Here is a 72,089-nt window from a genome sequence, read left to right as displayed (position 1 = left end):
TATTAAATAATCTAATTTCATTTCCTTGCAATGCATAAAAACTGCTTGCTAGAAATATTATGCTCACTTTATTTTGTTTGTTTTATTGAAAAACAAATACTAATGACCGAATCCCTCAATTGTGAGCTATGAGCCAAAAATATTTTCAATCGAAAAAGAAACCATGCATCCTTATTCCTCAAATAACCCATGCATAATGGAAATATTACGACATTTAATCAAATTTACGAAGAAGAACCTAGACTTGTGGTGAAATATCCACATGGATGTTAGGAGACGATCCTCCAGCGGTTGCGCCTTGTGCTTTCTTAGGAGCCATCGCGAATTCGGCCTTTCCGCCTTGGATGCAGATTTATGATGTTGGCCATCTCCTTTGCACATGAAAATCCCTTTGTGATTCCACCGTCCTTCAGAATCGAACCTTAGAAATGGAACTTATTAATTTCTCCTTCCTTTTGTAGAAGCTCGAGAGTGCAAATTGTCTACATAGGAAGGGGTTTAGCACTTGGGCTAATTGGAAGATTGTAGGAAATCCAAGGGAAAAAAAAAGTGCTTAATGAGCCTTTTTAAAGGCCTCGGATAAGACTCCACAGGAAAAGGGGGTACTAGATGGACTTTAGCGGATTGAAAAAGGGCAAGGGCGTAAAAGGTCTTCTAGAGGGATTTTTATTGTGGTGGGGGAGGGGAGAAACCCATGGAAAGGATCTGAGACTTGTGTGGAAACCTCAATGGAAGGGGGTTAGGTGGAATTTGCAAGGAAATGGGTGGAAAAATCCCGTAGGGCAGGGGGGTATAGAACCATGATAGGGCCTTTTGGAGGAGGCCCACAAGAAAGGATTAAGGGCCTTTGAATTCTGAGGGTGGGGAAAACCCACGGAAAGGGTTTTAAATCGTGGGAAAAAGGAAAAGTGGTTATAAGAACTTCAAGAGTAAGGTTTAATAAAACCATGGGAAGGGGGCTTAATGGCCTTATACAAGATTGGCTGAGACCCCATGGGAAAAAGGGGGGAAGCAAGGGGTGTGGAAGACCTTCTAAAGGAAGGCTTTAAAGAGGCCACATGAAGGGGGGCTTCTTAGGAGGTTTTAGAAGCTTCCTAAGAAGCTTCTAAAGCTTCTGAAAAAACGTGGAGGCCCACGTGGAGGAAGGGAAAGGCAGCAGATCAACGGCGGCGTGTTTCCCTGTGGCAGCGGCGCTGTTGCAACAGCTGATGGCTTGCTTCTTCTCTCGACCGCGGGACATCGTGGACACTTCTCTTACCATCACCAATAGCACCAACAGTCGGGCCAGTCCTCCCTCGATCCTTCCCCTCTCAATTTACAGCATGAACCCCTATCTCACAACCTTCCTCCTCTCCGTCAGTTGTCGACAGTATGGCGGCTTTTCCCTCTAGCTCTACAGCAGCGACGCCAGTATCTCAGCAGCGTGGCGGCTTACTCCTGGGCAGCGTTACACAGAATCCCTCTGGCTATCACCTCACACACTCGTCGGCAATCTTCCCCTCTCCCACTCCTCAACAACAGCTTATATAGCTAAGGGGAGGAGATCTCCCTCTCCCATGTGGCATCAAGCATGGTCTCCACCCTCTTGCGAGCTCCAACAAAGGAGCTTGATGGCCCTTGCTATTCCCTTCTCCTCCAGCATGACAGTCGACTGGAGGAGAGAGGGATAATTAATTAAAAAAATCTGGCATTATTCAACTAATGACCTCCTATTAAGAGGAGGTTCATGCGAAGAACGCGTGCTTGGTAATCGAGAATGCTACATGTAGTCAATATGTAATTGCTTTATGGAACACTATTCAACACATGGTACTAGGAGGTAGTGGTATGCTACCTCTGGCACCTAATTTTTTTCCTCTGCAACTGTCGTCGCTAATTTAACTACATAGGTCGTTATCTATGAGTGTTGGTATATACGTCGAAAAGCATCGCAATCTGCATCACTTTGTGATGCATTATATATTGTGGATTAATCTCTTGTTATTTATATTACAAAGTCCATTCAATGCTCCATTGTGTTAGGACGATAGCGAGAGGCTATGGCATGCACTTGGATTCATGGAGTGCACATCATTTCCTTTTTCGGCCCATGATCCATGCAGGCTCTTTCCACGTAGCATTCCTCAAATATATTTTTCATCTTCTATATAAAATCATATTTTGCAATATTTATAGATACATTTCCATGTTTGTTTCACAGTCTCCTCTCTATGGTTCAATGTAGTTTTATGAGTTGTCATCATCAGTCTTGTAGTTAATTGAATATTGAATCAAAGACCCTTTTTTTCTAGCATCTCATGATGCATCTGTCTTGATGATGATTGTCTATTCAATATGTAATTGCTTTATGCAACACTATTCAGCACATGGTATTGGGAGGTCACAGTGTGCTGCCCCTACTAACTAAATTTTTTTCTCTACAACAATCGTCGCTAATCACATCACTAATTTATTTTAATTTGTTACTATTTGCGTTGATATATGCATTGAAAAGCATCATTATCTGCATCACTTCTGCAATGCAAATAGCGACACTAATTGCTGCAAATTTGTAAACATGCATATATCAATGCTCTTAGCCACGATGGGGGTAAATTTTTTTATAAATATTGATTCTAGATGCATATATCAATGCTCTTAGCCATGATGTGTTTCTTTAAAAAGTAATCTTATAGATTTTAGAGCTCTAAGCTCTAATGTTTAAAGCTTTGATGGATAAAAAGCACTAGTCCTCAAAAATACTACTAGTGTAGTGGTTTTGTTATAAGTTGTGGCAAAGAAAGAAGAACCTTTATGTTGATCGTCACAATCAAAGCGCTGAAAAACTTCTTGTGTAGATAGCTCCAAGCCTTGAAAGCGACTTTGCCTAGCTTCGTTTTTGTGGGATTATGCACATGCTTATAATTAGATCCAAACAGGCCTTCTAAGAGCGATGGGGTAAAGCGTTTCTTCACTCGAAGGATGTTTGATGTGTTGATGACGACGGCCTCCAACGATGTATGCATGGATTCTCTTAAATGCTAATGCGTCCACCAATCATTGTGCTCTAATATCAATATTCGTAGCCTTTATCATATTATATAAAAATACTAAGAGAAAATATACATAGATCAAATTGCAAGGGATAAGAGAATTTCACAAAGCTTGCACTTCAAAAGAACATTCGGTACAATCTCCCCCCATGCATAGGTAGCACCTCCACCATGCATATATTTATAAATTGTATTAGGCTTTTGCGCTAAAAATACATTAAATGTATCTTTTTATGTTCTTGCTTTGCCCTTTTCTTGGAAGACTTCATTTTGGCAAAATGAATTCAACCTATTCTAATGTTTTTAATATTTTATCCTTTCTAGGCTTTTACAATAAATAAATCCAATTGCACATATGCACATGAAAAGTCCTTGCACTTGTGAGCACCTATAAAAATATAATATTTCCATCTTATAAAGCATATAGTTTCCAATACAATTTCCACTCCTATGATGTGTACAATTTTCACACATTAAAATGCACTCCCCAAAAATATTTATTCGACCTAACTTTCTCTAATAATCTATTCACTACAACACAAAACACATTAGTATCTTTCCAACTATATAGTAAGCATAATACGACCTGGCACTTGTGTACACTCATGCAATAAGTCATGGATCTTGTGATAAATTGATCAAATCCACAAGAAAATAAAATCATCTTATTTTCATAGTGATTTTTCATAAAATACTATAAATATAATAATTTTATCATAGTTAGAGTTGATGTTAGTTTACTCTTGTGTTACTCATATTGGGATAATCAGAGCTTGGCTAGTTGCATATCCACCAAGTCACCACTATTTGAAAGTTCTACTTTTCAAGAGTGAATACGTAATGCAATACCACATAGGAATCTTTTGCTGCAATTTTGATGCTTGTTCTTTGAGCTAGTAAAAGTGTTGGTTTTGGCCCTGAAAGACTTTCTACTGGGGATTTCTCACATGGAAACATAGTTACTATGCCTATAGACCTTAGTTTTGAAGAGACTTCCTATTCAAAAACACATTCAAGTATTAATGTGAGTGACAAAGTGTGATTTGTATAGTATTTGCAACAATGGTTAGAGTTGTGGGATGATCAATGCTTGGCTAGTTTCATATCAACCCTAGGGATTGTGACTATAAGAAACCATCCTTATAACATGCATTAAAAGGATATTAGAAAATACCATTTACTTATACATTAAGGGCAATAAATTCACCCCTTTTTATTGAGAGACTCACAAGTTCTTTTCAAATTTCAATAGAAAATATCATTTTATTAATATAATTCTATACATCAATCCAAATATTTATTAAATAAACTAACCCTTCTATTGATGGTATGTGTCAGGCTTACATTTTCTAAAATATACTCCCCAAGCAGTAATCATGTAACAAAAGAGATAAATTGGAACCATGGTCGCTTATGTTAAAATTGAGATTATGATGGGCTAATTTCTCATAGAATGTGCACACATAAGGTATGTATAAAGGAAATGGAATGATAGTACTCAACATCACACAATATTTATCCTTCGAAGTGAAGTTGCCACATCTCCTTGATACCTATGCTACACTTGAGTATAGTCTTGAGTTCTAGAATTAGACTTTATCATCTTTTTATGACACAAAACCATAGCCTATAAATGTGTACATAAATAAAAATTTCCTCCAATTATTGTGTATACAGAAAACTAAATAAGAGAAACCCTAGATACCCTACAAGCAATGATTTCCAAGTAGAGGCAACAAGGATCAAAATCAACTTAATTGTATTCAAATAAGTAGTAATTGCATATGAAGCACATCAACTCCAAGTACTTTCACATCTTCACCAAGTAATTAATGTAAGGCCAAATAGATCTTGAATCTATAGACACCATCACCTCAAGCCATCATCCCCATTCCTCTTCAAGAAACCACTGGCTACAACGCAAGAAAGTAAAACCTAAATAAAAGAAGAAAAGAAAAAGAAAAATTATGCACATACAAACATGGCATTGTATCTAGGGTCCTCAAGTTAATGCATACATATTCCTTGGGCTATTTCCCCTTATAAACTTAGGCCACATCAAGGGGATGATCACACTTGGGGAGTCTTGATTGGTTAGACCTATCTCCTTTAGTTAGACCTATCTCCTTTAGTCCTTGGCAAAATTTCTTTTCTACTTTCTTGAATCCCTTACTACCATGGTAACAATATAAAAAGCACACAAATCAACAAGCTATTCCAAAATCACCCATGAATGCAATCCAAATCAACATTGTACTCTCTATTCATTGTGATAAATTAGAATAGAATCTCTACCATCATGCCATGCTCCTCCAAGTAGCTCAAGGTTTCCCCAATGATCCATTGTTGAATTTACTTGCCCATAGCAATAATAATACTTTCCATGAACTTGCACCTTAACTCATCAAAATTGACAAATGTAGGTCGTTCAGTTGTATTCTAACTATATAATAGTCTATGCAAAACAACATAAACACCATATTGGGTAATATGGGAATTTCCCATAAGTTTGGGACACGTGGTTAAATCTTTGGGTTTGTCATAACTTGAACACTATAACTCCAAATTGAGTGCTCTATAGCTCAATAGATTCCATTTTTCAATCGCTTTTAATGATAGGTCACATCATATGGTTTTGAGAAACTTATGGGCATGTTATCTGGGTGCCACCTTTTTAGTATTCTAAAAATGGAAATTGGGAGATTCCCAAACTCACTAATATTGTGTTCATAGGTGAATAAAGGAGAAAAGGTAACATTGCAAATATAGAAAATATGCAAGTTTTCCTAAAGATTTAATAACTTAATCCTTTTGAACATATGTGTGAATTATTTTTCTATTAATACTATCACCATGTACTCATTAGTATTATTCTTTTGAGATCTGGGTATTGTCCTTGTGCCTTTTGCAATATTTTATACTTGAAAGAAAGACTCATAGCTTAAGAAGAGCACATGCACTAGCTTCTATTCACTTTTATAGTGGGCCATGTAATCTAAATATGTATGCATTAACTAGAAAGACTAGCCAAGAACCAAAAAGGGGGGATGGCTGCGCAACTTGAGTGAAAGCCCAAACTCAAATATATGTGTATAAAAGTTCAAAAGTGATAGGATAATATCATCCTTCTAGTGTGAAAACTTGAGAGCACTGTATAGGTAATTGGCGTCTAAAAGGTCTTAATAAACTAATGTGAAATGTGTTGTGAATTTTCCAGTGAGGTGGTAATTCTAACTTGAATGCATTGTCATTAATTTTATGAATGATCCTAAATGGTCCGTAGAATCTAGGGGCTAATTTCACAACTGGGTGTCTATCTACACTTTGGAGTCTACGTTTTTCTATTCTCAACCAAACATAGTCATCAACTTTGAAATTCATTGCTTGTCTTTTCTTATTGGCTTGCTTGGTATATGATTGCTGGGCTTTGGAAATCATGTCTTTAACCTCATCAAAAATAGTATTGTGCATACTAGCAATATCATCAGCACTCTGAATTCTATTTGACAAAGATGCAACAGGTGTCGACAATCTATAACCATAAATCACTCAAACGGTGCTTTCTTTGTAGATGTGTGTGGTGTATTGTTATATGCAAACTGTAATAAATGCAAATGTGTATCCCATGTCTGTGGTTTAGAAATAGTATAAGCACGTAAAAGATCTAGTATAGTACTGTTAGTAGCTTCTGTTTGTCCATTAGTTTCACGATGAAATGCAGATGAGAAATCAATTTTTGTGCCTAGGTTAGCAAACAAAGTAATCCAAAAGTTGTTACAAAATCTAGAATCATGATCAGAAATAATAACTTTTGGTAATCCATGGCTAGTGAAGACAGTTTTCAAAAACAATTGTGCTGCTTGTGATGCTGTTAAAGTTTTCTTACATGGAATGAAATATGCTTGTTTACTAAACCTATCTACTACTGTCCAAATCATATCATGGTTAGATTTAGTATTAGGTAAACCAGTAATAAAATCCATAGAAATTTGTTCCCATGGTCTTGATGGAATAGACAAAGGCATAAGTAATCCATACTATTTACCATGATGTCTCTTAACTCTTTGACAAATCAAACATTCAGAAACAAAGTTAGATACATCAGTGTCCATATGCAGCCAATAAAAATCTTCAGTTAATGTACGTAAAGTAGATATGATACCTCTATGACCTTGATATGGAGGACAATGAATCTCATTCAAAACAAAAGATCTGAATGGAAATGTAACACATAATCTGTTTTCATAAAACATAAATCCATCATTATAAGATAGTGAATCAATAGAAATCAAGTTATTTTGAACTAATTTATTCCAATCAGCATGAAAAGTAATATCCTGATGATAAGTATCTTTCATAGCAATCAAAGAATCAAATGATATAACAGAAATATTATGAATGGCAGATCTTCTACTTAATGCATCGGCCACTACATTTTCTTTACCGGGTTAGTATTGAATGATAGGATGAAAACTCTGAATAAAGGATGCCCATTTGATATGTCGGTCAGATATTTGGGGTTGGCTAAGTAAATGTCTAATACTTTGTTGATCGGTCTTAATCATAAATTCAGAGCCCATTAAGTAGTGTTTCCACTGTCTTAAGGCTTGTACCACGGCTAATAATTCTTTGTCATATGTGGAATATTTCAGTTCAGAGGGTTTCAGCTTACAACTAGAATAGGCTATGGGATGATTGTCTTGCATAAGTACGGCTCCTATTCCCGATCCGCTAGCATCAGTCACTACTAAAAAGAATGGTCTATTAAAATCAGGCAACTGTAGTACAGGAGCATGGGTTAATGCATGTTTCAATAAGTCAAAGGATTTCTGTTGATTATCGGACCAACGATAAACAATACCTTTCTTCAGAAGTTTGGTCAAAGGCAAAGCAAGTAATGAAAAATTACACACAAACTTCCTATAGAAACTAGCAAGACCTAGGAAAGATCGTAACTCATGCATATTTTTAGGTACAGGCCAGTTCAATATTGCTTCTATTTTCTTAGGGTCAACCTTAATTCCATCAGATGATACAATATGACCTAAATACTCAATTTCTGTTTTAAAGAACTCACTCTTTTTCAGATTGGCATACAGTTGATTATCTTTTAATAACTGGAAAACCAATGACAAATGTTCATAATGTTCTTTCTCATTTTGACTAAACACCAAAATATCATCAAAGAAGACAATAACACAATACTGATATTTTAAAAATATATGGTTCATCATTCTACTAAATGTAGCAGGTGCATTAGTCAATCCAAAAGGCATCACTAAAAATTCATAATGACCAAACTATGTCCTAAATGCAGTCTTGAATATGTCAGACTTGTCTAGTCTTACCTGATGATAACTCGATTTAAGGTATATTTTACTAAATATAGCAGAACCTTGCAGTTTATCCATAAGGTCATCGACTCTAGGAATTGGATACCTATTCTTTACAGTGATCTTATTTAAAGCTCGATAGTCAATGCACATACGATAGGTATTATTATTTTTCTTTACTAACAGAACAGGTGCACCAAATGGAGAACTACTAGGTCTAATCAATCCTCTATTTAGTAATTCCTCAACTTGACTTTGAATTTCTTTTTGCTCTATCTCGTTATGCCTATATGGTGCTTTACAAGGTGGTTGGGTACCACGAATCAAATCTATTTTATGGTCTTCTGGACGTGAAGGAGGTAAACCAGGTGGTAGATCTTCCGCAAAACAATCTTTAAAATGTGCAAGAAATTCTTTATGCCTAGGGTGCATATGATTTTCTTTAACTTGCAGTTCATTCACCCAAATGAGATAAGATTTACTACTTTTGCGTAATGCACGTTTAGCTTGAGTATGCGAAAGCAGTGGAAAAGCATTAGATGCATGCATACCATACAATGTAATATGTTTTCCTTGAAATTTAATATTAATTGAATGTGTGGAATAATCTATATCAGGGTTATGCTGATGACGCCAAGGCATACCTAAAATAATGTCACTGGACTGTAGTGGTACAACTAGAAAATTTCTTCTTTCAGTGTATTCACCAATTTGAATTTCTAAGTCATGCACTTCCTGTGTACCATTATACCTAGTGCCTAAGAATGCTGCTTTGATGCAATAATGCGTAGGTACAGTCTGTAATTTCAATTCTTTTACTAGCTTTGCAGAAATAAAATCATGAGTACTACCATCATCATGTAAAATAATCTTTTCCTTTCCATGCACTAAACATTTCATTGTCAATAAAGAATCTGGAGTTGGCATACCTGGTAAAGTATCCGAAGGAGTGGTAATGTCGTCTTCATCTTCCATGAAATCAGGCATTTCTTCATGTTCGTCATCTTCCATTGCTCCAAGGTAGTTGATATGGATAGGTGGCTTCTTCGAATGGCAATTTGCTGCTAGATGTCCAAGCTGGTGGCATTTATAACATACTATAGGTTTGGCTTTGGTTACATTGTTTGCAATGGCGGGAAGTCTAGGGACATTAGGATTTGGTTGTGGAATAAGCTTGGGGTTTTGATTGGTATTGGATGGTAAAGCAGGTGGTTTTGCCCAATTCTTACGGAAATATGATGAAGGAAAACGACCTTGATTAAATCTTCTAAAATTTTAGTTGAATTGCTTAAATCCATAGTTATCATTGGCTTGGAATTGCTGTGGACGCTTGTCTCTTCCTCGCAGCTTGTCTTCAGTGTCATGAGCTAATGAAATTGCATCTTCAAGAGTTGCAGGCTTGAACATATTAACTTCAGCGTAGTAATGCCCAAGTAGTCCAGACATATACTTGTGCTTGTGTGTCACTTCAGGTACGTCTTCAAGCACGCATAACTAGAGTAATGCATTCCAAAAGTGTTTGGTGTACTGAGGAATAGGCTCACGATCCCGTTGCTGAAGAAGGTCCCATTCCTTAATGGCTTTTTCATGAAATTGTGGAGGAAGGAAATTCTGCATAAACTTCTTCTTGAAATTCTCCCAGGTAGTGGGACAATCTATACTTTTGCGAACCACGGTCCACCAAAGAGATGCTCTATCCACTAAATGATTAGTGACACACTTGATTTTATCTTTTTCTGCATAGGTTTCCTCATGAAAGTAGTCATCAAACTGACTAATGAATGCAAGAACAGTTTTTCCCTCTCGAGTGCCATTGAAAGTACGGAATTTGAAATTTCTTTTACTTATCTTTGTTTCCTTGCGGATGGATTGAGCTTCGAGAGTTGCGTCGATGGTACGTCGAATAAGATCTTCAGATTGAGGTTCCTCTTTGTCGGTAGTCGATCTTTGTAAATTAGCCAATTGAACTTGCAATGTTTGCCTAGCTCGTCGTTCTTCATCCAACTGCATCATAATTAAGTCCAGCTTTTGCTCCATCGTAGGTTCAGGTAGGTCGCCTTCAGCCATTAAATCATCCATATGTGGTTCCGTCATCCTACAAAACTCAAAAGACCTCTCACAACACAATATTAGTGAGTTTGGGAATCTCCCAAATCCCATTTTTTGAATACTAAAAAGGTGGCACACGGATAGCATGCCCATAAGTTCTTCAAAACCATATGATGTGGCCTATCATTGGAAAGCGCTTGAAAAATGGAATCTATTGAGCTATAGAGCGCTTGATTTGGAGTTATATTGTTCAAGTTATAATAAATCCAAAGATTTGACTACGTGTCCCAAACTTATGGGAAATTCCCATATTCCCCAATATGGTGTTTCACTCTCAAAATCAAGTTAGCAGGATGAGCGTAGCTCAAGATCGGGTATACAAGGCTTATATATTTTTGGGTGTGGCTTTCAAAATCTTTGTCTTTGACTATTGCGGGATTTGTAATCATTGAAAAATCTGCGTTTTATTCTTCTTCGTATGTTGAAAATGCTTCAGCAAACCTGCATATGCGAAGAGTACCTTCCAATGAATAACTTTGCAGTTCGGAGTTTCTGCACAGGAACAGCCCTTCTATGAGTTTTGAACAAAAGTCAGTTTTGACTTCAGATGACTTGTCTGACTTGCAGAGTTGCAGACTTATGTGACTTGCAGAGTTCCAAGACTTGAAAAACTTAGTTGCTTTATCTGACTTGCAGGATTTTGACTTAGAATACTTGCAGAACTTGCAGAGTTTGGCAAACTTGTAAGACTTATATGATTAAGCTTGTTTTGAGCTTAATGGACTTAAGCTTTAGAAGGCTTAAGTCTGCCACAAATTCGAATCGATTTAGGAGGGGAGGGGCTGTTTTTTGCCGCCGATTGCTGACGCAGCATGCCGCGGCCACAAACGTCCAGATTTTGTAGCTTTAAGCTTACTTAAGCTTTTGAATTAAGCTTAATCTTTTAAAGTTATGAGAGCTTATCTCTGTTTGTTGAGACTTGTATGTGAGGATGTAGGAGTGGTCCTCCGCTGCTGTAGGCCGGTCCTTCGCGATCTGATGATGGAAACAGAGGTTGTTGATCACCAGGAATCCACCCGTATCGACCGTTTGCGATGAGATTGACCGTAGAGCTCGATCGTTCCAGGAGCTCCGCCTTCGCATAAGATGGATAGCGATTGGAAGCTCTTGATCTCAGCTTCACTGTGATACCACTGGTGCGCAGATCGGATGTTGTACGCTTGCGTAGTGAATGCCGGAAGGTCCCCAAGAACAAAAGAACTCTACTTTTTGCACAAAATTCAAGGTAAAAAGCATGAACGACATGAACAAGAGACCAATTGGGTGCAATCTCCCCCCATGCCTTGTGTGAGCACTCCACAAAGCATGTATTTTATGTATTAATCCTATTCAAGCTCAAATAATAGCCCAAATTACAAATAGCAAGCTTTTAGCTTTTGAGTTTGCTTTAGCACAAAATAGGAATAAAGCTAACAGGCGGTGCTCAAAGAGTCTGGCATGCCCAATACAATGTCCAAGTACAAATAACATAATCGTGCGCCCATGTGCATACAAAATATAGGCGCCATGCCTAAGGTATGCGCCCATCAAAATATAAATGATAAATCGAATACTCGCTATCCTCCAATGCTTTCCTCCGCTACTGCTGTTATCTCTACACATCAACTGAAGCATTCACAATCGTTAGTAAAATAATACAATTAAATCGACAAAAGTGAATACCTAGCAGTCTTCAGCTACATAAATAAATCAACTGGTTCGAAATCAATCCTAACCTTAATTTATTACGAGTGCGCACTCTAAACTCATAAACGTTTATTAATTTAATATGCATTTTGCGGAATCACCCCCTATGGAATCACCCATGTACACACTAAATTAATGAAACACCTGAAAAGGATAGGCGTCCCCATCAACTTCTCGCACAAAGAATCCACTTTGTGTATGAGCCCCGGTCATCAAAGTTTACGGAATCCACCGTAAACCTCACAAAATCCATCGTGGCACGGAATCCACTGTGAAATATGCCTCCTGGCATTAGTTTTAGCCTATATATAAGGGCAAACTTTTTTGGAACCCCACACATTGTGTGCACTTTTTGTTCACTCACTATTGTTTGGCTCTAGCTCCTTGCGAGTATTCTTGGTAGCTCGTTTTGGGGTAACTCTTATCTTATCTCCACCATTATTCAATTTACTTTCCATTTGTCCTCATTAAGCTTGTTTATGCTTTACGTTGCCTTGTTACTATGTGCATAGCATTGTGATGTTGTAAGGACATGCTCTCTCTTGCTTCAGGGGAGAAGCTTGCTAACTAGGGAACATACATGATCGATTCCCTCTAAACTAACCGATCATGAATGAAGACATTGCCAAAAATTTTGTATTTCACCCATTGTTAAGAGTCGGTGTTAATAAAAATCCTAAATTACCATATCATATTTCTCAAAAGGGAATAAAATGTTCAAGGAAATAATAGGATACCTTTGCATCTAATTAATTATCAATACTCCACGATATCATAGGAAATGGATTGATTAACCCAAATCGTGTAAAAGTTGAAGGACATATTGCCAACTTCACCTATGATCAAGCTCAATTTAGGCTAAGTGATTTGGGATATCAAGGTATCCCTTTTACAAACATGAGAAAATCAAAGTCCCAATGGAGATATGCTAGTTTCTCAAGGCATATGTGTTTTTAAGTAAGCATAAAAACTTATGTAAGTGAGTGATCAATTCAAAAGTCTAACTTTAGCAACATGGAATGCCTCAAATTTTGGTAAATTTAATATATTTATTTGGAGGCTAGTTGTGTTGAAGTTTCCATAGAGATAAACATAGTATCCTTATGCCTCTTTTATGACATAGCCCCTTATTCAATGGCGTATTTCTCATATGACACGTACATCAACAATGTCTCGATAGCAATAATTGAAATTGGTCCTTAGTTGGGTCTCTTTCTCATATCTTTGCACCATGAAAATCTAAAAATGTATTGAACCATAGTGCAAGGCAAAAACTTCATCGAGCATGCTTTCCCCCTTTGTACATCTCTCTTCAAGCTTCTCCTTACTCACAAAAAGCTTGGTACCAAGGTACTTGATGAGCTCATCCGGGATGACCTTTTGTACCATGTAAACTGGGAGTGTGCTCTTTTCTTGGATTTCTCTTTTAATCAACATTCTTTATTTTTCACATCTTCTTTCTTCTTCCTTCTATGCTCATCTTGCCTGCCTTTCTTGTGCTAAGACTATGTTTAGTGTTGTACATCTACTTTGACATGCTTGCACTTTTTATCTTCACTAATAATTAGAAGTGTAGGTCCAAAGTTTAGGGTAAGGATTTTGGGCCTCGTCTTATAATATTACCTTGTTGCTAACTCACTTGATTCTTACCAATTTAGTTTGGAAGGTTGTAGTGAGTAGGTGTTCCTTCATGTGAATTAGCATATAGGTTGGTGAACTGATTGGAGGAGGACGAAATGTCATTGATCAGCACCTACTCTTGGTGAAAGTGAAAGATTGCAATTACCTCTTATAATTTTGAGGGAAGTTACATTCATATGGGTGCTTGATGGTATGGCCAATTGCATAGTGACTTTGATTGTCATGCAAACCCTTGGTGCAAGTGGAAGGGAAATTAGGTTTCAGATGGTCTAGGTGTCATCTTGGAGCATAGGCTCGCAAGTGATTGGCATGCTAGTACACTGGCTCTTATGCTTCAAGCTTTACATGCAAATAGAGCTTGGAATGTGGAAAATATGAGAAACATTTATTGATTTAACAAAGTTTTCTCTTATATCCAAAGGAAATTTCTATAATTTTTTTTTAGTAATGTATCTTTCTAATTATATCCAAAAGTCATTGTAGTGATAGCAATGTAATCAAGTTAATCTTTCTAATAATCAAGTCACATGTTCAATTATTGCCAAAAAAGAACCATTTCATATTAGGATAGAATAGAGATAAGTGCATGAGAATTTCCTAAGTTTAAGTACTAACACAAAATCAATAAACCAACTAAAAGTGTCAACTCATCATTTATGGAGGAGCATTAGATAAATCGATGGGATTCTATGGCAAGTATATTTCCATGTATTTATGGATAATGAAAACAATACGCATGATTTGATTGGCCAACTTACGATGAGGTCTTGTCTCATCTTATGATACTTTCGTAAAAGAGAAGGTCCATCTATGTTGCTAGAATAGTGAGTAATCCAAAATGTTTTCAACCTCTTGTGATTGACCTTGCAAGGATGTTATCCAAACCTCCTATATTGTAAAGCTAAAACTGTTGGTCAATCTAATGGCCATTGTGATAGTTCTGTGCCATTTCTCTAAATGATATAGTAGTTGAAGAAAAATGCAAGACATTAACCTTTTCTAAATACCCAAAACAAACAAAAAACGGGCAATGCTCTAGCACATGCACATGCACCCTCGTTCCTTTAGAAGTTTTTGGTTAACACAACACAAATACACACACAAACACAAATTTTATGTAATGGTATATTCTTTTAAAATCTATGTGTGTGTGTGTGTGTGTGTTTGTGTATGTGATTTAATTTAGTAAATCTATTACATTTGATAGCATTGAATAGGCTCATTTATGAGGTTATCTTAAGTTTTGCACAAGCATGAAAACATTCAAGTGTCATTAAAGAAGGATAACATGCATGCACATGCATATTTAATCATCCACATGCAAAGAAATGAAGGATTGAAATCATGTGTATGTGTGTGTCTTGCATTTAAAAGTTTTATGCCTTACAAAGGTCAAGCTTCTCACCTAAGTTTACATTTGCCAGTTCGTATAAAATATCTTTCTCTTGCAATACATACCATATGCATGCACAATTTTGATAAATGAAAGTGCATCCAATTAATGCATGATTATTGAGATATCAAACATAAACCATGCATGAGAATATGAATAGATAGATATGTAGGAATTGAATTGACAAGTTTGTGTCTTAATAGTTTTGCATGTTTCTAATGTTACCATAATAAAATATCTAGATTACCTACTACATCGCACTACAACTCTATAGATCCTAATCTTTCCATTGCAAAAGTATGTTTGGTGCAAACAATGGCTACAATAATGAAAGCTTATTCCATCATTGCCTATACATGAAATAGTGTGTTCTAGATGAAAAACATGCAAGAGGAGATTGAGACATAAGCTACACTAATAACTCTCCTATACTTCGCAACATAGGTTGAGGCACAACACACTAGCATAACATGCTTGCAACAAGTGTTAATTTCTTAGCTTGTTTATATAAACATAATTGTTTTCTATGACTTTTTTTTTGTTGACTTTGCTATAGAGACACTTATTTATTTTTTTTGGCTTTATATACATTTATCTAGTAAAATTAAACTACTAGTTCATATCCAAAATTTATTACATGATAACTAGAAAAAATTGATACATTTACTAAGTAAGAGTTATTTTACTAGTTATAGCTTTATTTCTCTATGTAGTAAAATTAAAAAAATCCTACTTGCTAACTAGAAAAATTTGTTCATTTACTATATGTGGGTCCTTTTATATCTAGTCTTGTGTCTAAAGTTCCTTGTGTTCCTCGCCATCTTTTCCCTCACCATCCTCGAATGCATCCAGGTCATGGTGTCACTTCCTTTACCCCAGCATGCATTTCTCCCACTATGGCTCCTGAGCCATCGTCACCAGCTTGCAAAAATGGCATCAACCGTGGCTATTGCTTCCAACTGTCACTTTGCCACCTCAACCTTTTCCTCATCAGTCACTCGGGGAGAAGCTCGAAACCCTAGTATCTCACCTAAAGATGAAGTACAACGTGTAGGTGCAGTTTGTGGATCCTGACCTCGACGTGGGGCTCTCGAGGGTGAAGGACACCATTGTCGGCCTTGATGTGGGGATCAGATCAATAACGCATGGCAATGTTATCCATACGCGCACTTCTTCCATGAAGTCAATGCAAAGTTGATTGCAGATGTCATACATGTGAATGTGGAACTGGTTGTGAAAATGGTGTAGATTTGCTTCCAACCATGCTCAATCGCAAGCATGGTGCCATTCTGAACATCAGGTCTGAAGCTGCATTAATATTGGCATCATATCCCCTCTGTGCACTATATACTGGAACCAAAGGGTACATTGCTTCTGTTTGTGTGTGTATCAAGAGCAAGTCTCTTGCATGTGAAATTCTTCTGCATGTGTGTCTCTGGTTATCATGTAATGTTTGAGTACGTAGGCTCGTTGAGAAGTTCTATAGAAACTTGTATGTGGAGTACAAGCATAATGGAGTTGATGTGCAGGTTCAAGTATGCTCCTTCTCTTACTTAGACTAATATGTGGACAGTATATTGTTGAGGTACCATGTATGCCACTATGTGTAGCTACTTTGTTTAGTTGTCTTTAAGATCATGTTGTTTGAATTATGCGATACCTGCTAATATTTTTAACTACTCTTCGACATGGAGCAACATCATGCTTGGATTCCTCCGCCACTTAACTTGGGGTAATGAAATTTCTTTTGATGTAATTTTCAAAAAATTCTTTTGCTCTTAAAGTACTAGTATTTGAAGCCACATGAGAGCAAGATAAGAAACCCAAATATTTACTACTAGACCAGAAATAAGATATGGGGAAGGCAAAAATGTGTATGTGTTTCTTAATTCGGCTAGACACAAGTGCATACAAAGTTGTAAGAGCTTGTTCCAAGTTGAAATTTTAGACTTTGTGGGAAATTTAAGGGTTATGTTCAACACACTACTTTTGGTATGGAATGAGTATAGCAAGAAATAACTCTACATCTCTTGCATAGACCCAATTGATAAAATTGAATGGAATGCTAATGCAGTAGTCAAATATAAAGCTCTATCTTATGATTTTGAATGCGCATGCAAGCTCTTTTGAGTTTAACTATTCTGTTTTCAATGTAAGAAAGCTTTTTTCCATGAGGGTGTGTTTCATCAATCCTTTTTTGAATAGGTGTTGAGGTGCAATAAAGACCTCATCTATAATTGATAATTGAGGTGGTAATGGAGCACATGTAAGGGCATATTGTGTAATCCTTGAAAGAAAACATTTCAAGAAAGCATACCTAGATCATAAGATGTTAATGATTGTGTTGAGAGTGGAAAAAGACTGAATTTTTGTCTGATTTTTGTTGATTTTGAGGACTGAATGATTGATTTTTGATGGATTTAGAGTAATATATGGTTGTTAATGGAAGTATTTGAGAGTGTTTTGGATGATAATGATTATGTTTTGGAAGTTCATGATGATTCTCAATAGAGATATGAAGCTCTATGATGTTCTGAGAGGTTCTGATTAGTTCTGTATACTTTTTGTATAGCTTCTGTTTTGTTCTGATTTTCTTCTGTATGAAGCATGGATTGATGATTGATGAAGGTTGAGATCTTTCGGAAGCTTATTGAATAGTTTTTGATAGTTTGGAATGGTTTTAGTATGAATTATAAGGTTTTGATGACCTTCTGTAGAGTCTCTGTCTCTGCTCTGTAGCTGTTCTGTATCTATTCTGGTACTGTACTGTACTATTCTGTAGACCTTCTGTAAGTGTTCTGTAGAAAGTATGTGTGACTTAGGAAAAGTTTTCTGAATTTTGGAAAGGATGAATCTAAGTGCAAAAGAGCTAAAACAAATGGAAGAAGCAGCTGCTGAAGGCTGAAGAGAAGACTGAAGTGATAGTGACAGTAGTGAGCTATGAAGAGGCACTATAGTGGCTATGGTACCTCTTCATATTAGACATACCTCTTGGGAGGTGCATCCACGACCTAAGAAAGATTATTGAGAGTTATTATGAGAGTATTGTAGTGAGGAGATGATGTACTATTGATAGAGTGAGAGAGCCAGAGATAGCCAATTCTATCAAAATAGTGTAATTGTATATGAGAGATTGGGAGAGAGAACTATGAAGACATTGAAGATGAATACTATGTGATTGATTTCCATTCAAAGATGGTGTATTCTTCTATGTTCTTTGTTATATTGAAGTATTCTATGAAGATGTTGAAGATTATGGTTGATTCTATCAAATCTGTGGGAGATATCTACTATGATGTTGCGTGAAGAATTGTTGTTTTCTTTGTTTTGATAATCAAAAGAATGAAATAAAATCTTATTGATGTTACAAGATAGATTTTCTTGTAGTAGAATCCCCTTTTCCTTGGTGTCTCTCTTGGGGCTCCATGTTTTTGGTACGCAGCGGAAAATTTGCCATCAACAAGCATCAGAAGAGGTTGAAAATGAAGGAAATGGCATTGTCAAGAAGAGGAGAATTCAATGGATGTCTTCAAAGTTCCTTCTTCCATTGAAGAGTTGGAGATTCTCATTATCAAAGCCACTTTCCATGTCAAGAAATTCATCCCACAATGGCGGAAACATATCACCATCATGATGCATGATCTATGTGGTGGACTGTCCTCTTCCTGTTGAAGCAGTAGAAACTTGCATCTTGGTGGAAAATTGTTTGGGAACAAATTGAAGAGTAGAAATAAAGAGAATGGCCATCCATGGAAGATTTGGCATTCATTGAGAAGTTTCCAGACATCATCAAGTGGAAGATCGTGAAGAAGCTTCAGGAGTCGTGGTCTGTGGAGGTTCATGTAAATAAGAAGGAAAAGAGTTGGAATTTGTTTGTGGATGCTCAACAGCAACATACGTGGTATGCTTGGTGCACAGACAATCTTCTGTTTGTCCAATTAGCAATCCACTGGAAGTTGGTAGATAGAGTGTTTTTCACAACATATACTATTGAAACCCTCAGAAGCTGGTATTATTATAATGACAACAACGATCCTAAGAAGAATGAGTTTTGATACTTTCAGAATGGAATATTTCCTCTTTGTAGTGGTTTAAAAGCCGAATTTAGAGATGTTGAAAAGAAGGAAGTAGAAGAGATGTTGGCCAAAGAATTCATCAAAGATTGAAGCCCTCCCTGATACTATCCTGTTGAGTACAGACAAACTGGTTGGAGCCAACCCCCTGATGAATGATGCAATCAGGAGGCAAACGTTAGAACGAGTCTAGAGATACGTAAGAAGAGAGAAGGTAAAAATCAAAGCAGAGAACGAGCTCGCAGCAGAAGCCTCCTTTAACACCCTAAAAGCACTCTTTATAGAGGTTCCCATGGCAACTCAAGGTCCCCTTCCTAGTCAGATTTGTCTTGGAAATATTGATGATAGGCCAGCAAATGTAGTCCCATTGCCAGTTTTTAAGGGAGAGTACAATGAATACTCTAATCTTCATGTAGCAGAATTCATGGTGGCATGTGTGGCTAACAATGCCCGAACCCCTGAGCATTGGTTAGAAATATTCCCTGCCACTTTCAAGGGCACGGCGTTATCGTATTGCTGCGCATTCAAGGTGTGTAAACCACCCAAAAGTCATGTGTGTGATTTGATACTTTGTACATACTTAGATGTTATGTTTGCTCTTTCATTCTATGCTGAAGATGGAGAAGAATAAGGAATTTTGGTAGATTGGTGACTCGAGATGCAATCTCATGGACCACTTTGATTGTGACCAAGGGTTCGTTTGAAAGCCTGTGGCAGCATAGGAGCATTTCCAATGGGCCAAGAGATACATGCTGAGATCATCCTAAGGGTCTAGAAAGAGACTCTGTTGTTGGTGACATGCTCGTGGACATGTATGGAAAATGTGGTTTTATCAAGGAAGGATGAGAAGCGTTTGAGAAATTGAATGTCCATGATGTTATATCGTGAACAATAATGCTAGATGCCTATGTTCATAATCGTGAAGGTGATATGACTATGTGATGCTATGAGGAGATGCAACATCAAGGGGTGTGCATGCCAATTCTATTACATATGTTATCTACTTGAAAGCTTGTGCAACCATAGGAACATGATAAGTCGACAGAAATTTGATTGAGGTCTTCATTAAAGGAAACGACAAAGATATGGTTGTGCCTCTTTGTTGTGCCAAAGAGGCTCACGAAAAGAACAAATTTAAAGATGGTTATTTTCAGGAGCCGCTTTACTGGAGGGGCAGAAAAGGTATTCTGGGAGCTACGAGATAGAAAAAGAAAAGAGTTTTTTTTTGAATGGGACAAGGGGGGGGAAAAGCAGATTTGAAAGGGGAGAAAAGAAAGGGCCGCTTTTGGAGAGGAATCGGGGAGGAAGGAAAAATAGATGGTACTCTACGGCTCAAGAAGAGGAGGGCTCGAAAGGAGATGATGACTAAAAACGGCAGAGAAACAGGGCACTCGGGAATCTACGAAGGAAGGGAGAAGAGCTTTTTCAATGGAAAGGAAGGGGTGAGCTCTGGGGGAGAGAAGAAAAGAGAACTAGCATAAGACAATTATTCATCAATCCAGATTGAAGAGGAGGGGATCATGGCGTCTGCAGGAATGACGCAACGGAGGGATCGAAGATGCAACTGAGAAGACGATGGAGCTGTGGTGACGAAGGAGTTCGATGAAGCTGCCAAAGGACGATAAAGGTGGCACTGAAGCTAGCGAACTCGGATAATGTCGAATGGAGAGCTGCACTAATCAAGTCAGAAGAAGTTAGAGCAATGGCAAAAAGATGTCGATGAGGAGAAGATTGACTTACAGCCATGGCGGACAAAAAGATGGCGCCCTGAGTGTTAACAATTCAAAAAGTTCATGTGGTGTGTCTCGAAGAAACATGACTTGCTGCTGCAATAATCGAGTCAGAACGTTGGGGCATTCGGCTGCGTGAACTCTTATGCCAACAAGTATGGAGCATAATCTCGCTCAAGCTGTGTGAGCAAGAGCGGCCATGGTCTGCTGATTCGGGAGTTTAACTTCTTCTGCTCATCAGTGCTTCTGAATTAAAGCCAAAATATTGGCTTTGTAAAGTACCGATAACGCGATGGAGAGGTCTTTTTGTGGGTGGATTCTACATCTTGAAAGCAATTGAGTTATTCCTTTCAGCTATCCCTACATGGGATCTCCTGAGGCATCTTCCATGACAGCAAACGCAAACAGCACGAACAGTGTATGCATACAGTTGTAGTCTGAACCATTAAAGGAAAGTTTTCCAATCATTGTGGAGACTCCATGGAAGGACTATTTGCAGCATTCCTGTAAACAGTGTTACATTGAAGAAGACATCTGAGGACTGCGATTCCTTGTGAGGTCTACGAACAATTTCTGCTATAGGGATCTTGGAATGTTGCGAGGTGAGGACCACCAGTAAACAGATTGAAAGCAACACCACACCACTGCTGTTCTAAATGCATCAGAAACATGTGGAAGTATTGATTTTGATGATCTCTTGGAGCACCTTATAAATGATGTTCAGCAATCTGAAGAGAAATCCAAGTCTGTCTTCATTGATTGAGCTTTAGCATATCTGAATGACAAGGAATACTTTCATAATCACTTTTTCTTTGGATTTCCATACTCTTGCTAAAATTGGGAATTGATTAGGTTGTTTCCTTTCTTTCTTCATGCAAAGCCTCGTATCTATGATAGTGAAGATAGTAGTATCGAGTCAGAGCTTGTATCACATACCCCAAAGAAACTTAAACAGTCTACGATTGAAGAGTTTGATTTGTGACCTTATGAGGATGTTTGTGATAAACAAGAAGGATTGAATTCATAAGAGATCATTGACAATTCAGAGTTTGATCCATCGACTGAATTATAAGAGACGGGTTTTCCTTCTGAACTGGTGGCCACTGGAATTAAAACTTGTGGAAAAAGCAACTCTTCTTTTGTTCTTATAGACTTTATTGAAGCAACTATGTAGCTAGACAAGAGGGTGGAGTCACTTTGAATGCTCAAAAGAATGCAAGGTGTCCTGAAATTATAACAGATTTGACTTCATTTTTCTTGCTTGATCTTCTAGCCTGAAATTATCAAGAACTTCTGAAGTTGCGACATTGCTTTCGAAACCCTTCGATATCTTTGGTGAACCCGACGTGAAAGCGTCGCAGAAATTTCAGGATGGGAGATACTTCAGCCTCTATTTCAGCCTCTTCTACAATTCCAGCTGCGTCTACTTCAGCTCCATCTATGACTGCTGCGTCAAGTACTTCAACGGAGGATCTAAAGCAGATTTTGCAGAATATGTCCATGTATATGCAGCTCCAAAATCAGCAAACACAATTGTATATGCAGCAGCAACAACAATTGCATCAACAGCAGTTGTCTCAGCAAAGGCAACTCTATTCGGAGCAGGAGAATGCAAACAGCGCGACTAAGGCTATTGAAGCAGTTGAGAATAAGAAGAAGCTATTTGACGGGCATAATGTTTCAGCATATTTGAAGACATATGAGATCAAGATGGGGTTTTTTGGAGTTCCTGCTGGACTTATGAGTAAGTACTTCCTTCATCTTGTCACACCTGCTTTGAGGAAAAAAGTGACTGATCTTTTTATTCAAAATACACATTGGCAAGATTTTAAGAAGGCCCTGAAAGAAGAATACTTCCTTGAGGACTTTGGTATGGCTACTCGGCGGTCATTCCGAGAGTGGGTCTACATGCCAAACAAAGGTCTCGCTGCTTCGGAGTTGATTCGATAATTCGAAGAGAGGTATAGTCAGCTTGATGCCATTGAACAAAGAGCATTGGATGTTGAAAAAGTTGAGCTTTTCTTGCAAGCTGCAGATCCTGCTCTTCAAGAAGAATTGGGTGAGCTTCTTGAAGATCGCACGAAGCCTATGGGTCTTAAAACTGATTGGCAGGATGCTCAGGATGCAGTCTCGACTTTGACCAAGAGGAGGATATGAAAGACTCGCCTACAGAATGGTTCCATGACACCTACACCATCATCAGCTCCTATGCCTACTTCTATCCCTGTTATTTCTTCTCCTCCTCAGCCAGTTTCTTGGCCTATGCCAGTGCCTACTGTTGCCACTCCACCTATTCCTCCTGTTCCATGACCGATGCCTACACCTTCTGCTCCAAAACCATCCGCTCCATCGGTACCTACTTCTCTTGATGACATAATCAAAGGCATCACAGATTTGACACTGGAGTCAGTCAAAGAGGAGTTGGTGGGTAAGTTGAAGGAGCAGTTTGCTTCAACTGTGCCTGCTACTTCTTCTAGTGCTCCTACTGCACCTAGGAGTGCTCCTAGTGCACCTAGGAGAGATCGGAGATGTATTTGGTGTGATAGTACGGACCATCAGCATTGCAGGGATTGTGATTCTTTTCAGGATGCAAGGAGGAAGAATGTGGTATATTGGGGACAAGATGGTAAGATTTGGTTGACTGAGACAGGAGCTCCACTTGCTACCAACTTTGGTAAAGGTGGAATGAAGAAGTTAGTGGAGGACATGGCTGCGCGTACTTCTTATGTGACAGCTAGAGGTGATGCTTCTGCATATAGAGTACAGATTGAGAAGGGATCAGAGACTCAGTCCGCGCTATGGACTTATGCTATGGAGACTGCAAACAAGGGGAAAATTCAGCAAACTATTTTGACTAGTGCAGGCTCTAGCATCAGATCAGAGACAGGTTGGGACTCGCCTGTTGACAGGTATTCTATTTATGTTTATTTGGCTAAGTCTCATGGTGCAGATGTACTTGTTGAGGAGAAGCGTAGGAGGGATGAAGAAAATCCAAGTGTAGCTAAGAAGACTAGAGGGGGTGAGTTTGTTACTCCACCTACTGCAGGACCGTCTTCAAGACCAGGGCCAGATCGACAGATGGAGGATGTTCAAAAGAGAGAAAAGAGGCAAGAGCCTAGAGAGAGAAAGCAGCCAGGGTTCAGATTGATGTCTGATATTGACACATCTACAGACATGAAGAAAAATTTTAATGATAAGATACTTGGCAGTGAGGTGACTTTCACTATTTCTGAGATTTTGGGCATCTCAAAAAGAGAGTTTCAGGATCAGTTTCAAGAGGTCCTGAAGAGGAAAAGACATGCATTGGCTACCACTGATACACAGGGAGTTTTGATTGGGGAGTTGGATGAGGATGAGGATGAGGTTATGGTTGATAATGCTTTTGTTTTTCCGCAGGTAGAGAAGAGGGTTCAGCCTATGCATTATGCTGAAATTGATGAGCCTGTCATGATACCGCGTAGTCACTTTTCGCGGAGCCATTGGGCTAGGGCAACTACAGAGACGATGGTAAAGATTGGAGAGAAACAAGTGCCTTATGTTGCATTGGTTGATCATGGTTCAGAGATTAATCTCATAGTTCGTGGAGTTTATGAGAGTAACAGATGGCCTATGGATGTAGAGCATGGGTGGCGTATGAGAGCCGCCAATAACACTGCAGGTGATTTATATGCTGCTTGTCCTAGTGTTAGGGTTTCTATTGGTGATGTAGAGGAGGATTTTCATTTCTTTGTGCAGGATTCATGCTCGTATCCTATAATTCTTGGTCAGCCATTCATTACAGAGATGCGCATGGAAACAAAGGTCATGGATGATGGATCTGCTTATGCACGGATTCACAGTAAAGATGGTATGAGAGCAGTTCAGTTTATGACTATATGTGTGAACCATGTTAGAAATAGGGATACTCTCAGAGATGCACCCTTGCCCACTGTGAGGGATTTGGGTTTTCATTAGGTACCGCCGTTTTGCGAGACTACGGTGGTACAGAGGAGAGGAGATTGGAGTTCTCGCCTCCTGGCAGCGGTGTTTTCTCCTCCGGTTTTGTTGGAATTTCAGCAAATAGTTCGATGAGTTATCAGAAGACTTCTAGATTGCCTAGAGCTGCCAGGCAGTATATATGCAGGAAGGAGAAAAATTTGAAAAATGCAGGAATTTTGGAGGATGATGAGCACATAGATGGGATGTATGACAGTGTGATTTGTGCAGATACGATGACAGAAATGGGAGATATGCTGAAAACTGATATGCTGAATTGTCACGGTAATGTATTAGTGCAGTCCCTGGACATGTTTCATGAAATTGCAGATTTTATGCCACAGATTGAGTCAGAGGCTGAGGTAACTCAGCAAAGAGTGTTGAGTGCTGAAGAAATTCAGCAAACAGAGTTTCCAGCTGGTTATAATCAGCTTTCAGAGAGACAGAGGGCTGAAAATTTTCAGCCAACAGAGTTTACTGCTGAAATATTTCAGCATTCAGAGTTTGGGGCTGTTTCTATGCAGTCCATAGAGCAGAGGGCTGAGAATATTCAGCCATTGAAGTGCAGAATTGCTGATTTACAGCAAGGTTTATGTAATGCAGAAGAGCATAATGAAGCGAGGGTTGACACGAAATACAAAACTGTGGATAAGAAGGTGAAGCCGGTTGTTGTACCGCTTCCACCTGACAGTGATCAGCAAATAGAGAGGGCTGCTAAACAGCAAATTTTGAGGAATCTGGAGCATATTGGTCATAAATTTTCAGCAGAGACTCTTGCTGAATTGAAAATTGGAAATGGTGATTTCTTGTTACCCATAGAGAAGCAATGCTTTCAGGAGATGCTTGAGCGTCATGGACGGGGATTTGCTTTTTTCCCACATGAGATTGGATGTGTGAATCCTGATATTGTTGCTCCTATGGTCATTTTTACTATTCCTCATATCCCATGGAATCTCCGACCTATTCCAGTGCCTAAAGCACACTTGCCAAAGCTGATTGATTTATTGAATGAGAAAATCAGGATGGGAATCCTTGAGCCTTCATCTGCACCATACTCAAACAGGTGGTTTACAGTTCCAAAGAAGAATGATACTCTTCGATTTATTCAGGACATGCAGCCAGTGAACAGAGTTACTATCAGGAATGTTGGTATAGGTCCAGTTGTGGATGAGTTTGCAGAGGCATTTGCTAGACGTGCCATCTATTCTTTGGGTGATTTGTATTCAAGATATGATCAGTTTCAGCTGGCTTTGGAAAGCAGGGATGTAACCACCATGAGAACTCCTATTGGGCTTGTCAGGATGTGTACCTTGCCTCAAGGTGCCACTAATTTTGTTGCGCATATGATGAATGCCATGCATAAGGTCCTTTGTGATTACATACCTCAGCTTACTATGCCTTTCTTGGATGATGTGCCCATTAAGGGGTGTGCAGAAGAAGAGAAGAATGAGAGTCTAAATGAGCAGGGATGTAGATACTTTGTGGCTGATCATATTTCAGCATGTGAGAAGATTTTGGCCAGGTTAGAAGAAGTAAACTTGACACTTTCAGGGCAAAAATCTGTTTTTGGAGTGAATGAGGTTGTCATTGTTGGGCATATGTGTGGATATTATGGCAGGAAACCCTCACCTGATAAGGTGAATGCTATAGGCAAGATTGCGGAGTATTGTTCTACTACTTCAGAGGTACGGAGATTCATTGGTGCTTGTGTGTTTTATATGATTTGGATACCTCATTTTGCACACATAGTAGATTGTTTGTATCAGTTGCTTCGAAAGGGGCAGAAATTTTATTGGGATGAGAGTCACACTAGAGCCATGCGGAAATTGAAGAAGTTATTGCAAAATGCTCCTACTCTCAGGAAAGCGGATTATAATTGTGGAAGGCCTATTGTATTGACAGTTGACACTAGTCCAATTGGCATAGGTTGGGCTGTGGGTCAAGATGATGCAGATGGAAATAGGTATGCTATTCGGTTTGGGGCGAAAGTCCTAAACGAGAGACAGAGGAGATATCCGCAAATCAAGAGGGAGTTATTGGGAATTGTCACAGCTCTCAAATGTGATAAGGAGTACTTTATTGGAGCTTTAGTTGTGGTAGAGACAGATTGCTTGCCATTGATTGGTATGATCACGAGTTGCTCTACTCCGGATATAGCTATGCTGAGATGGATTGCATATATCAAGTCATTAAATCCGGAATTTAAACACATAGCAGGGAAGGATAATCCAGTGGCAGATATGTTGTCTAGAGCCAGATATGATGATGAGGAGACTCTACTTGCAGAAGAGGATGATGCAGAAATTTCAGCCACTATGGTTGATCATGTTTGTCATGTCTATGATATTGTGGCTTTTACAGAAGAACTCTATGTTGGAGATTGGTTGCAGATTGGCAGGTACCTTAGTACATTAAGCAAAAGAGATGAATGGATAGATGAAGAGTTCAAGAAGATCAGAAGGAAAGCCTATGGTTATTTTCTCAAGGACGGATTTCTTTGGAAGCATCCGAAGAAAAGAGGCGGATTACCTTTGCGGGTTGTCTGCGATAGAGGGACACAGTTACAGGTGATGAGGGAGTTTCATGAGAATCCTTGGGCTGGTCATAGAGGAGTGTGGGCTACTTATGAGAAAATCAAGGAGAAATATTGGTGGGAAGGCATGTACAGAGATGTTTCTCACTTTGTTGAGACTTGCAGAGACTGCCAGATGTATTCAGTAGTGCATCATCGAGATGAGCTTCATCCGACCTATCCATTATGCATTCATTATAAGTGGGTAGTTGATTTGGTTACCATGCCTATGGGTCTATGGCAGATGAGGTACATTGTTTTGGCTAGAGAGGATCTTACCAATCATGTTGAGGGCAGATCTTTGAGAACGAAGACCACTAGTACAGTGTGTAAGTTCTTATTGGAGGAAATTTTCTGCAGGTATGGTTGTGTGGGTAAGATCACTGCGGATCGTGGTGAATTGGATGCAGATGAAGCTAGGGAGTTTTTCTCTCAGCTAGGAATCAAGTTGGCTTTAACAACAGCATACAATCCAGAGGGAAATGGAAAGAGTGAAAGAGGGCATCCGCCGATAGTGAAAGCATTAGCCAAAGCATGCAGAGGACGGATTGGAGAATGGCCAAGACTTCTACCATTTGCTTTATGGGCTGATCGTACGACTCATAGTGTTACCACAGGATATATGCCTGCAGAGTTGATGTATGGTCAGAAACCTGTTATGCCGATTGAGACTTGTGCTTTGACTTGGTCAGTTTTACCTTGGCAGGAGGATTTGACGAGAGAGGAGCTCTTAGCTCTTCGGATTCGACAGTTGGAGAGGAGACCAGAGGATATTCAGCTAGCTATTGACAGGTTGAAGGTTGCTAGACTAAGAAATAAGAACACGTTTGATAGCAGGCATTGCTTGCGGCCTAGAGCAATAGAAGAGGGAGATTGGGTATTGGTCTTTGATAGCAGCCTTGAAAATCAGCATACTGCACTTTGGAAGATGGTGAAAAGATGGTTTGGGCCGTACATAGTCAGACATGTCTTTGATAATGCAACATATGAGCTGACTGAATTGGATGGGATAGTGCTTAGAGTGCCTATTGTTGGAAAAAGAATCAAGATTTTCAAGAAAAGAGATTACGAGGATTATGCATTGGAAGAATTTTCAAGAGAAGAGCAACGACAAGAAACTCCAATGGAAGAGACAGATGATATGATAGATAATCTTGTTGATCTACCGGAAATGCATAATGAAGAGATTGATCTGTTTGTAGATCTTGATGATAATGATCATGGGTAGTTGGCCCATCCGGAGGATGCGCAGGATTACAGGGGGTGGATGTCGTATTGCTGCGCATTCGAGGTGTGTAAACCACCCAAAAGTTGTGTGTGTGATTTGATACTTTGTACATACTTAGATGTTATGTTTGCTCTTTCATTCTATGCTAAAGATGGAGAAGAATAAGGAATTTTGGTAGATTGGTGACTCAAGATGCAATCTCATGGACCACTTTGATTGTGACCAAGGGTTCATTTGAAAGCCTGTGGCAGCATAGGAGCATTTCCAATGGGCCAAGAGATACATGCTGAGATCATCCTAAGGGTCTAGAAAGAGACTCTGTTGTTGGTGACATGCTCGTGGACATGTATGGAAAATGTGGTTTTATCAAGGAAGGACGAGAAGCGTTTGAGAAATTGACTGTCCATGATGTTATATCATGAAAAATAATGCTAGATGCCTATGTTCATAATCGTGAAGGTGATATGACTATGTGATGCTATGAGGAGATGCAACATCAAGGGGTGTGCATGCCAATTCTATTACATATGTTATCTACATGAAAGCTTGTGCAACCATAGGAACCGGATAAGTCCACAGAAATTTGATTGAGGTCTTCATTAAAGGAAACGACAAAGATATGGTTGTGCCTCTTTGTTGTGCCAAAGAGGCTCACGAAAAGAACAAATTTAAAGATGGTTATTTTCAGGAGCCGCTTTACTGGAGGGGAAGAAAAGGTATTCTGGGAGCTACGAGATAGAAAAAGAAAAGAGTTTTTTTTTGAATGGGACAAGGGGGGAAAAAAGCAGATTTGAAAGGGGAGAAAAGAAAGGGCCGATTTTGGAGAAAAAATAGATGGTACTCTGCGGCTCAAGAAGAGGAGGGCTCGAAAGGAGATGACGACTAAAAACAGCAGAGAAACAGGGCACTCGGGAATCTACGAAGGAAGGAAGAAGCTTTTTCAATGGAAAGGAAGGGGCGAGCTCTGGGGGAGAGAAGAAAAGAGAACTAGCATAAGACAATTATTCGTCAATCCAGATTGAAGAGGAGGGGATCATGGCATCTGCAGGAATGACGCAACGGAGGGATCGAAGATGCAACTGAGAAGACGATGGAGCTGTGGTGACGAAGGAGTTCGATGAAGCTGCCAAAGGACGATAAAGGTGGCACTGAAGCTAGCGAACTCGGATAATGTCGAATGGAGAGCTGCACTAATCAAGTCAGAAGAAGTCAGAGCAATGGCAAAAAGATGTCGATGAGGAGAAGATTGAATTACAGCCATGGCAGACAAAAAGATGGCGCCCTGAGTGTTAACAATTCAAAAAGTTCATGTGGTGTGTCTCGAAGAAACATGACTTGCTGCTGCAATAATCGAGTCAGAACGTTGGGGCATTCGGCTGCGTGAACTCTTATGCCAACAAGTATGGAGCATAATCTCGCTCAAGCTGTGTGAGCAAGAGCGGCCATGGTCTGCTGATTCGGGAGTTTAACTTCTTCTGCTCATCAATGCTTCTGAATTAAAGCCAAAATATTGGCTTTGTAAAGTACCGATAACGCGATGGAGAGGTCTTTTTGTGGGTGGATTCTACATCTTGAAAGCAATTGAGTTATTCCTTTCAGCTATCCCTACATGGGATCTCCTGAGGCATCTTCCATGACAGCAAGCGCAAACAGCACGAACAGTGTATGCATACAGCTGTAGTCTGAACCATTAAAGGAAAGTTTTCCAATCGTTGTGGAGACTCCATGGAAGGACTATTTGCAGCATTCCTGTAAACAGTGTTACATTGAAGAAGACATCTGAGGACTGCGATTCCTTGTGAGGTCTACGAACAATTTCTGCTACAGGGATCTTGGAATGTTGCGAGGCGAGGACCACCAGTAAACAGATTGAAAGCAACACCACACCACTGCTGTTCTAAATGCATCAGAAATATGTGGAAGTATTGATTTTGATGATCTCTTGGAGCACCTTATAAATGATGTTCAGCAATCTGAAGAGAAATCCAAGTCTGTCTTCATTGATTGAGCTTTAGCATATCTGAATGACAAGGAATACTTTCATAATCACTTTTTCTTTGGATTTCCATACTCTTGCTAAAATTGGGAATTGATTAGGTTGTTTCCTTTCTTTCTTCATGCAAAGCCTCGTATCTATGATAGTGAAGACAGTAGTATCGAGTCAGAGCTTGTATCACATACCCCAAAGAAACTTAAACAGTCTACGATTGAAGAGTCAGATTTGTGACCTTATGAGGATGTTTGTGATAAACAAGAAGGATTGAATTCATAAGAGATCATTGACAATTCAGAGTTTGATCCATCGACTGAATTATAAGAGACGGGTTTTCCTTCTGAACTGGTGGCCACTGTAATTAAAACTTGTGGAAAAAGGAACTCTTCTTTTGTTCTTATAGACTTTATTGAAGCAACTATGTAGCTAGACAAGAGGGTGGAGTCACTTTGAATGCTCAAAAGAATGCAAGGTGTCCTGAAATTATAACAGATTTGACTTCATTTTTCTTGCTTGATCTTTAAAAGCCTGAAATTATCAAGAACTTCTGAAGTTGCGACATTGCTTTCGAAACCCTTCAATAGCGTTTCAGTGGTATGAGAGACAAGCAGCAGAAACTTTTGGCACATTGGACGACCTGAAGTTGGCCTTCCTCACTAAATTTAGGCATGAAGGTTTTGAAGAGCGGATGCAAGAGGAGTTCATGAACCTAAGTCAGTCCTCTGGAGAAAGAGTAGAAGCTTATGTCTCACGAATGAAATCCATCCTGAAGAGATGGACTAACCATCATTTGGATGAAGGAATCCAGAAAGGAGTGTTCCTTAGAGGCCTACAACTAGAAGTTCACAAGTTCATGGAATTGAGAAGACCAGTCAATCTGCAAGCTGCAGTGGAAGGTGCAAGATTGTATGACAAAGTTGAAGCAAGGCTATCAATGACTCCATGAAGAGGAGTTTTACCTCCTCCCATGCCAGGAATGGTATACCCACCAAATGCAGTCCTAGGGACAGTTCCCTACCCCTATCTCCAGATGCAAACAGTGCCACAGTATAATGCACCTAATCCACTGTGGTCACCATAAATGATAGTGCCTCAAATGATGGTTCAACCACAACAACAGTGGCCTCAACCAGTTCCTCCAATGGCAACTCAATAACAGTGGAACCCTACCAATTGGAATCAACAATTCCAAGTCTCAATAGGAGCTCTGAATCAAAACCAGAACAGAGGACCTTCTAGATCGACCCAACCAGTGTATGCAGTAATTACAGAAGCTTCCCAAAACCCTCCTACAAGCACTTCAAGAAGTGAAAATCTGAAGGACTACTTATCCAACTCAGTTGTAAGTACTAAGAAAGAGCTTCTAGATGTGATTACAGAGTAGCTACAGATGATGAAGGTGAATACCACCAATATATCCACTCCTATGGGAGCTGGAAGAGATGTGATGCGCTCTAATACATGATACAGAAAGTGTCATCAAGTGGGATATTTAGCCACTGAATGTACCCGAAAACCAACCATTCCTAGAGCCTTCTATTCCTACTGTTTGCGGAAGAATCATACAGAGGATATTTGCTCTTTGAAAGAGATGCATGAACAAAGACAGAAGGATGAAAATACAAGATTTAACTTGTTGGAATCCAAAATGACAACACAGGATATTGGACCAAAGCCTAGAGAATTCGGTCCCAATTTTGATCCAAGGAGGTTTCCCTCTCAAAGTTACAGAGGCCGACAGTCTGGTGGTGGTCAGAGATTAGAGGTGGAATGTTATAGGTGTGGAGAAAACGGTCATATCTCCCCAAATTGTCCAAACCCCAGACGATCTATGGATTACAAGCCCTTATGTAGCTGATGCAAAGGTGAAGGCCACATTGCAAAGGACTGTCCGAGTCCAGGCCCTATAAAGACCAATGGGACTGATAGCCAATAGAAGCTACAAGAGCCTGCCTCCAATTTGGTAGAGTTGGAAGTTACCACTGTCACGTGCACAAAGAAGAAGGAACCAGTTGTTTAGAACAAAAATAATTCTCCTTCCAAGACTGTGAAGTTCAACCTGCCAACAGAGGGACAGAGCAGTACAGAACAGAACAGTGCAGTACAGAGCACTGCAGTGCCACAGAGAGTTACATAGATAGTCCCAGAGACAAGATCAGAGGTCCAGGAGATAGATGATACAGAAGCACCTCCAGAAACATAAGAAGTGCAGATGCTGCAATTATTAGAAGAAAAAGGAAAGATGAAAATGGGTGTAGCCCCATTCCCCAGAGCCGGCTAGAGAAGCCTGTGGATCCTATCAAAGATTATGACCTGGTCAAAGACCTAGACACTTTTAAACCAAACCTATTATTCCGACAGTTGCTGATGCTGTCTCCCAGCTACCGAAAGAAATTCAAAAGCATCTTGACAAGAAGACGTGGACTAAGGATTGTTTCTTCAACAGTGACCAAGACCAATAAGGCCACAGAGCCTCTAAAGGAAGTAGATTTGGCTAATGCCTTCCTAGATCCTAGAACCCTAGAGACTAGTGTATGGATAGAAGGATGCTCTATTTCAGATGCATTGATTGATGGAGGCTCATCAGTAAACATAATGACGGATGGACAATGAAGGACTTAGGGTTGCAAGGAATTCAACCTACACAGTGGCTTATCAGATTGGCAGACCAAAGCAAAATTAAGCCGTTGGGCATCCTCCCATACGTAAAATCAACCCTTGCAGGAAGAGACTATTGGCTGACATATCTGGTGGTCAAACCAAATTCTTATGGGACCTCATACCCTCTGCTGTTGGGAAGACCTTGGCTTTTTGAAGTAAGAGCCAGGACGGACTAGTTCAAAGGAACCCTAACCCTAGGAAGAGGACCCAACAAAGTGGTGTTGAAGCTGTATGGATCGCAAAAAGGCAATGGATCCACATCCATCGAAGGCATAACTGACTCCTCCAACGAGGTAACAGATGGTACATCAGGATATGAAGAGGTTGTTAAGCAAATCTTTACAGCACATCAACATGATTTATTTCAAATGAAAGCCATTGTGACAATAAGGTTTGTAAAAGATGCCAAGGAGCATATGGATGTCCAAGGCTCCAGAGGTGATTGAAAGGCTAATTAATGATGGTAAACATCTAGAAGCTCTTTTGTTTGCTTGTACCTTCAGACATTTTGAGTGTTGTCATCCTATAGACCTGCTTAAGGCACATCCAAATGAAGCTAGGGAGGCAGCAACTGCTATCATAAACAGGGGTGAGAAGGGTGCACAGAATGAAGCAAGAAAGATGGAACTGGTAGCTGCAAAAAGAGGTCTATAATATGAAGTTCACTAAAACACTCATAGTTGAAAGGATGTAACGTGTCCACCAGAATCATCCAGGACACGTCTTAGCAGTCCATCGGAAAGGATGTCTAGAAAACTCCGCCGGCACTCCCTTGGAATGTTACGGGTTTTGCAATCTAGGTCTTCCCGTGTCTGCCACGTACCGGAAGTATCCTGGCCGTTCCCACTTAGGATCGACCGGAATTTGGTTTTCCTGTTTGGTTATTAACTAACAGCAACTAGCGTCAGACCCAAGCGAACTGCCAGGTCCGAAGCGGATTCACGCTGCACGGAGAATGGGAAATGAGAGGGATGCAAAACTCAACCTCTCTACCAATAGGCATAGTCCTATTCCGTAAATCGGGTCTAGGTCATTGCTCTCATTATTCGTTTTGATAATGATGATCATCCCGCTGATCTTCGAGATTTTTGAGAAAAGTTCCCGGCTAACCGAGACCACCCATCCGTAGGACGGACCCATGGTCCATCCTCCGCACTTTCCTCGGTTTGTTTTAGTTATGTAATTATCTAACACATTAATTTGACATATAACAATCAGCTTCTTTAATTAACCCTGTTAGGCACTGGTTCCTTCACGTAATCTTATCACGTGACATAGAAAAACAATATCAAACAACTTCTTTATTATCATTTCATCATTTTATCTTTGAAATACAAGGAGTTCCGCCCGTAGGCTTGTCCATAATCCGCCCGAAGGCTTATCCAGTAATCCGCTAGGGATCACTATTCCAAGCTTCTGCCCGTAGACTAGTATGCGGGCCTCGAGATCCAATCCCGAGTCACGTTAGCCTCTTGTGCAGGACCCGGAAGGCGAGGGATTTACGGCCAGAGCCCCCCCTGGCACCCAAGCGTCCTCCTGCTCCAAGTAGAGCTCAACGGAAAGACCTCTCGCGGCGGGTTCGGTCCACGTTCCCGGCGCGATCAACAACCCCCTTGGTTAGGGTCAGGCAGGCAGTCGGGGGTAACTGAAGCTGCCTCTCCCTTCAGGCCTTCAACCTGAAGCATTTAGATATCTTTTCATCCTTTAGTTCCTTGAGCAAACAAGGCAAACAGTGCTTTCTAAACTATTACAAGCACAATCAATTTCAGTGGTCGTTTATTTGGCCAACTATTAAGGAGTGAATCCTTCTCTCCGAATGCATCCAGCATTCGATCTGGGATTAATTTCGACTTGGCAAGATCCCCCAAGGATTTATTTGTTCACCCTTTTGTCCTTGGGTTAGGGTCATACCCTGTTAACCCAACTTAACCAATACCTTAGGTTTTATTAACAGTAAACCCTGGCGACCATGTCGCTTTAATTTATTGATTGATCATTTACTTCCAAGCAAATATCTAACTTCCCTTAACTTGGCAAATTTTCCCATTAAGGGTGATGTAACAGGATGACTGCTCATCCTCTTGCAAGTTAAACTTGCGCAAGAACCTGCAACCTCATTCCAAGGAATGGCAAAACTTTCTTGTGATCAAACCACAAGGCTATGCGACGTTGCAACTTGTTGCACAAGTGTCGCCTCTATTCCAAGGGATCATTTCACCCATTGAACGGTGTTTTCTGGTCAAGGAATTATGATTAGACTAGAAGTAGGGTTTAGGGTGTCTTCTTACTCAACCCAATCCTAATTGCACTAGGCCGACAACGTTCGGTCCTAGGGATTCCAACTCAATCCAAGTTCTAGCATTAGGTCGAATGATCCTTAGGGTAGAAACCCTAGATCATTATTTGCGTGAGCATCCAATTGACTCAACATTCCGGGAAGGTGGGTAGGACCTTTGGGTTTGAGGGCTTCGACTTGGCGTCCAAGTACGATACTTGGCTGCATTTCTAACGTGCCAAGCCCTAGCTAGTACTTGAGGTTTTTATTGAATCGGCTAGTTATGCCTATACGAAATCCTAACAGTCATGATACCACAAATGACTTGGGTAAATTGACCTACTTGTCTTATGACAAGGACAATTCTTTCCTAGTGATGATAAACTTGATCTAAAGTAGAAAAATAGTTGCAAAATGTTACAATACATGTAAACATGTGATTCATTACTTCTACGCACCATAAGATCCGCAATAGCCCTATCCCTTTTTGCTAAAGTCAAAAGGCATGATAATTTGAAGAATAACTTACATAGGGACTACTAGGATTTACATCAAGGAATAACGCCTACAACCTTTTGTCTAAGTATTTGAATTTCATGCTTTTATAAGCCATGCAATCATTCCTAAATGCAACTTGATAAAATGAAATTTGCGAAAGTATAAATGCGACCCTTAGATACAACAACATCGTGAATGAAGTTCATGCAATACTAAGGCAAGTGTCAATTTAATCCATTTCCAAGCATCTTTTCCCATGCAACTTATAAGATCGGGGTTCTTTTTCATGCTGTGCAACAGAAGTTAACAATTCCCTCATGCGAATCATAACGAAGGGAGTTATTGCAAAAATACTCATTTCCTTCATGACCAATGCACTTAACAATTTCCTCTTTAACCCTAGGCAATATGTGGCTTTCCTTTGAAAATGCACGACAAGGCAATTTACTATTAAGGTCGTAAGATGGATGGACAATTTGCGTTTATATTGAAAATACCAATCTTTCCCAATTGCATTTAACTAGGCTAGGTGAATTTGAACATGCACGGGTGCTTCCTAATCCATGGAGTTGTCATGCTTAATGCATTACTTTAGTATGAAGTCACAATAGTAAAAACCTGGGTCTGTGGGCTCGGGGAGATGTCCACGTGAATGCTAGGAGAAGAACCTCCTGCAGGCGCGCCTTGCGACTTCTTGGGAGCCATCGTTAGCGTGTTTACGGACTTCCGGTTTGCCTTTACCCTTACGTGATCGGTGAGTCTTCTCCAACCGTTGTAAGCAGCTTCAAGATCTTTCCCCTTTTCCCTCGTATGCAGGAGATCCCTTCCAAAGTGCGGATCCTTGAGAATACCGGGCTTGCGGGATTTGGGCTTATGGAAGGCCTTGTGAAGAAAAAAAAAAACTTATGGGATTCGGGCTTTACGGGAACTTGCGAGAATGAAGCTTTGCGAGGGCATGCGGGAATTTGGGGTTTTACGAGCAAGCTTGTGGGATTTGGAGCTTTACAAACCCGGTTTTAAAACCGGGAAGGGCACGTAGGAACAAGGCTTATGGGCTTATCCTTAGAAGCTTCTGAAGATCAGCAAAGACGTCGTGGGAGGGCCAATGATTGGGAAGGAGAAGGCGTCGAAGACAAGGGGAGGGACTTTGATGACGATGGCGGGGATGGGCGGCGGCCTGGTGGTCTCACAGCAGGTGGCGGCCTTCTTCCCACAGCACGGCAGCATTCTCCTTTTCGTCTGATCCTCCCCTCAGCACGGCAGCCTCCCACTCTCCTCTCTCTTCCTCCACTTGACCACAAGGGGGGTCTCGTGTGAGATGATGACGGCAGGGTAGAACGTCTGAGCCTCCCTTCATCAGCGCAGTAGCCTCCACCTTCATAGCACGGCCGCTTTTTGACAGCTCCTCCCCTCAGCACGGCGATGGCTGCAGCATTCGTCCTCCCCTCACCCTTCACCTCTTAGAGGTGTATTTATAGGACAAGGGGGGGGGGGGGGGAGGAGAGCTCCACCACGTGGCCCCTGCATGGGTTCCCCCCTCCTCATGCAGCCCACGACTCAACCAAGCCCATCCCCCCACACTCCCTCTCCTCCAGCCGTGCATCGGCTGGGGGAAAAGGGATTTTTTAAAAAAAAAATTTGCTTTAATAATATCCATTTTGCCCCTCCCAAGAGGGTGTTTACGTGTGAATTTCGGATTTGAACCCTCGGGCTTGCTTTGCCAATGCGGATGGTCTCGATTTCTCGCGTGCAGGTTACACATTATACTGCCGGTAATTCCAATATGAAAGATGACCTTTGCACGAGGTTTACGCAGTGTGGGGGAAATCAATATTCACGAGTGGAAATATTACATTCTCTCCCCCTTAGAAGAATCGAGATGTCCTCATCTCGAGATAAACTAGGGATATTGAAGGTTGAGAGAGCTTTCATCTATCCAGGTGGCATCCTCTTCGGGATAATCTTTCCACTGGACGAGGCATTCTTTCAAGGTTCTAGATCTTAACTGTCTCTCCCTAACATCTAAAATCTTATCCGGTCTTAGTTCAAGGACTCCTTGACTAGGCATTACAATTTGTTGGTCATCAAGTACATGATTAGGGTTGGGCATATATTTTTTTAAGAGACTAATATGGAATACATTGTGGACTTTTAGGTTATCAGGAAGTTGCAATTTATAAGCATTAGGTCCCAGGCATTTGAGGATTTTATACGGCCCACAATACCTTGGACTTAGCTTCTTGTATTCTCCTAGAGATAGAGAACTCCTTTTAGGGCGTACACGAATGAAGACCATGTCTCCTTCTCCGAAGACCCTCTCTTGGCGTTTCAAATCCGCATATGCCTTTTGTCTATCTTTGGCTGCTTGTATGTCTTGTCTTATTGACCTTATTTGGTCATCCATGTCCTCCAACATTTGTCTTGAAGCTTCAACTCTTAGGGTTGGATCAGAAAAGTTTACGGGACTTCGACAATCATGACCATACAATGCCTGGAAAGGGGTCATTTGAATGCTCTGCTGGTAAGAAGCATTGTAGGCAAATTCTACTAACGGCAAGTACTGAATCCACCTCTTCGGCTCTCGACAGCAGTATGCCCTAAGCATATCCTCAATGATTTGATTCACTCGCTCTGTTTGTCCATCCGTTTGGGGATGGTAGGCGGTGCTAAAACAGAGTTGAGTCCCAATAGCTTCAAAGATAGCTCTCCAGAAGTGTGAAGTGAAGAGAGAATCTCGATCGCTAATGATCCTTCTAGGTAACCCATGTAGCTTGAATATCTCCTTGATAAACAATCTTGCAATGTCGGAGGCTTTATAGTTTGTCTTTACTGGAATCAGGTGTGCAACCTTAGTAAGCATGTCAACTACAACCATAATGGAATTGTATCCTCCTTGGACTTGGGGTAAGTCCACCACAAAATCCATACTGATGAATTCCCATTTCATTTGGGGAATGTCAAGTGGTTGCAATTTTCCTGGCATCATGACATGTTCAGCCTTGATACGTTGGCAAGACAAACATTCAGTGACATATTTGAGAACGTCACCTTTGAGCCTCTCCCAATGGTAGCTCTTCCTAACTGCATTAAGAGTTTTTGCATAGCCAGGATGTCCTGCGAAAGGGGAATCATGAGCTTCCCATAATATCTTCTGCTTAAGTGACTGGCTTGTTGGTATACACAGCCTTGTTCTATAGTAGACAAGTCCATTATCAATGGAAAATTCCTGATACTTAGCTTGTGACTTTAGATTCTGCTCCTTGGTAGATATTTCTTTTATCATTGTTTGGTAGGCCAGATCATGGCATGCTTCCTCTCTAGCTAGTTCGAGTATAGGGTTGCTTGGCATAGATACCTTTGTAGCCAGAGATCTGGCCGTTGATGGATTCTGCAAGATTAGGGAATTTAGGAATGCCTTGCGACTGAGTGCATCGGCAACTACATTCTCTTTCCCTGGTCGGTACTTGATTTCAAAATCATACTCCTCCAATACTTCAATCCACCGACGTTGCCTCATGTTGAGCTCGTTCTGGGAAAAAATCCATTTGAGACTCTTATGATCGGTTACTAGAGTAAACTTGTTGCCCAACAGGTAGTGTCTCCAAAGCTTTAGAGCATGGATGACAGCTAATAATTCCAGATCATGTGTGGCATAATTCTTTTCATGACTCTTCAATTTCCTTGAAGAATATGCTACTGGATGACCTTCCTGCATAAGTACACACCCCAAGGCAAGAATGCTGGCATCAGTTACTACCTCGAACTCCTTATTGAGGTCAGGAAGTTTTAGAATAGGTGCTGATACCAAACATTGCTTCAATTGGTCGAAGCTATTTTGTTCGGGAGTTGACCATGTAATAGAAGTCTGCTTCTTTAGTAAGTCGGTAAGAGGTGCTGCAATCAAAGCATAGTTTTTGATAAAGACCCTATACCATCCTGTCAAGCCAAGAAAGCTACGTATTTCTTTGACGGATACTGGTATTGGCCATTCAAGCACATCTCTGACTTTGGCTGGGTCTACTGATATTCCTTCTGATGATACTATGAATCCTAGATATTCAATCTGACGCTTGAAGAATGCACACTTCTTCATTTTTGCATACAGCTTATGAGACCTCATTGTCTCAAGGAAAATCCGAAGTTGAGGTTCATGATCTTCTTCCTGTTTAGAATAAACTAAAGTGTCATCGAAGAAGACAAGCACGAAATCATCAAGATATGGTCTAAAAATATCCTGCATTAATCTATTGAAGGTGGCAGGTGCATTTGTAAGCCCGAACGACATAACCAAGAACTCAAAGTGCCCATATCTTGTATTGAAGGCCGTTTTTGGAATATCTTCATCCTTGATCCTTATTTGATAGTAACCTGACCTGAGATCAATTTTGGAGAAGATCTTTGCACCTTGAAGGCGATCAAGAAGCTCATCTATTCTAGGAATAGGATACTTGTTCATGACTGTTGATTGATTCAACCCACGGTAATCAATACATAGTCGAAGTGTCCCATATTTCTTTTTCTGGAATAGTACTGGAGCTCCCCATGGTGAGTTGCTAGGCCGGATGTAACCCTGATCTAACAGTTGCTTGAGTTGTTCCTTCAACTCAATTGCTTCCGATATAGACATTCTATAGGGTCTCTTCGCAATTGGCGCAGCTCCCATTACTAGCTTGATCTCATGATCTACTTCTCTTTGAAGCGAGAGTTCTGTTAACTCTTCAGAAACTAGGTCCACGTATTCCTTCAGCCAAGTGACCAAATCACTTTACTTCTTTATCAATATTCATAGTCAAGACAATCGGAAAAAAAAAGTTTTATTCCATTCATATCAACATAGCCCTTTCGAGGTACAATTATTTCTTGGGGCGATGGAACAAATTGATACATTAATTCGAGGAGAATAAGATATTGTTGCATTCAGCTACAGGAACTGAGTAGTAGTACGGATTGGGGTCATCGATTTTCAGGAATCGATAGTTCATTGGAAGATTAGGGTATCTCTTCCTTCGATATCCATTCTTCTCATGACGCCCCAAAACCTTGATTCGGTCGGCAGGGATTCTTTGAATCACTTTCCCGTACACATACTTATTCTGGTTAACCCTTCGACCTCCAACCTGTAGGGTCGCGTTTGCGTGAGCCTCAACAAAGATGAACAGCTTAACGATCTTCAAATCCTCCATCCACTTGATTCTCTTCAAGTTAATTTGAAGGTACGCAGGTCGATGGGCAGCTATGTAATAGATCCTTGAAACACCCATCCATCTCCGTTCCATGTATACAGGCGATGGATTGTAAATGCGGTCTAGGATGTTCATCATCTCAACCCTCTGTCGATAATCCGTGGAATGCATCGCGGTCATAAACATGACTCGGAACACTAAAAACTTGTTCCACGCTTCATAGTTCTGCAAGACAGTATTGAAGATGAGGAAATGTTTGGACAGCAACAATTTCTTTACTTCATTTTATTGAGATCTCATAAAAACAATTCCGTTGTTGGTCGGCTCTGATACCAACTGTAACGTGTCCACCAGAATCATCCAGGACACGTCTTAGCAGTCCATCGGAAAGGATGTCTAGAAAACTCCGCCCGGCACTCCCTTGGAATGTTACGGGTTTTACAATCTAGGTCTTCCCGTGTCTGCCACGTAGCGGAAGTATCCTAGCCGTTCCCACTTAGGATCGACCAGAATTTGGTTTTCCTGTTTGGTTATTAACTAACAGCAACTAGCGTCAGACCCAAGCGAACTGCCAGGTCCGAAGCGGATTCACGCTGCACGGAGAATGGGAAATGAGAGGGATGCAAAACTCAACCTCTCTACCAATAGGCATAGTCCTATTCCGTAAATCGGGTCTAGGTCATTGCTCTCATTATTCGTTTTGATAATGATGATCATCCCGCTGATCTTCGAGATTTTTGAGAAAAGTTCCCGGCTAACCGGGACCACCCATCCGTAGGACGGACCCATGGTCCATCCTCCGCACTTTCCTCGGTTTGTTTTAGTTATGTAATTATCTAACACATTAATTTGACATATAACAATCAGCTTCTTTAATTAACCCTGTTAGGCACTGGTTCCTTCACGTAATCTTATCACGTGACATAGAAAAACAATATCAAACAACTTCTTTATTATCATTTCATCATTTTATCTTTGAAATACAAGGAGTTCCGCCCGTAGGCTTGTCCATAATCCGCCCGAAGGCTTATCCAGTAATCCGCTAGGGATCACTATTCCAAGCTTCTGCCCGTAGACTAGTATGCGGGCCTCGAGATCCAATCCCGAGTCACGTTAGCCTCTTGTGCAAGACCCGGAAGGCGAGGGATTTACGGCCAGAGCCCCCCTGGCACCCAAGCATCCTCCTGCTCCAAGTAGAGCTCAACGGAAAGACCTCTCGCGGCGGGTTCGGTCCACGTTCCCGGCGCGATCAACAACCCCCTTGGTTAGGGTCAGGCAGGCAGTCGGGGGTAACTGAAGCTGCCTCTCCCTTCAGGCCTTCAACCTGAAGCATTTAGATATCTTTTCATCCTTTAGTTCCTTGAGCAAACAAGGCAAACAGTGCTTTCTAAACTATTACAAGCACAATCAATTTCAGTGGTCGTTTATTTGGCCAACTATTAAGTAGTGAATCCTTCTCTCCGAATGCATCCAGCATTCGATCTGGGATTAATTTCGACTTGGCAAGATCCCCCAAGGATTTATTTGTTCACCCTTTTGTCCTTGGGTTAGGGTCATACCCTGTTAACCCAACTTAACCAATACCTTAGGTTTTATTAACAGTAAACCCTGGCGACCATGTCGCTTTAATTTATTGATTGATCATTTACTTCCAAGCAAATATCTAACTTCCCTTAACTTGGCAAATTTTCCCATTAAGGGTGATGTAACAGGATGACTGCTCATCCTCTTGCAAGTTAAACTTGCGCAAGAACCTGCAACCTCATTCCAAGGAATGGCAAAACTTTCTTGTGATCAAACCACAAGGCTATGCGACGTTGCAACTTGTTGCACAAGTGTCGCCTCTATTCCAAGGGATCATTTCACCCATTGAACGGTGTTTTCTGGTCAAGGAATTATGATTAGACTAGAAGTAGGGTTTAGGGTGTCTTCTTACTCAACCCAATCCTAATTGCACTAGGCCGACAACGTTCGGTCCTAGGGATTCCAACTCAATCCAAGTTCTAGCATTAGGTCGAATGATCCTTAGGGTAGAAACCCTAGATCATTATTTGCGTGAGCATCCAATTGACTCAACATTCCGGGAAGGTGGGTAGGACCTTTGGGTTTGAGGGCTTCGACTTGGCGTCCAAGTACGATACTTGGCTGCATTTCTAACGTGCCAAGCCCTAGCTAGTACTTGAGGTTTTTATTGAATCGGCTAGTTATGCCTATACGAAATCCTAACAGTCATGATACCACAAATGACTTGGGTAAATTGACCTACTTGTCTTATGACAAGGACAATTCTTTCCTAGTGATGATAAACTTGATCTAAAGTAGAAAAATAGTTGCAAAATGTTACAATACATGTAAACATGTGATTCATTACTTCTACGCACCATAAGATCCGCAATAGCCCTATCCCTTTTTGCTAAAGTCAAAAGGCATGATAATTTGAAGAATAACTTACATAGGGCCTACTAGGATTTACATCAAGGAATAACGCCTACAACCTTTTGTCTAAGTATTTGAATTTCATGCTTTTATAAGCCATGCAATCATTCCTAAATGCAACTTGATAAAATGAAATTTGCGAAAGTATAAATGCGACCCTTAGATACAACAACATCGTGAATGAAGTTCATGCAATACTAAGGCAAGTGTCGATTTAATCCATTTCCAAGCATCTTTTCCCATGCAACTTATAAGATCGGGGTTCTTTTTCATGCTGTGCAACAGAAGTTAACAATTCCCTCATGCGAATCATAACGAAGGGAGTTATTGCAAAAACACTCCTTTCCTTCATGACCAATGCACTTAACAATTTCCTCTTGAACCCTAGGCAATATGTGGCTTTCCTTTGAAAATGCACGACAAGGCAATTTACTATTAAGGTCGTAAGATGGATGGACAATTTGCGTTTATATTGAAAATACCAATCTTTCCCAATTGCATTTAACTAGGCTAGGTGAATTTGAACATGCACGGGTGCTTCCTAATCCATGGAGTTGTCATGCTTAATGCATTACTTTAGTATGAAGTCACAATAGTAAAAACCTGGGTCTGTGGGCTCGGGGAGATGTCCACGTGAATGCTAGGAGAAGAACCTCCCGCAGGCGCGCCTTGCGACTTCTTGGGAGCCATCGTTAGCGTGTTTACGGACTTCCGGTTTGCCTTTACCCTTACGCGATCGGTGAGTCTTCTCCAACCGTTGTAAGCAGCTTCAAGATCTTTCCCCTTTTCCCTCGTACGCAGGAGATCCCTTCCAAAGTGCGGATCCTTGAGAATACCGGGCTTGCGGGATTTGGGCTTATGGAAGGCCTTGTGAAGAAAAAAAAAAACTTATGGGATTCGGGCTTTACGGGAACTTGCGAGAATGAAGCTTTGCGAGGTCATGCGGGAATTTGGGGTTTTACGAGCAAGCTTGTGGGATTTGGAGCTTTACAAACCCAGTTTTAAAACCGGGAAGGGCACGTAGGAACAAGGCTTATGGGCTTATCCTTAGAAGCTTCTAAGAAGCTTCTGAAGATCAGCAAAGACGTCGTGGGAGGGCCAATGATTGGGAAGGAGAAGGCGTCGAAGACAAGGGGAGGGACTTTGATGACGATGGCGGGGATGGGCGGCGGCCTGGTGGTCTCACAGCAGGCGGCGGCCTTCTTCCCACAGCACAGCAGCGTTCTCCTTTTCGTCTGATCCTCCCCTCAGCACGGCAGCCTCCCACTCTCCTCTCTCTTCCTCCACTTGACCACAAGGGGGGCATTCCGAGAGTGGGTCTACATGCCAAAAAAAGGTCTAGCTACTTCAGAATTGATATGAGAATTTGAAGAGAGGTATAGTTAGCTTGATGCCATTGAACAAAGAGCATTGGATATTGAGAAAGTTAAGCTTTTCTTGCAAGCTGCAGATCTTGCTCTTCAGGAAGAATTAGGAGAGCTTCTTGAGGATCGCACGAAGCCTATGGGTCTGAAAACAGATTGGCAAGATGCCCAGGATGCAGTCTCAACTTTGACCAAGAGGCGAATATGGAAGACCCGCCTACAGAATGGATCTATGACACCGACGTCGTCTTTTGCTCCTATGTCTACTTCCACCCATGTCATTTCTTCTCTTCCTCAGCCAGTTACTTGGCCTATGCCAGTGCCTACTGTTTCTAATCCTCCTGTTCCAAGACCAATGCCGGCTCCTTCTGCTCCAAAATCATCCGCTCCTTTGGTTTCTTCCTCTCTTGATGACATATTCAAAGGCATAACGGATTTGGCACTGGAGTCAGTTAAAGCAGATTTGGTGGAAAAATTAAAAGAGTAGTTTGCCTCGACCGCGCCTACTATTCCTTCTAGTGCTCCTAGTGCACCTAGGAGTGCTCCTAATGCACTTAGAAGAGATCGAAGATTTATTTGGTGTGGTAGTATGGACCATCAGCATTGCAAGGATTGCGAATCTTTTCAAGATGCAAGGAGAAAGAATTTGGTATTTTGGGGACAAGATGGAAAGATCTGGTTGACTGAAACAGGAGCTCCACTTGCTACCAATTTTGGGAAAGGCGGAATGAAGAAATTAGTAGATGACATGACTCCGCGTACTTCTTATGTGGCAGCTAGAGGAGATGCCTCTGCATATGGAGTCGAGATTGAGAAAGGTTTAGAGAGGCAGTCAGCATTATGGACCTATGCTATAGAGACGACAAATAAGGGGAAAAATCAGCAGACTGTTTTGACTAGTGCAAGTTCTAGCATCAGATCTGAGACAGGTTGGGATTCGCCTGTTGACAGGTACACTATTTATGCCTACTTGGCTAAGTCTTAGGGAGCAAATGTACTTGTTGAGGAGAAGCGTAAGAGAGATGAAGAGAATCCAAATGCAGCTAAAAAGACTAGAGGGGGTGAGTTTGTTACTCCACCTACTGCAGGGCCATCTTTGAGACCAAGGCCAGAATGACAAATGGAAGATGCTCAAAAGAAAGAAAAGAGGCGGGAGCCTAGATAGAGAAAGCAGCGAGGATTTAGATTAATATTCGATATTGAGACATCTATGGACATGAATAAAATCTTTAATGACAAGATACTTGGCAGTGAGGTGACTTTTACTATTTCTGAGGTTTTGGGCATCTCGAAAAGAGAGTTTCAAGATCAGTTCCAAGAAGTCCTGAAGAGAATAAGACATACATTGCCTACTACTGATACATAGGGAGTTTTGATTGGGGAGTTGGATGAGGATGAGGATGAGGTTATGGTCGAGAATGCTTCTATATTTCCGCAGATAGAGAAGAGATTTCAGCCTATGCATTATGCTGAAACTGATGAGCCTATCTTGGTACCGCGTAGTCATTTTTCACGGAGTCATTGGGCTAGGGCAACTACAAAAACAATGGTTAAAATTGGAGAGAAACAGGTGCCTTATGTTGCTTTGGTGGATCATGGTTTAGAGATTAATCTCATAGTTCGTGGAGTTTATGAAAGTAATAGATGGCCTACGGATGCAGAGCATGGGTGGCATATGAGAGCCGCCAATAACACTGCAGGTGATTTGTATGCTACATGTCCCACTGTCAGGATTTCTATTGGAGATGTAGAGGAGGATTTCCATTTCTTTGTGCAGGATTTATGCTCTTACCCCATAATCCTAGGACAACCATTCATCACAGAGATGTGCATGGAGACGAAAGTAATGGCTGATGGATCTAGTGTTGTACTAGAAGCCGATTAAGTAGGTCATCTTGCAAGTGAATTCCCTTTCCTATATGCCAAAGTTGGAGATTTGCAGGTTGAGGACATTGAATCTTTTCTCAATGATTACAAAGAATTAGATTTTGAATTATTATGCTCTTTGTAAAGCAGTGGAGAGTATAACACCAGTGAAGCATACCACTGGCGTTTAACTCCTTCAATTAAGCAGTCTGAATCTTTGGAGACGACAGGAAGAAGAGCATTTGGATTTTCGTAGAAAGAAGATTCTTGGAGCTAGATTCACCGGACGATTGGTTATGCTTCATTGAACTTAAATAAAACAGAGTCTTGGCATCATTTTCTCATCTTGCTTATTCGCTTGATTGATCTTCTATCTTGAAATTCGTCAAGGTCCTCTGTTGTCGCGACTTTGCTTTTGAAAACCCTTCGATAACGCTTTACAAATATTTATTATTTTTTATATTCATGGACGCATGGTTGAAATATTTCATTATTGGATATTATATTTGGGCACAGCCTGACTTTAGAGCCGCCCAACAGCTTTATTCTTTATTTGAACAAAAGCAAACACAAAAGCTAAAGCATGCTTATTGTAACATTGAGCTATTTTTGAGCTTGAGATGAATAAATTTATAAATACATGCCTTGTGAAGTGCTCACATAAGGTATGGGGGGAGATTGTATCCAATTTTTCTATTTTCTTCATGTTGTGTAAATCTATCTTCTTGCTTTTAGAGCTTAAGTAGAGTTCCTTTGTTCTTGGGGACCTTCCGCTGCTCGCTATGTATGCATCCTTCATCCGATTTGTGCACCAGTGGTATCAAAGTGAAGCTGAGATATCAAGGGCTTCCAATTGCTTACCATCTCACACGAAGGCAAAGCTCCTGGAACAAATGGGCTCTATAGTCAATCTCGGCGCGACGAACCGTAAATACTAGCATGTTGCTAGCGGTGAAGAACCCCCTACTGTGCTATTGGATTACGAAGGACCACTCTTTGACAACGGAGGACCACTTCCAAAGCTCCTTCATCAATACGTCTTTTCTCACAATTAGTAGAGAAGAAAGATAAGTCAATTGAAGTTTAAAAGCTTAATAAGCTTTAAAAAAGAAGTTTAAGGCCCTAAATTTCAGCATCTGTGGTGGAAGTATACACTGATCATCGCCGAATGTGACATCGACATACTCTCGTCCTACGTGCTGGCAAACGAATAGTTAAAGCTTTTCTTTATAAAGCTTAAGGTTAAACTTTACTAAAGCTTAAAGACTTTACTCTTAAATCTCCTCCTCAGCGAGTGTTCACACCAAAATCTTTCCAAACTACTCTGGAAAGCTTCAGCAAGCCCCTGTTCGTACCTGCCCTTTCACAGAGACAATTTCTAGCAAACAGATTGCTATATGCAGTCTACACAGACAAAGTATTTTTTGGAAGGACTTCATCAATTTTTGAACTCGTAAAAAGAAGAAGGATCGCAAAAAGCCATTTTTTAAAAAAAAGTAAGCCTTGTAAACCAAACTTTGAGCTACTCTCATCCCGCTAACAAGATTTCGAGTGTGTGAGGTTGTTTGGGATTTTGTAGGATGTCCAATAGAAATATGGAAGATTTGATGGCCAAAGGTGATTTATCGAAACCAACGGTGAAGCAAAAATTTGACTTAATTATGATGCAACTTCAAGAGGAATGAAGAGCATGTCAAACTTTGCAAGCTTACCCGGCTACTCTTCAATGATCTATTGTCGATTAAGATGGACCACAACCCAAATATGTTATACAATGTATGATTGATGCGATACTCGAAGCACAATCCATCAGGAAAGAAGCCAAGATAAGTAAAAGAAATTTCAAATTCCGTACTTTTAATGGGCTATGTGACAGAAAGACTATTCTCGCTTTTATTAGACAGTTTGATGATTATTTCCATGAAGAAATATTTGCCGAAAAGGACAAGCTCAAGTGTGTCACTATCCATTTAGTGGATAGAGCATCGTTATGGTGGATTGTTGTTCGGAAAAGTATTGATTGTCTTACTACTTGGGAGGCTTTTTAAAAGAATTTTTTGCATAATTTTCTTTCACCTCAATTCCATGAAAAAGTAATCAAATAGGGGGATCTTCTGCCAACAAAGAGATCGTGAGCCTATTTCACAATATACTAAGCATTTCTCGAATGCCTTATTGCAACTTCAAATGCTTGAAGATGTACCTAAGGTGATCCACAAGCACAAGTTTATTTCTGGTTTGCTTGGTCACTTCTATGCGGAGGTGAACATGTTCAAGCCAACAACTCTGGAGGATACGATATATTTGACCCATGATACTGAAGAAAAAATTCGAGGATGAGAGAAGTGACCACAACAATTCCCAACTAACTGTAACTTCGGTACAAAGCAATTCAATTCTAACTTTCGAAGATTCAATCAAAAATACTTTATTCCATCTTCTTTTCGTAAATCCTAGACACGACCCCCTGCTTTACCATCAAACATAAATCCAAATCCTAAGCCATCTTTCCGGTCAAATTCCAATTTACCTAGACTCCCAACCATTACCAATAATGTTTCCAAAGCCAAAACCATAGTCTACTATAAGTGCCATCAACGTGGACATCTAGCAGTGAATTGACAATCTAAAAAGCTAATTGTTTATATTAAAATTGAAAATTATGTTGAGCACAAAAATTTCTTGGTTGTGCCTTTGCAATCTAGTGATATAATGGTGCACAGATCGGTCGTTGTATGCTCACGTAGTGAATCCTGGAAGGTCCCCAAGAACAATGAACTCTACCTTTTTGCATAAAAAACAATGTAAAAGCATGAACGACAAGAAGCAAGAGACCAATTGGGTTCAATCTCCCCCCATGCCTTGTGTGAGCGCTTCACAAAGCATGTATTTTATGTATATTTTCATCTTCATGCTCAATAATAGCCCAATTTACAAAAATATGACAAGCTTTTAGCTTTTGAGTTTGCTTTCTACAAAAATAGAAAATAAAGCTAATGGACGGTGCCCATAGAGTCTGGCACGCCCAATCTCAATGTCCAAATAGAAATAACATATCCGCGCGCATAGGCGCATACAAAATAATAATCAATAATCAATGCCTCAATAGACATAACAAAATATAGGCGTGGCGCCTATCAAAATATAATCCAAAGGTCGAATACTCGCTAGACTCCAATGCTTTCCTTCGTCACTGCTGCTATCTCTACACATCAACTGAAGCATTCACAATCGTTAGTAAAATAATACAATTAAACCGACAAAAGTGAATACCTAGCAGTCTTCAGCTACATAAATAAATCAACTGGTTAGAAATAAATCCTAACCTTAATTTATTACGAGTGCGCACTCTAAACTCATAAACGTTTATTAATTTAATATGCATTTTGCGGAATCACCCGCTATGGAATCACCCATGTACACACTAAATTAATGAAACGCCCTTCTCGCACAAAGAATCCACTTTGTGTATGAGCCCCGGTCATCTAAGTTTACGGAATCCACCGTAAAACCTCACGGAATCCACCGTGGCATGGAATCCACTATGGAATATGCCTCCTGGCATCATACCCCCGGGGTGGGATAGCAATTGACCTCAATTGCTATTAGCTCAATGTGGAGCTAACAGAGTAGGGAAAGCATTTAAGTCTCTAGCGTGCATCCATTGTGCTTCCTCGACAGGATGGTTCTTAAATTTAACTAGATATCTAGAATACCTTCAGCCAGTTCTAGTGGTCATATAGTCAGTGTCATCAAATACCAATCAAAACCCTAAGCCATCCTCACAGCCAAATCCTAATATTCCTAAACTTCCTGCCATTGCCAACAATGTATCTAAAGCCAAACCCATAGTTTGTTACAAATGCCATCAACCTGGACATCTAGCAGCCAATTGTCAATCGAAAAAGCCACCTGTCCATATCAATTATCTTGGAGCAATGGAAGAAGAAGAACGTGAGGAAATGCCTCACTTTACGGAAGATGATGAAGACATTGGTACTCCTTCAGATACTTTACCAGGTATGCCAACTCCACATTCTTTGTTGACAATGAAATGTTTTGTGCATGGTAAATAAAAGATTATGTTGCATGATGATGGTAGCACACATGATTTTATTTTTGCAAAGTTAGTAAAAGAATTGAATTTACAAACTATTTCTACACATTATCGCATTAAAGCAGCATTCCTAGGCACAAGATATAATGGAACACAAGAGGTGCATAATTTAGAAATTAAAATTGGTGAATATACTAAACGAAGGAATTTTCTAGTTGTACCTTTGCAGTCTAGTGATATTATCTTAGGTATACCTTGGCGTCATCAGTGTAATCCTGACATAGATTATTGTATGCATTCAATTAAAATTATGATGGCTTCTGGTTCAAGTATTTCAGTCTCTTCCTCTAATAAAGGTGGGTTTTCATAAATAGGGTGGGTCAGAAATTTGGGGTTGGCTAAGTAAATGTCTAATGCTTTGCTGGTCGGTCTTTATCATGAATTCTGAACCCATTAAGTAGTGTTTCCACTGTCGTAATGCTTGTACTACTGCTAATAGTTCTTTGTCATAAGTGGAATATTTCAGCTCAGAGGGTTTCAGCTTAGTACTAGAATATGCTATTTGATGGTTGTCTTGCATTAGTACGGCTCCTATTCCTGATCCGCTAGCATCGGTCACAACTAGAAAGAATGGTCTATTAAAGTCAGGCAACTGTAGAACAGGGGCATTGGTTAATGCACGTTTCAGTAAATCAAAGGATTTCTGTTGATTTTCAGTCCATTGATGAACAATTCCTTTCTTAAGAAGTTTTGTTAATGGTAAAGCAAGTAATGAAAATTTACGTACAAACTTCCTATAGAAACTAGCAAGACCAAGGAATGAGCATAACTCATGCACGTTTTTAGGAACAGGCCAATTCAATATTGCATCAATTTTCTTAGGATCAACTTTAATTCCTTCAGATGATACAATATGACCTAAATACTCAATTTCTGTCTTAAAGAATTCACTCTTTTCAGGATTTGCAAACAATTGATTTTCTTTCAATAATTGAAAAACTAATGTCAAATGCTCATAATGCTCTTTCTCATTTTGACTAAACACCAAAATATCATCAAAGAAAACAATCACACAGTACTGATATTTCAGAAAGATACGGTTCATCATTCTACTAAAGGTGGCAGGTGCATTAGTCAATCCGAATGGCATGACTAAGAATTCATAATGGCCAAACTGTGTTCTGAATGCAGTCTTAAATATGTCAGATTTATCTAGTCTCACCTGATGATATCCAGACTTAAGGTCAATTTTACTAAATATAGAAGATCCTTGCAGTTTGTCGATAAGGTCATCAACTCTAGGTATATGATACCTATTCTTTACAGTGATCTTATTTAAAGCTCGGTAGTCAATACACATACGATAGGTATTATTCTTTTTCTTGACTAAGAGTACAGGTGCACCGAATGGAGAACTGCTAGGTCGAATTAAACCTCTATTTAGTAATTCTTCAACTTGACTCTGGATTTCTTTTTGCTCTATCTGATTGTGCCTATATGGTGCTTTGCAAGGTGGTTGTGTGCCAGGAATTAAATCAATCTTATGGTCTTCTGGACGTGAAGGAGGTAAACCTGGTGGTAGGTCTTCTGCAAAACAGTCCTTAAAATATGCAAGAAATTCCTTATGCCTAGGGTGCATATGATTTTCCTTTGCGTGCAATTCGTTCACCCAAATGAGATATGATTTAGTACTCTTGCGTAATGCACGTTTTGCTTGAGTATGCGAAAGCAGTGGAAAAACATTAGATGCATGCATACCATATAATGTAATAGATTTTCCTTGAAAATTAATATTCATTGTGTATGTGGAATAATCTATATTTGGATTATGCTGGTGTCGCCAAGGCATTCCTAGAATAATGTCACTCGACTGTAATGGAACAACTAAGAAATTTCTTCTTTCAGTATATGAACCAATTTGAATTTCTAAATCTTGAACTTCTTGTGTACCATTATACCTAGTACCTAAAAATGCAGCTTTTATGCGATAATGCGTAGGTACAGTCTGTAATTTCAATTCCTTTACCAATTTTGCTAAAATAAAGTCATGAGTACTACCGTCATCATGCAAGATAGTCTTTTTCTTTCCATGCACCAAACATTTCATAGTCAATAATGAATGTGGAGTAGGCATACCTGGTAAAGTGTCGGGAGTAGTAGTAGTGTCATCATCATCTTCAATGAAATCAGGCATATCCTCATGCTCGTCTTCGTCCATGGCTCCAAGATAGTTGAGATGAGCTGGTGGCTTCTTTGAATGACAATTTGCTGCGAGATGTCCAGGTTGGTGACATTTATAGCATACTATTGGCTTGCCTTTGGTTACATTATTTGCAATAGCTGGAAGTCTGGGTACATTTGGATTTGCTTGTGGAATAGGCTTAGGATTTGGATTGACATTGGATGGTAATACAGGTGGTTTAGCCCAATTCTTGCGGAAAGATGGTGAAGAGAAACGACCTGGATTAAACCTTGTAAAATTGGAATTGAATTGTTTAGATTCATAATTACCATTGGCTTGGAATTGCTGTGGTCGTCTGTCTCTACTGCGTAACTTATCTTCAGTGTCGAGAGCTAGTGAGATGGCGTCTTCAAGGGTAGCAGGCTTGAACATGTTCACTTCAGCGTAGTAATGTCCAAGAAGTCCAGACATATACTTCCGCTTATGTGTCGTCTCTGGTACGTCTTCAAGCATGCGTAGCTGTAGGAGTGCATTCCAAAAACGCTCTGTATACTGTGGTATAGGCTCACGATCCCGTTGTTGAAGTAAATCCCATTGCTTGATAGCCTTCTCATGAAATTGCGGTGGAAGGAAATTCTCCATGAACTTCTTCTTGAAATCTTCCCAAGTAGCAGGACATTCTATGCTCTTGCGTACTACAGTCCACCAAAGTGATGCTCTGTCTACCAAATGATTAGTAACACACTTGATTTTATCTTTTTCTGGATAAGTTTCCTCATGGAAATAGTCATAAAACTGGCTAATGAATGATAAAACAGTCTTTCCTTCTCGTATGCCATTGAAAGTGCGAAATTTGAAACTTCGTTTACTTATCTTTGATTCCTTGCGAATGGTTTGAGCTTCAAGAGTGGCGTCGATGGTACGTCGAATCAAATCTTCAGCTTGAGGTTCTTCTTTGTCGGTAGACGCTATTTGTAATTTTGTCAATTGCGCTTGCAATGCTTGCCTAGCCCTTCATTCTTCTTCCAATTACAGCATGATTAGATCCAGCTTTTGTTCCATGGTAGGCTCAGGTAGGTCGTCTTCAGCCATAGGATCATCCATATGTGGTTCCGTCATCCTGTAAAACTCAAAAGACCTTTCTCACTCAAAATCAGGTTAGCGGGATGAGCGTAGCTCAAATTCGGGGTTACAAGGCTATGTACTTTTGGGTATTTCTTTCTCAATTTTCAGAAAATCTGCAATATTTCCTTCTTCGTATGCTGAAAATACTTCAGCAGACCTGTGGATGGGTAGAATACATTGCCACGAACAACTTTGCAGTTCAGAGTTTCTGCGCAGGAACAGCCCTTCTAGGAGTTTTGAGCACTAGTCAGTTCTGACTCCAGTTGACTAGTCTGACTTGCAGAGTTGCAGACTTAGCCGACTTGCAGAGTTGCAGACTTGCAGAACTTAGTGAACTTGCAGAACTTGATTCCAGTCGACTTGCAGGACTTGACTTCAGAAGTGCAGGACCCGGAGTTGCTGACTTGCAGAGTGAAAATTTGTCTTGTCTGACTTGAGTAATGTGACTTAGCTTTAATGGATTAAGCTATAAGCTTAATCGTGTGATTTTCGTGGGGGGGCCGTTTTCTGCACGGCGCGAAAAACGCGGACACCTTTCGAGATACCACGGCGAAAAATTTGAAGCTTGAAGCTTCTTTGAAGCTTCTAAGCTTAGTATTAAGCCTTTTTGAAGTAATTAACTATGATATGAAGAAAGCTTATCTCTCTATTTTGATAACTTGATGATGGAGATGAATGCGTGGCCCTCCGCCTCTACAGCCTGGTCCTTCGCGATCTGAGAGTAGAAACAGGGGTTCTTGATCTCCAGAAGTCTGCCTGTATCGACGGTTCGCGACGAGATTGACTGTAGAGCCCGATCGTTCCAGGAGCTCCGCCTTCGCACGAGATGGGTAGCGATTGGAAGCTCTTGATCTCAGCTCCGCTCTGATACCACTGGTGCGCAGATCGGTCGCAATATGCTCACGTAGTGAATCCCGGAAGGTCCCCAAGAACAATGAACTCTACCTTTTTGCACAAAAAACAATGTAAAAGCATGGACGACAAGAAGCAAGAGACCAATTGGGTTCAATCTCCCCCCATGCCTTGTGTGAGCGCTTCACAAAGTATGTATTTTATGTATATTTCCATCTTCATGCTCACAAAAATATGACAAGCTTTTAGCTTTTGAGTTTGCTTTCTACAAAAATAGGAAATAAAGCTAATGGACGGTGCCCATAGAGTCTGGCACGCCCAATCTCAATGTCCAAATAGAAATAACATATCCGTGCGCATAGGCGCATACAAAATAATAATCAATAATCAATGCCTCAATAGACATAACAAAATATAGGCGTGGCACCTATCAAAATATAATCCAAAGGTCGAATACTCGCTAGACTCCAATGCTTTCCTCCGCCACTGCTGCTATCTCTACACATCAACTGAAGCATTCACAATCGTTAGTAAAATAATACAATTAAACCGACAAAAGTGAATACCTAGCAGTCTTCAGCTACATAAATAAATCAACTGGTTAGAAATAAATCCTAACCTTAATTTATTACGAGTGCGCACTCTAAACTCATAAATGTTTATTAATTTAATATACATTTTGCGGAATCACCCGCTATGGAATCACCCATGTACACACTAAATTAATGAAACGCCCGAAAAGGACAGGCGTCCCCATCAACTTCTCGCACAAAGAATCCACTTTGTGTATGAGCCCCGGTCATCTAAGTTTACGGAATCCACCGTAAAACCTCACGGAGTCCACCGTGGCACGGAATCCACCGTGGAATATCCTCCTGGCATCATATAATTTTAGGAATGCCTTGGAGTCATAAATATAATCCCAATATAGATTATTCCACTCATTCAATGAAGATTTATTCTAATGGGAAAAAAACCACATTACATGATACACATACTTTAGATAATTTTCCATTGCTTAGTCACACACAGGCTAAACATGTATTAAAAAAAGGTAGCAAATCATATTTATTATGGGTGAATGAAATTGAAGCTAACGAAAATCAGATGCATCCTAGGCATGCACAATTTCTTTCACAATTTAAAGATTGTTTTGCTACTGACTTACCACCTGGCTTACCACCTACAAGTTATGAATATCATAAGATAAACATAATTCCTAGTTCACAACCACTATGTAAAGCACCTTATAGACATAATCAAATTGAACAAAAATAAATTCAAACCCAAGTTAAAGAATTGTTAACTCGAGGACTCATTAGGCCCAGTAGTTCTCCTTTTAGTGCACCTGTCCTGTTAGTCAAGAAGAAAAATAACACCTATAGGATGTGCATTGATTATTGCTCCCTAAACAAGATTATTGTCAAGAATAGATATCTGATTCCTAGGGTAGACAACCTCATGGATAAACTATAAGGGGCCATAATATTTAGCAAAATAGATCTTAAATCTGGATATCATCAAGTACGATTGGATACACTTGATAGTTTCAAAACTACATTTTGAACTCAATTTGGTCATTATGAATTCCTTGTTATGTCTTTTGTTTTAACTAATGGACCAGCCACATTCAGTCGTTTAATGAACCACATATTTTTGAAACATCAGCATTGTGTAATTGTTTTTTTTTATGACATATTGATTTTCAGTAAGAATGATAACAAGCATTATGAACATTTATATTTGGTTTTCAAATTATTGAAAGAGAATCAATAATATGCTCATTCTGAAAAGAGTGAATTTTTTCAAACCCAAATTTAATACTTAGGACAAGCAATTTTGAATTGGCTGATACCTAAAAATGTGCACGAATTACATTCTTTATTAGGTCTTACTAGCTTTTACAGAAAATTTATACTACAAGGATATCATGCCATAGGAACGCTGATTAGCGACTACAAATAGCGACGAAAATAGCGATGGTACCTAGAGCAAAAAAACGTGGGCCGAAACCCGAGCGCATTACATTTTGCACATTCACAAAAGAAAGCGAGAGGGAGAGCGACCATCTTGCTGAGAGGGAGAGAAAGAGAGAAAGAAGGCTTCTCACTACCACCGCCGCCATTCGCGAAGAAGAGGAGGAGGTGTACGAAGGGCGAAGAGGAGCCACCAAACCCTTCTTTGAGTCTTTACGGTGAGTGCATTGTCCATGGTGGACAGTCGATGCTGAACGCCGTCCGAATGCCAAAAGGAGGGAGTGAGCCTTCTCCTTCGTGAGGGTGTGATACCCTCTACAGGAGTCCAGCACCCCGCCTTCAGTCGCAAGGCCCCGTCGCCACACAGAAGCGCCACCAGCCCGTCACCGTCACGGCGTCAATCTCCCTCTCCTGGCCACGTATGAAGCTTAGAACTAAGGGGGCTAGATAAGCCCCCTTTTCCCCCTTTCACCTTTTCCCCTTTTCACCCTTTCACCCCCGGGTTTTCTTAAATCCTCCTAACCCCCTTTCACCCCCCTTGTGTTCCTTTCACCCCCCTTGTGTTCCCTTCACCCCCTTGTGTTGCCTTTCATTTTCCCCCCTGGGTTCTAAAACCCCTAATCCCTTTTCACCCCCCGTGTCCTAAAATCCCTCCAAGACCCCCCTTCCTATACCTTTCACTCCCATGTCCAAATATCTCCCAAGGCCCCCTTCTTGTGCCTTTGGAACCACACACACACACCCCCCGTGTTTTAAGCCCCCTCATCCCATGGGTGTTGGAGCCCCGTAATTTAAACCTTTTTTCCCCCGTAGTTAGCCCTCAAGCCCCTTTCTTTTGGGCTTGTTACTCCCCCCCTTGTGTAACCCCTATAGGGCCTTTTCCTTGGGCTTTGTAAGCCTTTCCCTCCCAAAAGAACTAAGACCTTAAAGGTCTTATTACCCCCCTACTCGTGGTTAAAACCTTAACTGCTCCTTGCCTTTCCAAAATACCCTTGGGACTTGGTTTTTTTCCCTACTCGAAAAAGAGAAGAAGAGTATTGATGTGCAAGGGAGCGATGGTGGAATTCCGAAAAGGAGTGTAAAGCTGCTTCCTAAGAAAGTCCGAGGAATAGCTGCGGGAGGGTCATCTCCCGGTATCCATGTGGATATCTCACCCCAAACCCAAGTTTTTCCTTCTTAATTTTATATCGTTGTAATTCAATCATGCAAGATGAATTGTTAGGGATAGGATATATTTTGTCCTAGTTATTCATGACGAAGGAATTCAGTTTAATGGAACATGCAAAATAAATAAAGCATAAACGTAATTTTTTTCAAATAGCTTTATGCATGGAAAATTCAAATCATGAAAGGACTCTTACGATGCATAAATTCTATAACTGCATAATTTAGCAAGGAAAAGGTTGCTTATTTAGCACGAGTTTGTTCGCAAAGAAAAGGGAAGATTAGTTGGATTTAACCTAACCTCAAATTGATAAAATACATGATTGAAAAATCAATTGACACGTAGATAACAAATCATGCGGAGGTAATCTCGATATTACCTTCTAAAGTTAACCAAATTAATATAGACTTAGAAATACCTATGCTGCAAAATATTCATTGGGAATGAATTAAAATCCAAGAAACGTTAATACCTTAAATACTTGCCCACATTCCCTGATTGTAGGATTAGTAAATTGTAAATGTAAAAGGAACTAGGGTTTGTCCCTGAGTTCCTTAAAAGAAAATAATAAAGCTAAGAAACCCTAGAACTAACAATGTCAGCTTAAAGAAACTGAAACGGATTGTTTCGTAACTCCATTATCACATAATACGATGCATGACTTGCGCAGCAAGTGCGGAGTCATATGGTCTTGTGATTGAATCACAAGAAGAAAGGCTAAATTCTCGCAACAAGGATGGCGGATCCTTACACAAGTTATCTTGCAAGAGGATGTATACTTTGATATCCTTCTCAGTAAGGAAGGTTGAAAAACAGAAACTGAAGTATCCAATGAACTTTAGGGTTTAACCAAGTTGGGTTAATAGGGTACGCCCTAACCCAGAATATAAGGGATCTTGCCAAGTTGCAAGACACCGCGGATCGAGTGTTGGATGCATTCGAAAGGAAGGATTCCTTCCTTAGTAGTTGCCAACAACAAAATCGATCAATGGAAATGTTTATGCTTGCTAGAGATTTTAGAGCACTGTTTGACTTGTTTGACCAATGAATTACAAAATAAATAAATATCTATACTTCAGGTGGAAGGCCTAAAGGGAGAGACAGCTTTAGTTACCCCCGACTGCCTGCCTGACCCTAAGCAAGGGGGTTGTTGACCGCGCCGGGAACGTGAACCGAACCCGCCGCGAGAGATCTTTCCGTTAAGCGCTACTCGGAGCAGGAGGATGCTTGGGTGCCACGGGGGCTCTGGCCATAAATCCCTCGCCTTCCGGGTCTTGCACAAGAGGCTAACGTGACTCGGGATTGGATCTCGAGGCCCGCATACTAGTCTACGGGCGAAAACTTGGAATAGTGATCCCTGTGGATTGCTGGATAGCCTTCGAGCGGATTGTGGATAAGCCTACGGGCAGAACTCCTTGTATTTCAAAGATAAACATGATGACCTGTTAATAAAGAACTTCTCTGATATTGTTTTTCTATGTCAAGTGATAAGATTACGTGAAGGAACCAGTGCTTAACGGGTTAATTAAAGAAGCTGGTTGTTACATGTCCAACTAATGTATTAGATAAATACATAACTAAAACAACCTGAGGAAAGTGCGGAGGATGGGCCATGGGTCCGTCCTACGGTTGGGTGGTCCCGGTTGGCCGAGAACTTTTCTCAAATCACGAGGAACAACAGGATGATCGTCAAAAGACACGAACAACAAAAGCGTTGACCTAGAGATATGTCTTAACCTAATTTGCGCTGTTTTAGGGGAACGGAATGGGACTATGCCTTATGGCAGAGAGGTTGAGCTCTGCATCCCTCTCGTTTCCCATTATCCTTGAACCAAGTGCAGCGTGAATCCGCTTCATACCTGGCGTTTCTACGTAAAGTAGTTCGCTTGGGTCTGACGCTAGTTGCTGTTAGGAAATGGCCAATCAGGAAAACCCTAATTCAGGTCGATCCTAAGTGGGAACGGCCGGAATACTTCCGCTACATGGCAGACACCGAAAGCCCTAGATCGCAAATCCCGTAACATTCCATGGGAGTGCCGGGCGGAGCTTTCTAGACTTCCTTTCCGACGGAGTGCTAAGACGTCTCCTGGATGATACTAGTGGTCACGTTACAGTTGGTATCAGAGCCGACCAACAACGGAATTGTTTTTATGAAATTATAATAAGATGAAGTAAAGCAAATGTTGTTGTCCAAACATTTACTTACCTTCAATGCTGTCTTGCAGAATTACAAAGCGTGGAGAAAGTTCTTGGTATTTCGAGTCATGTTTATGACTGCAATACATTCTCCGCTTTATAGACAAAGAATTGGGATGATGAACATCCTGGAGCAGATCTATAATCCATCACCTTTGTACATGGAATGAAGATGGATGGGTGCTTCAGGAATCTACTATATAGCCGCCCATCGGTTTGCTTATCTACACACCAACCTAAAGAGGATCAAGTGGTTGGAAGACCTGAAAGTCGTGAAGCTGTTCGTTTTTGTGGAAGCTCACGTAAATTCGACTTTACATATTCGAGGTCAGAGGGTTGAGATGAACTCATAGTGGTTGGTGGCCCAAAAGTCAGGCTGTGCCCAAATACAATGTCCAATAATGAAATATTTAAACCGTACGTCCATGCGCATATAAAATAATAAATATTTATAAAGCACTTTAATAAATAAGCATGCCTAAATAAATATTAGCACCATGCCTTTAATAATAAGATGCGCGCCCATCAAAAATGATATTTTTTCTTAGATAATTTGAATACACGCTATCGCCCAGTGCTTCCCAATGCCACCTCAGCCTGCTCTACACATCAATCGAAGCATTCACAATTGTTAAAAAATAATAACATTAAATCGACAAACGTAAATACCTAGCAGTCTTTAGCTACAGAATAAATAAATAGGTTGGAACTCTGTCCTAACCTTAATTTAATAAATAGATTGGAACTCTGTCCTAACCTTAATTTAATACGAGTATACTCTAAACTCATATACGTCCATTAATTTAAATATGTATTTTGTGAAATCACCCACGTGCACATTAAATTGACTTGATGCCTAAAAAGGCAGGCGTCCCTATCAACTTCTCGCACAAGGAATCCACCTTGTGTACGAGCCTTGCCAAATAAATATAGTTTTACGGAATCCACCGAAAAACCTCACAGAATCCACCGTGGAATATGCCTCCTAGCATCATACCCCTCGGGTGGGATAGCAATTGTCCTCAATTGCTAAGCTCAATGTGGAGCAAGCACTGAGGGGTAAGCACTTAAGTCGCGGGCGTGCATCCATTGGGCCTCTTCAACAATATGATTTTTACACTTAACCAAATATCCAGAATATCTACAGCCAGTTCTAGTGATCATAAAGTCAGTGTCTAGAATAGTTTCGAGTTCAAGGATTTCAGTTTCTTCTTTTAACAAAGGAGGGTTTTCATAGATAGGGTGAACAGGTAAGTGGCTTCTAAAAGGTCATAATAAACTGATATGAAAAGTATTGTGGATGTTCCAGTGTTGGGGTAGTTCTAATTTAAATGCATTGTCATTGATTTTTTGAATGATCTTAAAAGGTCCATAAAATCTAGGGGCTAACTTAACAGCAGGGTCTTTCTCAAAACTTTATAATCTTCTCTTTTCAATGCGTAACCAAACATAATCATCAATTTTGAAACTCATAGTTTTTTTTTTCTTGTTAGTTTGTTTTGTGTATGATTGTTGGGCTTTCGCAATCATGTCTTTAACTTAAGCAAAAATAGTAGCATGCATATTGGCAATATCATCAGCAGCTTTAACTTTGTTTGATAATGATATAACTGGTGTAGGCAATCTATGTCCATAAATGATTTAAAAAGGTGCTTTCTATGTAGCTATATGTGGTGTATTATTGTATGCAAACTGAAGTAAATGCAAGTGTGTATCCCATGTTTGTGGTTTTGAAATTGTGTATGCATGCAAAAGATCTAAAATTGTATTATTAGTAGCTTTTGTTTGCCCATTTGTTTCAGGCTGAAATGTAGATGAAAAATCAATCTTTATACTTAAATTAGCAAACAAAGTAGTCCAAAAATTATTGCAAAATCTATAATCACAATCAGAAATAATAACTTTTGGCAAACCATGGTTAGTGAAAACAGTTCTCCAAAACAATTGAGCACCTTAAGATGCAGTTAATGTTTTCTTGCATGGAAGGAAATATGCTTGTTTGCTAAATCGATCTACAATAGTCCAAATCATATCATGATTAGCTTGGGTGTTCCGAAAACAAGTTATAAAATCCATTGAAATATATTCCCATGGTTGTTCAGGAATCGATAAAGGCATTAATAAACCATATTGCTTACCATGGTGTCACTTAACTCTTTGATAAATTAAACACTTAGATACAAAGTTAGAAACATCAAATTCTATATGTGGCCAGTAAATTTTTTTAACTAATGTACACAAAGTAGAAATAATACCTCTATGGCCTTGATATGGGAGACAATGAATTTCATGCAACACAAATGATCTAAATGGAATAGTTACACACAAGCTTTTCTCATAAAAGATAAATCCATTAGAATAAGATAATGAATCAATTGGAATCCAATTATTTGCAACTAACTTATTCCAATCAGCTTGAAAACTTGGGATCTTGTTCATAGGTATCTTTCATAGGGATAGGGGAATAAAAGATATAGCGAAGATATAATGGATACTCGGTCTTCTACTTAAGGCATCAGCAACAACATTCTCTTTTCCAGGATGATATTGAATAAGTGAATGAAAAATTTGAATAAAAGCAGCCCATTTAATATGAGGGTTAGAGATGAATAAGGAGATGTTTAATACTTTGTTGGTCAGTTTTGATCATGAATTTAGATCCCATTAAATAGTATTGCTATTGACGTAAAGCTTGTAACTATAGTTAACAACACAATATTAGTGAGTTTGGGAATCTCCCAATTTCCATTTTTTGAATACTAAAAAAGTGACACTCGGATAACATGCCCATAAGTTTCTCAAAACCATATGATGTGACCTATCATTAGAAAGCGCTTTAAAAATGGAATCTATTGAACTATAGAGCACAAGATTTGGAGTTATAGTGTTCAAGTTATGACAAATCCAAAGATATGACCACGTGTTGCTGTAATTTTTTCACTCAAAAAAATATTATTAAACTTGACTCCCTGCATGCTGCGTAAAACCTGTGCAAGGTTATCTCCTGCATCGTAATTACCGGTAGCTTAATCTGTACCCCGCATGTGCAAAAATAAGGCCTCCGCATTGTGAAATCGAGGCCGGGGTTGAAGACTGTAAAATCCCATGGGGAAACACCCTTTTTGAAGGGAAAAAATGGATAATGGTAAGGTTAAGTCAAATTTTTTTAATGATTATCTCTTTCCCCCAGTCGATGCATGACTGGAGGAGAGGGAGTAGGAGAAGAGCAAGTGGGGAGTATGGGGAGCTTGTAGAGGTGGAGATGCATTGGAGAAGAGGGAAGCATGGGGGGCTCCATGTGTGTCGAGTCTCTCCCCCCCCCCTTGCACTATAAAAACACTCCCCTATGGACAAAGGGAAGCATGGCAGACTCCACGTGTGTGGAGTCTCTCCCCCCCTTTGATGCTAGGAGGCATATTATACGGTGGATTCCGTGCCATGATGGATTCCGTAAGGTTTTACGGTGGATTTTGTAAACTTTTATTACCAGGGCTCATACACAAAGTGGATTCTTTGTGCAAGAAGTCGATGGGGACGCCTATCCTTTTCGGGCATCTCGTTAATTTAGTGTGTACATGGGTGATTCCATAGCGGGTGATTCCGCAAAATACATATTAGATTAATAAACGTTTATGAGTTTAGAGTGCGCACTCGTGATAAATTAAGGTTAGGATTGATTTCTAACCAATTGATTTATTTATGTAGGTGAAGACTGCTAGGTATTCACTTTTGTCGGTTTAATTGTATTATTTTACTAACGATTGTGAATGCTTCAGTTGATGTGTAGAGATAGTAGTAGTGGCAGTGGAAAGCATTGGAGGATAGCGTGTATTCGAGTTATCATCTATATTTTTATGGGCGCATACCTTAGGCATGGCGCCTATATTTTATCGCGCCGAAAGGGTCGTACTTGGTTTACTGGCCTCGATCCAGCTGAGAAGGCTTCCTTCGCAGCTCTTAAGACTCTCTTCATAAAGCGATTTGCCGAGGCAGGCTACGGGCAGAAGGCAGATGCTCATAAGTTGGCTTCATCTAGCACCACACAGAATTACTCTTCATTTTTTAATGTACGAGTTGTTTCCATTTCTTTACTTGACCCTGAGGATGACCTTGTCATTCCCCCGGCTTTCCTTCAAATCCAGTTGACTGCTGCCAAGCAGGTCACTACTGACGCTCTCATTGATGAAGGTTCTGACTTCAACACCCTTCCATATAACCTCTAGATGGATTTGGGCCAACCCACCTTGACACCCACTCACACTAAGCTTAACCCCTATGGTGGCCAACCTTACTCGCTCTTGGGTAAATGTAAGCTTTTGCTTACTATTGCAACTGAGAGCAACCCTCTTCTTTTTTATGTTCTTCCAAACCGCGAAGATGTGGGCAAGGAACTTCTCTTGGGCCGACCTTTCAAGTATCAGGTTCCATGCACTATCAACTATGTTGATCAGCGCATTACATTGCAATTTCCAGGTGCCCATGTAGTTTCTGCTTTCAGTAAAGGGGATCTTTCTGCGGGGCCAACGCCAATTCCTCTTCCCACCCCTTCTCAGTCCGGTAGTTCCTTATTTCATCAGTTGTTGCACGCCCAACATCACCATGCTACTCCTGTTAGTCGCGCCTCAAAACCCACGCCTATGAAGTTTCCTCACTTCCAATGGTGCCCTCGCCTCCCCTCACCACCTCCATTTCCATTTCACCACCCTCAAAGCCGTTGCATCGGCAACCGAGTCGACGTCGTCAAACTCCTCCAAAGCCCACAATTTCCTTGTGTTGGGTGGCACGTGCTCTCTTGGAGGCTCAGGGCTATTACCAGGGTAACACCTACATTTGGATTCCCAAATGATCTAACTTCTCATCTATCTCTTTTTCTTGGGCTTTGTCCACCGTTCCTCCAGGCTGCTCGAAGCGCTGAATGTCTTATCCGCGGGTTTCTCATTCCTTCCTACCTCCAGTCACCCCGTCTAATTGACGAGTCAGAGTCTACGCCCCATTCTGCTTCCCTTAACCAACCACCTCCTAATAAGAAGTCATTTCCACTACCTTCCTCTATCTCCTCATCTCCATCTCTCGCTCCAGGAACCCCCTCCTGACCCTCTTCTCACACCTTCCCTTGGGCCCTCACCTTCCTTTGAAGCATCCTCCTCTTCCAATCTCTCTCGGCTAGTCCACCAGTTGGATCAGGCATCCCAAGCTAAACTCCAACATGAACACGGGGACCCGATTCCACCTCATCTTCAGATTAGTTCCACCGCTCCTGATCCCCCTTCTAGTCTAAAACCTCTGCTCATTTGCCGCTCTCTTAGTGGCATGGCTGCGGACTTGGCCACGAAGGACAACTCCTCCGACGCTAGTTGGTTACTCCAATTCGATTCTATGTTTACCACCTTTGCAAAATTGTTTGCTATGATTGACCTCGGCCTTGCCGACAATGAGGCACTTGAACTTGCTACTCGATGGAATCCCACGTGGGAGGAGCATGGACATCTCTTCCGCAAAAGTCTCTTGGTGCAGGCTGAGTACGTCAAGACTCTTCCTCAGAAGCATCTCCAGTCCTCCCGATTAATCTCTTCTTATGCTCCAATGACCAAATGTGTTGATTCCGCCGAGCTTGCAGCTCTTACCACCAAACAAACCACTTCTAGTCTTTTCTTACGTCTCTGGTATAACCATCGGCTTGAGATTGCTCAGGCTGGCAGTCGTCTGATGACCACTGCAGAGCAACGGCATGCCATTAGTAACCTTCGGTCTGATCCTACATATCATTCTCTTGTTTCACTCCATGCCATCATTTTGGCTCGTGACCTAGAAGTGCCTTTCAATTTGCAACACCATCCCCTGTTTAATAAAATTCTAACGGCAGAAGAACTACATGTGGCTAGTCGCTTTGCTGGTCCATGTCTCCTCACAGATATTACCACTTATTTGTGTGGTTTGGCTATGCGCCCATTTGACCTTGATACATTTGCGGAATTGGAGTATAACCCCAACTTTTACGCTTGGTGGAAGTCCATCCTTCCTTCATTTTCCCCGTCCACCTAGTTGTCTTTCAATTTTCTTTGTCCATACTTCATCTTCTTTTTCTTTTTCCTTTTTGTGTTGCCCTGTCATCTTTTCCGTCCTTTGTCACTTACCCCTGCAAGCTAGGAAGCTTGCTAGGTCTTGTTGTTGCAGGAGGGCAATTGGCAATCCATTTTGGCATTATTTTTATAAAAAGGCAAAGGTATAGTTTGACTTTTATATTTTGTGTGATGGTTAGCTAGAAATTTCTCAAGATGTGGTCTTATCTTTTGATTAAGCAGATGACAGGTTCACAGTTTGAAATGTCTACAATGTCGACATTGGTGGCTATCAAGGATCATCATTATGAGGACAGGGGAGTATTCACTATGGAGCAATGCAAGGAGTTTGGTCTAGAGACCAGCATATGGAGTTTTGGGGCCTTGAAGTTTCGTCAACTTACCAACTTCGAGAATATTGTCAACAGGTATCCTAAAATTGGGGAGTTGGTGGCTAAATGTGGGCTAACCGATTATATTAGAGCAACCAATGGGCCTATTCACTTTGCCAATTGCTAAAACTTTGTTCAAAACCACGATCCTAAGACTAAAACAAGTAGGATGAGCTACTGGGATGAAAAAGAGCAAAAAGTTGGGGAGGTAGCACTTACTTCTAAGCTGATAGAACAAGCCTTAGGTCTTTGTCAAGGGTCCAGAGGGCATGGTAAAGCTAGTAAAACTCATCTAGTGGATCAAAGGTGGGAAGGTAAGCCTAATGTTACTACTGGTGGTCTATTGTTCTCTGCCATTAAGGAGTTGGATCTTAAAGCCACTGCACAGGTGTTTCACCATTTGTTTACCTACAACAAAACCAACACTCGTGCAGGGAGAATACCCAAGGGCTTCATGGAAGATATCTTATCAGACAGGATACTTGATGAGGATTTAAATAAGTTTTGGATGGATCAGATTTGTGAATCCCTTGCCAAGCCACATGAGACTCTTCCTAAAACTCTTGAAGGGAGACTCACCACTACTGAGGCCAAGATATGCATGATAAATTACGGTGGTGCACTCAGTAAGGTCATCACCACAGCTTGGGACTCTCCGAGCCCTTTCAGGTGACACCCGCAGTTGCTGAGATGGGTCAACTGAAGGACAAATGACCAAGGGAGGAACAAGAGCCAAGTGTTGAGAGTTCACTAAAGAAGATGGGTCAAAAAGAGTAAGAAAGGAAAATTTAAGACAGAGCACCACGTAGCGATCGAGGAGTCGCTAGAGAATGCACAACACTTGGGGGAAGCTCTCCACAAGGAAAAGGAGAATCAAGCCACAACCATACAGGAATCATCCATTAAGGACATGCGAGGGAAGGAAGCCTTCGCTCCACAGGAAGTTGACGAAGACGTTGCTAGGAAACCTGGAGATTCTGACAAAGGAAAGGGAAAGACTCAAGGAAAACAATCGGTGATTGGTCTAGGAGATTTTTAGATGCTCATGACCACTTTACAAACCATGCAAGCCCAGATAAACATGTTGGAACATGGTAGACAGAATGAAGAAATTACAGTCACTTCTAGTGTAGAGAAGCTGCGACCGGATGAGACTACCACTAGTTTAAAAGTTTGCACAAGAAGGACATCAGCGAATTTGGATGGTCTTACCACATTAGAGCTCTTATGTGAAGAGTTGAAACAGGACAAGGATCAAGCAATTCTGGAAAAATTGGAATTATAAAAGAAGTATGAGGCAGAGAGATCATCTCATCAAGAATTTTTGAAACACTCAGCCCAGCAGATACACGACTTACAGACTCAGATTGTGGAGAACAATAAGGAGATGGAGGGGCTAAGGAAACAGTTGTAAGAAGTTGAGGTCCTGAGGAAAAGGGAAGAAATTCTCTGTGCTCAGGTTACAGATCTTGTGGTTCAGTTAAAGGAGGAAAAGGCAAGGACATCAACTCTCACCAGAGAGTTGTCAGAAGCACATCGGACTTAGATGCAAATGAAGATAGCCTTTACAGGGTTGCAAGATACAATTGCAATGAGTCTGACTACTGCTGTCAATCAAGTTGAGGAAAAAGCTAACAGAGCTTACGAGGAGATGTTACAATAGCTACTCACAGACTTGGCTCATTCCCTTCACAAGGAACGTCTGTTTAAGCTTCATGCAACTGCCTATCAATATGCACTATCATTACAGCAGGGCTTTATCATCAGGCCATTTGCACTTTATCATCCAAAAGCACCGATGATATGGAGGAACTCAAAGCTCAGTTGGGAATTGCTACCGGTGCCTTAGCCGCTTTTGACCAGGGTAAGGAGCTCATGTTGTTGACCTCAGACCCAACTAGCAGCCAGATGATTGATCATTTGCATGACATGGGCTATAATGATCAAGAATTGAGGGATGTAGGAATGATGCAGCCAACATCTACTGAGCCATGTGACTTACAATATGAGACACTTGTTGAAGACCCTATTGCAGTAGAGCCTTTTCAAGATATGGTTCCTTCTGAGGATTATATGGATCCTCAAGATTTTGCTGAGCAGGAATATGGAGCTACTGAGGAAATACAGGTACCCCCAACAATGTTGGACAAGGAACTTGAGGTCCAAGAGCGCTTTGATAGGATGGTTCAAGTTCTTAGGGCTACCCCTCAGGATGTGCCAGAGTATTCCATTGACATGCAAGGCATCGAGGCACAGAGAGAGGATCTAGATGAGCCCATTAAGACCTATCATGAGAAGCAGACGAGGGAGGAGACCATCATTTTTTATTTCAATGTCTATGGAGATGCCAAATTCAGAACACCCTTACCAGTCAGTACAGTGCAAAAGCTTATTCAAGTGGAAGAGAAGATTGCTAAGAAGTGGTTGAAGAAACAAGATAGGTCGGCTTTGAAAGGAGCTTGTAAGATTCCCAAGGAGAAGAACAAGAGGGAGTATCTCACCGAGAAGCCACGAGAGGTGTGGAAGCTTCAACCAAAATGGCGATATCCTATCCTTGAAGCGGATGAAATGGCCCATTCCACCTTTTGCTACTCAAATCGGAAGACAGATGTACTCCATTGCCCCTATCCGAGAAGGTATGGCAGAAACTATGATGGTGAGAAGCATGGTAGGCATAACTTTCCCAAAATTCCCAATATCAATGCTCCGCATGAGAGTGATATCTATCACTTCCAGTTGTGTGATCTACTACCCTCTTTTGACAGTTTCCTTAAACTCTACTCAAATTTCCCCGATCTTGCCTTCATAGTCACTTGCAATTATCTCCGCCTCATAGTCAAGCTCTTACAGCAGCCACCGACTCCCTATGAGGATGGCCTGCCACCCTTATTCTTCGACATCAACACAGGGATTGACCGCATTGCCATGGCAAGACTTCTTCTTCGAGCTGTATTATTCCCCTCTTACTGCGTAGCCTTGCTTGAGGATATGGTGGATAGCAGATTTGCTCGGTGTACCCATCCTTTTTATTCAGAATCACCCATTTATCTCCGAACCTTTCTTAAGCCATATATTTTGAGCAAAGGGTGTCTTTCACTTACCTTGCAGCCACTTCTTGAGGAGTGACTCCCTTGTGCATCACATGATGAAAAAAAAAGAAAAAAACCACCAAAAAAAAAGAATATATATATATATATATGCACTCACATGCACTGCACTGCACCTAGGGGTCCTCAAGTTGGATGCGTCCAGTGGCTTTGGTCGGCTGGCTCCGTCTCTAACCCCCTAGCCCTTTTTCCATTTCCCCACACATTCGCTTAGGGCACATCAAGGTCAGGACATACCTAGGGAGTCTCGGCTTGCCTAGGTTAGACCTGTCTCCCTGAGTCACGTGCACTTTTCATTTCTACTTCATTTATCTCAGTAACACCACATCACCTCAGGTCACCTACCACATGTGGTTGATCCAGTGGAGAACCATGCGCTTCAAGAATTCCTTTATCTATCCCACTTAGGTGTCTCCCTTGCATCTTCAACAACAACCTTTTTTTTCTCAGTACCTACCATTCTTTCCATCTTCATCAGATCAAGCTCCCTTGCTTCCTCATCATCGAGCATCATCATCAACAGAAGCACCCATGGAGAAGTCTTCTACCTATGTATTAGACTATGTATGCACGTGCACTCACTATAGTATTTGCACCATAACCTATTCACGGTTTTGGGTCCTCAAGTGTGGGACAACACTTCAGGCTTGCCTGGAGTTTGACCCATCTCCCAAACCAACATCATCATATGTCCTGTGCACGATCAGAAGACTAGCACTTTTCCCCTAGGGAGTGACTGCACGTGAGGTTTTACTTTGCAGGTATTCGAGTTGTGGAGAATCATGCGCATCACTTCTACATCAACATTGCATCTCCCATCTTCTACGACCTCTATTCCATTTTCCAATGACCATTCAAGTTCTATTCATCAGAAGGATCAACAGTCAAGTGTATCTTCAGCATAGCCAACTTTTACAGGATTTGTCACTAGCAACACCATCAGTCTCACCATCTACCACAATTTGAGCAACATCATTTGTACCACCTGCAGCAGGCAACATCCTCATCTTCAACAACCACTGTTCTTCATCAGCCACATCCACTTCTTCTCCATCAGGACTACTACTTAATCAGGACTGTTCCCAGCATTCCGCGTCTTCGGTGCAAGCTACAGCATGCTACCTACGATGTGAGTGCCATGGGACTGGCACTCGTCTAGGGGGGGGATAATGTTAACGGTATTTTGAGAAGGCTGCAGAAAGCGCAAGTGCTGGATACTATTTTTTGGTGGATTACTATTTTGTGGAGCTTCATTGTATTACTTTGGGCACTTGTGTATTACTTTTTACTCATGGACATCATCAGACTATCATGGTTGTATTATTTTGTGAGAGCCAGGGCTCACTCCCGTGCACATTGTGTTTATCACCCGTAGTTATATTTGTCGCACCCGCATGTGTTGCGTGGGTTGCACACATGTAATTGTGATTAGAATAGTGTAGGCTTGGTCTATTTAGGCTAAGGTTCAAGCATGTTTCAAGGATTGACCGGCCTAAAGCCCACTATGTGGGTAGGATGCCCAAAGAGGGTGCAAACCCTAATTCACAGTTGTGGAAACCCTAAACGCAAAAGGGGCGCAAACCCTAACCCTAACCCTAAACGCAAAAGGAGCGCAAACCCTAACCCTAATTCTATGTCTATATAAGGGTGGGAGGTCTCAGTTGTATTCACCCCCTTTGGCACATTCATGCTGCGGAAGCTCTGTTAGTGCAACCATTCAATCTTTCTATTCTATCATCTTGCTTCCATTGTGTTGAGAGTGACTGAGAGGGAGAGAGTGAGAGGTGTGTTGAGCGAGGGACTGAGGGAAGGTGAAGCTCTTCGTCGTCTTCTTGCTTTTCTCGTCGTCTCTACTAGCTCTTCGACTCGTTGGTGTGCTTGGTGGTGGATGCGAAGGAGCGATGGCATCGGATCGTGTTGATCGTGGTCG

At 40.7% G+C, this 72,089-nt stretch overlaps 1 pseudogene; it reads left to right on the top strand.

The window, feature by feature from the left end:
* The first annotated feature begins 16,074 nt into the window (after nucleotides 1-16,074).
* LOC148017941 (very-long-chain 3-oxoacyl-CoA reductase 1-like) lies at nucleotides 16,075-64,824 on the top strand (annotated as a pseudogene).
* The last annotated feature ends 7,265 nt before the right edge of the window (nucleotides 64,825-72,089 follow it).

The sequence above is a fragment of the Lygodium microphyllum genome, chromosome 21 (genome assembly GCF_053477565.2).
Source record: "Lygodium microphyllum isolate KBCC chromosome 21, Lygodium_microphyllum_v1.1.10, whole genome shotgun sequence".
Classification (NCBI taxonomy): Eukaryota; Viridiplantae; Streptophyta; class Polypodiopsida; order Schizaeales; family Lygodiaceae; genus Lygodium; species Lygodium microphyllum.
Note: the sequence above shows the minus strand (reverse complement) of the source record. Positions and strands in the feature narration are given on the sequence as shown.